Genomic DNA, 72,089 nt, shown 5'->3' on the forward strand with positions numbered 1-72,089 from the left:
TAACAAAATTTGTGTTGAACCCTTTATCATTTTTTTGTTTATATAGGTTTTATATTCAGCCTGTACATTGTTTTTTTTAACTTTAAATTTCAATTTTAAAATGAAATTTGATTCAGGAGAAGTTATTTTCATCCAACTTTGATACATACTATTTTTTTCTTTTATAAAGAAAAAGCACAGTGAATTTAAAAATGAGATTACCAAACATCTCAACGAATTCTCTACACAAAAAAATATATCACTGCAAAACCAAAGTGGTTCTGGTTGCAAATCCAGACAATCTAAAATAAATTTTAATAATCTAAACATTCCAGCTGTATCGCAAAAAACAGCAGAAAAGGTTATCATGGATTTTATTATTGACACCTTCCAACCACTGTCTCTGGTTGATGATCCTTCATTTGAAAAAATGATCAAAACTTTTTCTCCTGCGACAAAAATTATTTGTCGCCAAACACTGGGCAACAGGATATCTTCTTCCTTCTCTTATATGACGACAAATCTTATAAGAGATTTGTCTGAAGATTCTTATTTATGCAACACTGCTGATTGTTGTGGTCATCGAAGGTATATTATATTTATATGAATTTTATAATGTTATATTTATTAGGGCTTTTATTGGACTTACTGCACATTGGCTGGATCCGTTAACTCTCAAGAGAAGGTCAGCCGCTTTGGCACTGAGGAGGATAATTGGGAGGCAAACATATGATGTTTTGGCCTACGAAATCATGGGTATCCACCAGTTCTATAAAATTCATAATAAGGTGGTGAAGATGGTGACTGACAATGGAACCAACTTTGTCAAGGCATTTAAGTAATATTTATATTTAGCAAAAAATATTTAAACAAATTTATTTTTTCTAGAGTTTTTGGAGAAAATGAAGAAGATAGCAGTGAGGATATGGAATTGATAAATTTAGATGACATATTATCAGTTGATGACCCAATTATTCGTACTATCAGCCTACCAAAACATCAACGTTGTTGTTGCCATAATCTTAACCTTATTGCAACAACAGATGCGGAGATGGCAGATAGTGATCTCAATTATAAACGAATATCTAGATCCACTTTTGCAAAATGTTTTGCTTTAGTTAATAAACAAAATATGTCGTCAAAAATGGCGGATATTTAATAGCTCCCAACAAGACAAGATGGAATTCTTATTACCAATCCATGAAATTAATAGATAAGATGCTTTCTGAAAAGTTTTCAGAAGTAGAACAAGTATGTGATCAAATTGGATTTGCAATGTTTAGGCAAGAGGAATGTTTTTTTGTTAAAGAGTATGCAAGAGTAATACAATGATATTCTCTAAATAAATTTAAATTTTATAGGTTATGGAACCTTTGGCGATCTCGTTAAAAATCTTGGAACGGGAGGATAATATGGAGCAGGGAATCTAACTCCCGTTCTATCGATATTGATAGATAAATTAACGAAATTTAGCTGCCTGCGGTATTGTCAGCTCCTTGTAGATAGTGTTCTTTGTATATTAAGTATTAAGTTAAATTTAATCAATATTTATGATATGACCCAAATGTAAATAAATACCATACAGATGATGTGCCAGACTTGACTGTAAAATTTAAAAGGGTTAAGTTTTGCAGATACTTGATTTGATTTATATGAATAAAATGAACACTTATTTAATAATAAATTAAATTATCATTTCATAATATAGATTTTCTTCACTGTATGAAGACTGTAACATTTTGGCAGCCATGATTCACCCTAAATTTAAACTTAATTGGCCTTATATTAATATGCCACAAAATATGATGGTAAAAGAAAGATTAGTTGCCCATTTATAAAATATGCAGGAACAACCATATGCGGATACCTCAAATGAATGTATGGATGACATTGATGCTTTTTTTGGGAAAAATACTGTACAAAATGCTTGTTCCGTTAAATTTTTTTTATTCAAATGATGATTCCATGAATATTTTTAATACTTATATTAATTTAAAAAAAATATTTATTGAATATAATACACCTTTGCCATCAAGCGCTCCTGTGGAGTGCTTGTTTAGTAAAGCTAAACATGTCTAAATGAAAGACGTGGATGTTTAAATGATGATAATTTAGAAAAATTTTTATTATTAAAAGCTAATTTTAATTATAAATAAATATATTATAATTGTTATATTTATTATTCAATTACAATAAATTTCTACCATATTTAATTTATTTTTATATTAGTTAATTTTGCATCGGTTATATTATATTATTATTCAATTACAATAAATTTATAACATATATTAGTTAATTTTGCATCGGTCAGAAATTTCCTTCAGAAATTTAAATAGAAAAATAGGTCGATCCTGGATTTCGATCCTCATTTTTTGAAAAGATCGTGATCGGGATTCGATCGTTTTAAAAAGATTGGTTAACAAGCCTGCTGGCATGACATATTTTATATTTGAGTAACCATTAGCTCGGCCTCTAATGTTGTTAAAGCATTCCGATTTCTCTCCTTTTTCCCAGCAGACCTCATCAGGCTAAAAAAGCGCTCGGATGAGTGTAAATAAGGTTAAACAATTTTGTTAAATATTTTATTATTCTATCATGTCTAAAAACATAGTATATATATATAAAAAAAGTTAATTGAAAAATATATAATATCACGTTTTTGTGAATAGTTAAATTATATCAAACACATCAATTTATAATATAAGATTAACTATTCAAATTTAAGATTAATTCTTTAAATTTATATATGATCAATCAACATTCCCCCTCTTCTACAAAGAACAAAGCTTCTTCTCAACAGTCATCGAGAGCTTGTTGTCCTATAAGTTTTTTCCCGTTTCGATTGTATTCGATTTCTTCTTGGTTAGCGCATAAGTCTCAAATGTTCTCGTAGGCTTGATTCTATCACGTAGGTTTGATAAAATCGTTTATTAGAGTTGCGTGAGTTTGTACGTTTTTTTGTAGGCTTGATATCCTTATCGTATGTTGTTCACATTTCTCAAAATTGTTATCATCATTAATCCAGTTGAATATTGGAATTTGGAATAAATCGGAATATGTAATTTGGAATAGTTGATCAAATCAAATATATAAATAATATGCACGAATAAAATTTTGAATTTCGGAACAATAAAATATGTAATAAGGAATGATAATTTATGGAATAAGGAATAAAATAAGGAATAATAAATCATAATGATTATTACATTATTTTTTAGGTGTTAGGTTAATCATAGCGTTTTATACTTTTAGCGTTTTATACTTTTAGCGTTTTATACTTTTAGCGTTTTATACTTTTAGCGTTTTATACTTTTAGCGTTTTATACTTTATGCGTTTTATATTTTTAGCGTTTTATATTTTTTGCGTTTTACATTTTTTGCGTTTTACATTTTTTGCGTTTTACATTTTTTAGCGTTTCAATATTTGATTAGTAGCGTTTTAATATTTAATTTAATTTATTTTTATTTATTTTTAATCTCCGAGGTTAAAATATGCAAATATTATGCACATTTCCCTCTCTTAAAAAAAAATTTAAATTTCACACAATATTTTTCTAAAATAATGATGTTTAATTTTTACATAACCTTTTGTCTTCAAAAGCTTTATTCCAAAAACATTTCTATCATATTAAGTATTACTTATAAGGGTTATTTAAATCAATCCCTTTTAATTCATATGTTTTAATTACACTTTAATATATTTAAAATTAAAGTTTTATCTTCTTGTTTAGAATTTATAATGGTTTATATTTAATTATATCTAAGAATTCATTTTTAGGATTAGTTGTTAATTTACACAATTGGTCATCCTTCAAGAAATCAAAAAATAATATTTCACTAAGAATTTAAGTAAATAATTTTTTAAAGGCTTTTTGTGTGTTCAAATATATCCATTATGATTTTACATTTTAGTGATTTTAAAAATTTATAACATGCCTTTATCCTGGCATAAAATTTTAATTTTTAATAACTTTTCTTCTTACGTGGATTATAATAATAAGTAATCATTTGGTCTCACAAAATAGAATTCATAACCTATCGTTCAACTTCCATATCAGTTCTTCCTAGGTTGTCACATTAGGTTAGGTGCTGGTTATCATATTCCAGTCCAACATCCAGAGCCGGGACACCATGAAGAAAGAAGTTTTGCATGAAAGAACGTGCTAAGGTTTGATTCTTGGTAATCTCCATAGATTAAGCAATCCACACAATAGGTAGTCAATAGGTAGTCATATAAATAGAGTCATCTCAATGGATTAAACAATCGTCACAATAGGTAGTCACCACAAAGGTAGTCATATAAATAGTCATCTCATTGGAATAAGCAATCGTCACAATAGGTAGTCACCACAATAGGTAGTCATATAAATAGAGTCATCTCAATGGATTAAGCAATCGTCACAATAGGTAGTCATATTAATAGAGTCATCTCAATGGATTAAGCAATCGTCACAATAGATAAGATAGTCATAATAGATAAGGTAGTGAATAATATTTGATTCTTTTATAATTTTGTAAATTTGGATAAAATTTTGACTATCTAAAAGAAAAGTCAAAAATATTTATTTGTCCTTATATCATCTCCAATATCGAACGACGAATTTGATAAGTAATTCGTTTACTTTTTATTTTTACAAAAGAAATCAAGGTAAGGATATTTTTTTAATTTTTTTAAACTTTTATTATTTACTTTATTTTATTTTTTTAAAGAGAAAGAAAAACGAAAAACGTACCACCGTTACAGGGGCACCATGTAATAAGGTAAAACAATTTTGTTAAATATTTTATTATTCTATCATGTCTAAAAACATAGTATATATATAAAAAAAGTTAATTAAAAAATATATAATATCACGTTTTTGTGAATAGTTAAATTATATCAAACACATCAATTTATAATATAAGATTAACTATTCAAATTTAAGATTAATTCTTTAAATTTATATATGATCAATCAACAATGAGGCATTAGAATGAGGTAAGGAGAAGACATACTCGCATATTTTTCCCAAGCATGGGGAAATTATACGCATTTTTCCTCTGCTTTTAGACCATCTAACTTTAAGTATTTTGGCGAATCATAAAAAATAGAGAGGATTACAATCTCCTCAAACAAGAAATCAATGTCTTTCGGTATTTTTAATATATTTATTAAATTATAAAAACCATCAATTGATGGTTTCTGTTCCAAGGTCATAATATTTATACATTTGTCAATAGAGTTATTAAAATCAAATTTTGATTGTAAATATTCTAAATTTGATCTAATTGTTACAGTATAAAATATTCTTGATTGCTGATATAAAAAAAATTTGCGTCTAAAAATTACAAGTGATAAAAAAGATAATATATTCATACATATGCCACAATTGATAAATGCAATAATATAATTCTTAGCAACTTACATTGACAAAAGGTTATGAAACTAATATAAATCTTTGTTACCATTTTAGACTTTGTTCATAGATTGAATTATTTATAATTTTAATATATCTAACTTATATCGAATATCATATCAAAAATTTATAAAATCACATGAGCTTTGACAGGATCAATCGTACTTTTAGAAATTGCAGTACGATTAAATTTTCAAGACTGGAATTTAGATTAAATCTTTACACCAATATCAACCTAGCAATAAATGTCTTTTACCCCCAATTTACCTGTATCTTATTTGATAAGATCAGCCACACAAGATGATGGTAATACTCGTAAATCAAGGGAAGAATGGAAAAAATTAAAAGAATTAGAAGAAGCTAGGAAACAAGGAAATGTACCAGCTCAAACGGATGAACAGGGACGGTAATAATTTACAATATGAATACCACGTAATCAATTTTTTTAGTGACATAAATCCTCATATCCCTCAATATATTGCCCAAGCACCCTGGTATTTTGGTTCTGCCACAGCTACTTTACAACATCAAAGAGAGCAAGAAGAAAAAATCAAAGAATATCACAAAATTGATACATGGTACCAGAAAGGAATTATATCTGTAATGATATACTTTGATAATGCATATTAATAAAACAAAATTTAGGAAAAACCAAAAAAATTTAGAAAAGGGGCTTGTGAAAATTGTGGTTCTATGACACATAAAAAAAAAGATTGCGTTGAGGTAAATGATAAATTATATTTGCTATATACTATTTAATTTAGCGGCCTAGAAAAATTGGAGCCAAATTTTCAAAAAAGGATTTAGCACCTGATGAAGTTATTATACCTCCTCCATTAGAGAGTGATTATGATGGAAAACGAGATAGATGGAATGGATATGACCCATCAGAATATGCAACAGTTGTGAAGGAATTTTCAAAAATAGAAGAGGTGATAACATCTTATATTTATATAATTTATTATATATATATCCATCTTTCAATATAACTAATTAAACTTAGGTCAAAAAACTCATCAAAGCTCAAAAATTAGAATCAGAGTTGACTCAAATAAATGGTACTAATGAGGAAGAAATAAATGATGATAAAAATGCAAAAGAAACCATCATAAATGCAGTGACTCTCATTGCCGATGAAATTGATGAAGATTTGGAGGATGAGGATAAATATGCAGATAGTTTTGATATGCCTGGGACAAAACATGACAGCAAACAAAGAATTACAGTCAGAAATTTAAGGATACGTGAGGACACTGCTAAAGTTAGCTTTCAATTTAATTTGTTGTTACTTTTCTTTATCTGTGAAAATTTATTTAACAATAACTTTTTCTATATGAACTTTTTCAAATATAATTATAGATATTGACTGATTAGGGGCTACATGTTCAATTATTTTGAAAATAATATCTTTTACCTAATAGTGATAATATTTAAAAAATGTAATATTAGATTATTAGACATTTATAAATTTTGTATTTTCAATATTTTTATATTTTCAAAAATTCAAGTATTTGTACAATTTAGACCTGAACTCAGCCTTCTATGACCCCAAAACAAGATCCATGAGAGCAAATCCATTTGCCGATGCCAAATCTAACCCAAATGAGTATTACATCTAATTAATAAATAATTATTTATATGATTTAAATTAGTCCATACGTTTTTTATTTACTATAACTTTTTTTCATTCCTTATAAATTAATCATCTAATTAAAAATATAGGTATTATATAGCTAAATAACTCATTAAATATTTTTAAATCCCTTTATTATTATATATAAGATAACCAAAAAATAATATATGAGTTTTATTAAAACATTATAAATAAATAAAATTTTCCTTATTTAGATATAATATAAAACTATACAATCATAAAATAAGAAAGAACATTGATAATATTAATATCAGATTGGATTAGTTTTTTATAACGATTGGTGTTCAATTTTCAATTAAATTGTTAGTATTAGTTCCAATCCAATATTAAATATCAGCACTAGAGATTGGCCCAGCTCAAACTGACATGCGGAAATTTTAAGATTTTTTAGATTGGGTCTTAAATATGAAGTAATAATACATATTTTAGTCTAATTTTAAACAAAATAATGACCTGACCCTAAAATATTCTGCAAGCTACCTTTTAATAGGGCTCTGCTGATCCACAAATGTTCACCAATCCTATATTACTACAAAACCGACTGATAATTGATTTTATTTACCATCCATATTTGAATAAATACTATAAAATTAATATTTTTTATTCAAAAAAAACTTTCACAAATTATTAAGTATATTTTCTTTCTATTATTCTCAAAAAGTTAATTACCTCATTTAAAATATGGGACACCTCAATTTAGCCTATTTTTAAAAATGGCTATCAAGATTTTAGCCAAAACATAGTACCTAAGCCTCGAAATTTTGACAATAGATGCCCAAACCTTTTTGCTAACTGTAGGCAAAATCACCAAGCTTGGATAATTTATATTTGGCTTAATCTTGAGTTAAAGATATTTTAAAATCATTTTCTAGTTGTAGACATAACAAAAAAAAATTATTTAATTTTTAGTAAGAGTTTACCAATAACACTTTTTGGAGGGCGATCCAAATTTCAATGGATATCAGCTGACCTAGATCCGATATCATACCTGATTGTATTTTATATATATTTAATTTTTAAGTTCTTTATACATATTTAATTTTTTAATGTGTAAAAGTATGCAAAATATTTTTATTAATAAATCATTTATTTATATAGAATTAGACAAATACTAATAAACTTTAAATTAATATATTGATGATATTTTTTCAGAAATCAAAATTTCTAGTTTATCTGAGGTCAGCCACTTCCATGAAGACTTTGATGATACATTTGTGGAAGGTGAATATTGGTTCTTTGAAATAACTTTCAATTTCAAGGGAATAAAGGCAATTTTTGATGGTATTGTTAATTAAATAGACCCTTCATCTGCTTTAACTTCATCAGCATAAGATCCCCATAAAGTAAATATACCAATTGAATTGGGCAGATATTGATGGAATTTCTTCTATGTCAATGATTTTTTATAATACTATATAAATAATAAAACAATATTTGAATAAATTCTGATGTAGACTGTAGAATTAATTTCCTCACAACAGTTGCTGTTAATGCATTGTAGAAGTAATTATCCAAAGTTATTGATAGAAAGTAAATTTTCCCATTGCAAATATAAGAATAATTTATAGTGATTTTTATACAGCAAATTCATAGTCTGGACTCTTTTATCATGCTCACTATGATTATCAAGTTCTTTTTAAGTAATTCTATGATGGGGATAACATACTAATTGATGCATTTTCTCCACTAATTTCTTTTATAATGCACTGAATTGATAATAAAATCACCTAATTTTTTTTTAAAATAACCAAGACGTTTTATTTGTATCAGCAAAGCTTTATATTTTCAGTTGATAACCGATATTTTTAAAATGATATCAGTACATCTCTAATTTATAGCTTCTATATATTTTAAAATATTCAATTTTTTAAACATTACAAATAAATTGAATTTTGATTCCTTTTATGAATTATATTATTATAAAATTATGTATAAAATAAAAGATATTTATTATATAATTATATATACAATCATAATATAAAAAACAATGATAATATCGAATCGGTTTTTTCAAAATATAGGCCCAATCCGATATTAAATATCGGAACAGCCCTACTTTTTATTCTACATGAAAGAAAAATTTTAGACTATTTTTTATATATCCTAGTCTATAAAATACATGTAAAAAACATGGCTAAAAATAAAAAATATATTCAGTATTTTTTTATTGCATTTTAATAATAAAATTATCCTCAAGTCTAGAACGGTGATCAGGAAGTATAAGTTTTGCCTTACCAAATAATCGCTCATAGCACTTGAGGGCAATGTGGTATTTATTTCTAAACTTTTTATTTAAGAAAAACAATTATCCCGGTGACATGACGCAGCGAGGATCGGAAAATCATGTTTTTAGATTTAAAAAATGTGTTAAAAGGATTTATTAACTATTGTATATTTTCGTTCAATATTTTGGTCAACCTCCAATAGCCTATTTAGCCGCTCTGGCTTATATAAGATTAGAGCAGAAAGACTTTATTTTATCTTAATAACTTAACAACCTTCAGATGTAAGAGACATCTGATAGATCTAAAAGGTTCTGATTTCTTGAAAATTATCCAAATTCTTGCTATCACTTTTGCATTAAAGTTCTCTTGGTACCAAGAGATAATGTAATCAGAGGGAGAAATAAGGAATTTTGACAAAAGAAATTGGCTAAGCGTTATCAATCATATAATTAAATTATAACCTTATCAGCTAATTTTTAAGAAGCACCTGGTTCTGATGTTGTTGAATTAATCAACTTACTTTGAATTATTTATTGGGTGTAGTCTCTTCTAGTGTACCAAAATGATCAAGATATTTTTCAATTTTTCTAAAATTTTAGGTGTATACATTCTAAATGTAAAACCATAGAAAATAATTTTAATTAAAATTTATGAATAATATATTTTGATATGTTGAAGCAGTTGATTTATTGGATGATATTTTATACATCTAAATTTAAATCTTGAATTAATATTTTTTATTAAGTTTAAAATTATTTAAATTTCAAAATTTATATTTAAAGATTATAACATTAAAATTATAAATAAATTTTAGTTTTTTTATAGTATATATATTTATTAAATATTTTGGAGTAGCGAAGCAGCACACTATTTAGCTACTCTCTAAAAGGGAACGTGCTATCACTATTATTTTTTAAAGTAGGACGCTATAAAGCTCTGCTACTATAAAAATAGTCACACTACTTTAACAACTGCTTAACTGTAACTAGTTACTTTTCAAAAGTAATCTTGACAACACATATTATTTCTTAATAATAAAAAAGGAATCAGAATTAAATTTATATTGTCATGTTTTAAAAAAAATCTAATTTTTCTATAAAATAAGTAGCTAAAAAATATAGTTTTTGGTGGGATATAAAATATACTTAACGAACCACAATCAGCCATAAACATTGTTCAATATATTAAATGCGATTATTGACCTTTGAGGAATTTAATAAACAAGTATACTTATCTGTGATGATGCTTCAAATATCACCTTGGCTACAAGAAACGGAAAATTTAAAGTTGTTTCTTTTCTTACCCGTAGCTTATAGTTAGTAAATAAAAATCAATCAGAATATCAGTTTGGTTATGGGATAGGTTTGTGTAAGAATATTAGAAATGAATTGGGTCCGATTTAGGAAGAATTTATTGGTCAGCACATCCTTATACATTTTGATCTTGGGCTTAAAATAATAGTTGTCATTTAAAAAGAACCTTTTAGCAACCTTAGCATTATTTATGATAAGGACATATTTATATATGTTCTTATAATAACCCGATTGCTTATTTTTTGCCTCTCTAAATTTAATTTAAATTGCATAATGATTTTTTATTTAAATAAAGATTGAAATATGCTGGAGATAATTTCATAAGGTATACCGGTGATACACCTAACATTGCCAAACAACAATGTAAGTTAAAAATTATTTGTATAATTCTCACTTTCTTAAAAATTTTTTTCTTATAGTTTAATGTTTTAAAAGTATTGTTGATAGTTAGACCTCTGCATTGCAGGCTCACGAAGTTGAGTATAACCATTTGACAGGCTCGCTGCCAATTTTTAATTTGGGTTTTTTTTGGAGGATGATAAAAAATTTATAATTTTATTATAGGGTTGGACACAGAAAACTCTTATAATAATGATGAAACCAAGTGTGCCCAAAGAAATTATATAAAAATACATTGATTTATAAATTAATTTCATTTATTAAAAAATTTAAAATATGCCACTGCACCACCAATTTATTAGGTGGTGGCGAATTTGGCATGCTTACAGCAACACGTGAAAAATAAAATAAATCGCTCTCCTATTTATATTTTTGGGCAGATGTTTATTGATAATAAATATTTATAAATATGCCCTGTGTTCTTTATTGTAATCAGAGACCTTCTGGCCTCTGAAATTCTTTATTTTTAAATACAAACCATGGACTTTGCCTAAAAATATTTTAAGAAAATAGACCTGAGCCCAACCTAATTTATAAAATAAAAATTTAAATTATATCAATTAATCAATTGGAAAATCATATAATGGATCATTTAACAATCATTTGCTTCTCATATTTTCAAATTATTTTTGGAACAATTTTGCAATCAAAATTATCTCAAATAACTAAACCCTTTAAATCCCCGGTTCTGACTAGAAACATTAATTTTTTAAATATGTGCTAGGAGGATTTGCAAAATTTTTAGACCTGCAGCCTATTGGTCTCTGTTAATTCTATGAATTAGTTTTTTTAAGTAGTGGTCTGCAATGGGCGGGATATTTAACATTTTTAAGAAAAAGTTGACAAACCCACCCATCCATGGGTTATTTTAAATCACCCTCCCACCCATTTATCTACGAAATTTTTAATGCCCGCGCAATGTATATTTGATTGGTTGATCTTGATTTGGTTTTTATTTATTTTAGCATATTTTTTAAATAAACACTCATTTTACTCGAAAAATATCGCAAATTTTTCAGAACCGCTCATTCTATAACTACATTTTTAACCAAATCTCTAGCCCGTCTAATGTATAAATTTTTTTAACCCTATGGGTTGGCATGGATGAGCTTTAGATTTACAACTTAAGAAATACTTTGATTCATAAAATGAGGGATTGACCCCCCCCCCATAATACTAATTTTTTTAAAGATATTTTTGTTTGTCATAAAGTAGTTTGATTTAAAATTAGAAAAACCAAAACGCGATCACCAATGAGTCTGACTGATCTGAGTTAATTAATGATCACTTTCATTACCATCATATCATAATAAATTATTTTTTAAATTTAGACTTTTCCCATGTTATATCTTATAATTTTGATTTAAAAAATAAATAGTATTTGCCTGGGAAGCCATAGACAAAGGTATAGATGTTAATCAACAGTCTGAGCCTACAAAATTGGAATTGCTCTATCGGGAATTTAAAGAGAAGCGTGAGGAATTGAAAGGTGATTTACGAAATACTCTTTATGATAAGTATGGTAGGCAGGAAGACTTCGAGGCGCCCCCCGTTCAATTGTTGCTAGCGCAAAACGTAATTTGATAAGTTATTTATAATATAACTTTAATAAATTAGTGACATCACTCACATTCATGGGAAGATATTTTTGGGCTATTTTATTGGTAATATGGAACCAAGATTTTTTTCGTTCCGGTCCATTCCAATTTCCTTTAATTTAAAAAATATTTCATTGTATGTTTGCTAAGGTTGGCATAATTAAATCAATTATTTTTTTGAATAAAAATCATAATTTAAATTTTTTTTGACTTGTGTTTTAAATAATTATTAGTCTTTTGTTTTCAAATAAAATTTTTGGTATATAAGTTTTAATTAATTACTATTTTATAAATGGTTTTTTGATGTACTAATCCTAAAATTATTTTTTGGTTTAATAAACTTATACATCTTAATATTAATAAAATGTAAAGACATACTAAAAATTCCTATAATTATTTTGTCCTGTTTAATTAATATTAATTCAATATTTTGTTAATGCGAAATTTAATTCAGATGCAGCTTAACAATATTAATTCTAGTTTATATAAAAAAAACTATAATTTTAAAATAGTCAATATTGTTAACAATTTTCCAATAAGACTTTATCACTTGTTTTTCAATAAAGTTTTAAATTTTTTTTATGTTTTGGACGCAGGATGAACAAAATAATATTCAATGTTAAATAAATGAAAAGAATTATATTCAAAAAATACCACAAGATTGATTATATGATTTTTTATAATTATCAACTGATAAAACTATAACTGGTCACTTTACGAAGGCAGTAATCTTTGAAGGTTTTATATTACTTTTTTTCATAAAATTTTTTTATAGTGTTTCTTATTTAATATTTTAAAAATTTTTTCACTTTAGTTGCTAATCGGCATATTTTGTTTTAATATATAAAAAGTGAAAAATTGAAATCTTATAAATAATAATAATTTTATAGTTTAATTTATTATTAAATAAATAACTAAAATGATATTTGATTGTTATTGAAGGAATCCTACATAGAATACTCACGAACGGGGCAGGTTGTTAAGGGGCAAGAACGGGCGAAACTCAAATCTAAATATGAGGAAGATGTTTACATTCAAAATCATACGGTATAGTTTTTTTTTAACATTAATAAAGAAGAAATTCAATTTCTCATAATTTAAGTTATTTTAAATTAGCCAAAATAATGGTTATAAGCAGGGATCCAAACCGAAACGAATATCGGTTCGGGTTCAGTTCGTAAAAAATTAAAATATCGGTTCGGTTCGAACCTCTAAATACCCTACATTCGAATTATGTAGAGGGGAAATTTTTTTTTATTTTATCAAATTTAAAAAACATGCATAAAACCTTCATTTTTATTAATTGTACATTATAAAATAATATTTAATTTATAAATATAAAAATAAAAATCAATAATTAATTTTAATATGAACAATATTTGACTTTTTTTACTTAAATTTTTTTTATTAAGCCGGATAATTAATACATTTTTAAAATTAGTCTCACTCATCTATAAAGAGATAGTATAAATTTAATAATTGAAAAACATCTTTCCACACTAACTTGAGCCGACACTGCCAATATGATATCAGATTAGATGTGTCATTTATAATATTTTGGATTTAATTTTTCTCTAAGCATTATAATTTATAAGCTTAAAGTATTTAAAAAATGTTGTAAAATGACAATATACTAAAGTTTATAAAAATTATGATCGACGCTTATCAATCAAATGGGATTGATGCTAATTTTAAAATAATTCAAATAAAATTGAAATTTTTTCAATATACTAATAATAACTTACATATTATTTTATAAGAATAAGTTTATAAAAATTATGATCGACGCTTATCAATCAAATGGGATTGATGCTAATTTTAAAATAATTCAAATAAAATTGAAATTTTTTCAATATACTAATAATAACTTACATATTATTTTATAAGAATAAAATCATGAGGGTTCAGAAGCATTTTAGCGGTTCGGTTTAGGTTCAGCTAGAATTTTTTTAGCGGTTTAGGTTCGGTTCAGGTTCGATAAAAAATACCGGTTTTTAGCGGTTTAACGGTTCGGTCCAGATTCGGTTTGGATCCCTGGTTATAAGTAGCAAACATATCAATTGGCCCCCTTATTTATACTTATTTTAAGCAAGTAAGGTTTTCTGGATCTCACCAAATAATAAGTGAATTTATTACAATTTGTCCAAAATTTTGTAAACAACCTATCTATATTTTAATTGATAATTTTTTTTCCACCATCATTTTAGTCTGTATGGGGATCTTTTTGGTATCAACAATGTTGGGGTTACAAATGCTGTAATTCATTCGTTAAACAATCTTATTGCATGGGGGAAAAAGGATTACAATTATTCAAAGTAAATATTGTCGAATAAAAATGTTTGTTCAGTTTGTTATTACTCATTATAATAATGTTAAAATTGGATTTTAAAAATGCTATCAAAAATATTATTATTAAAAATGTACTAAACTGGGTTTTTTCTATATTTAGACTCGACCGCTTATGGCAAAATGGTCGGTTTTTTTGCCGGTGTTCTTTTTAAAAAAAATATATATTTATTAATATTTACTCCTTGTCTCTAATTTAAATCTGAAACTTAATCAACGAAGTACTTATACCAAGTTACAACATTAAATTTTTTTAATGGTAAGAATGAGATTCTGAATCTCTTTTATAAATCATTTATTGACGGACGATTTTTATCATGCTATTTTTTACAGGAAATAAATTTTGGCATGTATAGAATACCTACTGCATACATTTTTTTATTATTTAATTTATATCAAAAATCTTATGATATAAAAAATTAAAGATGAAACCTCAAACAAACGTTGTTTTTCCTATTTTTTATTGCTATTACGATCCTTATGGATATACCTTGTCAGCATTTTATTGCAAATTTTTTATCATTAAAATTAGGAGTCTACCGATACCAATTTTTGGAAGCCGATTTGATATTGCTGATATCTAGATATCGGCCAATTACCAATTTAATAACATTCATTTGATTTTATTTATACATATTTATTATATTTTTATTTTCAAAAATATACTATATCGAATTTAAATTATATTTTAAGCTAGACTTATTTATATATTCATCAAAGAAAAATATGTAAACATTGATAAATCATCTATTTATATAGTAAAATCGTTGTAATCTTTTTTTGTTCCAAAAGTCTTTCTATTGTGTATCAAGTTTATCATGATCAATATAAAGTGTATTTTTTTAAAATTATTTATTAAGTTTATAAATCATAAAATTCTATCAATTTAAAAATTTAATTAGACGCCATTTAATCAGATCTAATCGGTAAATTTAATAATCAGCCGCTAACCGATATTTTAAAAGAGACGAAAAATCGGCCGATCCAATAAAAGATATCTATATCTTACAATCATCTATACCAAAACTTATTTCAAATTTTTTATTATCGCAATCAAATTATAATTTGCTCATTCATTTTGTTAAAAAAAATTCGGATATGACTTTTTTAATTTTAATTTAAAAACGATTGCAATTTATAAAATAAGGTACCATATGCATTAAAATAAAATACATCTAAAAAAATGAAAATTTTATAATAAAAAATGTTAAAATACGCGAAAAGGTGCCTCTAGGTAATGACACCGTTGATTCATATATTATGTGACCTACATATTTCAATTGAAATTCGTTGACGCCTTTCCGAGGATAACCCGAAATTAAAAGCCGGCTCTGGTTCCAAAAGCACCGATTGTATCAGAAACATCGGGGATTAAAGTGATATTAGGAATGTTAATATATTTATTTATTTTTATAATTTCCGCGCTTACCAAAGAGGAGCTAAAGGATAGTGCAAAACGATCAACGCATGTATAATCCTGGCATAGCGGGATACCGTCCATGGAATGAGTGTCTTATGTTGTCTCAGAAATTAGGGGTCCTACGGGTTCCGACGTTGATGGAACATTGGTTGGGCGGACAGTTCTAACAATATAATTTACTGCTTGGTGGCTTGAATGGCGGCCTTAAGCGACAATGAAGAGGATGATAGCCTAAGTAGGCAGGGAGTGAACAGAATTTGCAAGATAAGGTTGACGATATCATAGCCTAAACCAAGGCTTGTTCCCATCGAATTCTTCTTTGAAAAGAAGCAAACCAAGGTTAGAGCTAGGAATAGCCTTGAGCCATTTATAACCTAAATTTAATTGTTGATGGGGAATTTATACTTTGATTTATTGGGGAGGTGATATCTTGGTTAGATCGAGAAAAGACCCTTCATTCATCGCTCGAGTAAAACGATTCAACTTAATCCTGGATTAAAGGTAATTCCCAGTCTTGCTGTTTGGAGTAAAGACAAGGGAGAATTTGAGACGTTTGACCTCCATGGGTCCGGGGCCAACCTCAGTTGGGTATGTGGTGATAAATAATGTTAATAATTGGTTGACTTTTGGTGACAAGAGAAAAGCTGCAAATTTCAGTGAGTCAGGAATTTTATTTTTTAATAATTATTTTTTTAATGGCTAAAATTTGTTATACTGATTTAAAGCTTATTTTTTTTATCCCCTTTTTTATATGTGAAAACAAAATTTTTTTTTTTTGTTTTTTAAGTTTTTTTTCTCGTTTTTTAAATCCATAATTGAAAATAAAAATTAGTTTAAAAGTTTACTGCAGAATTTTCTGAAGATTTGCAGGATAGGGACTCTATACATGCTGGGATTCACTTTCGGTAAAATCAAATTTCTAAAATTAAAAAATCGAACTCCCTAAATAGTAGTGTTGTTAAAACGCCGCGAGTCGCGACCCCGACCCAAAGCTCGGGTCGTTTTAGACTCCGACTCAATGTTTGGGTCGTTTTTTTCGACTTCGACCCGAGTTCAAGCCGAAAAAAACGACTTCGACCCAAAATATGGGTCGTTTTTTTCGACTCCGACCCAAGTCCAAGCCGAAAAAAACGACCTCGACCCAAAATATGGGTCGTTTTTTACGACTCCGACTCAAAATTTGGGTCGTATTTTTCGACTCAAACTTGAAATTTGGGTCGTATTTTTCGACTTAAACTTGAAGTTTGGGTCATATTTTTCGACTCAAACTTGTAGTTTGGGTCGTATTTTTCGACTCCAACTCAAAGTTTGGGTCGTTTTTCTGACTCAGACTCAAACATCGTGTCGTTTTATTCAATCGACCCAAAATATGGATCTTTCTTTTTAAAGACGACTTAAAGTTAGGGTTGCTTTTTTTCACCCCTAACCCAATATCTAGATCATTTTTTTCGACCAAAAGTCAAATAACATTATATTAATATTATAGGCGGGAAAGTTATTTAAAGCTTCTTTAAAATAATGCTCTGATTAACTATTCATCATAGTTATATTTAAAAATTTTTAAGTGATGTACCATAGAAAAGTGCCATTTGTCATGATAATTATTTTTGAGCTTTTTTAAATGAAATAGATAAAAATATATATTTTAGACATGTTAAATCAAAATTTCAGTGATGATGTACCATAGATAAGTGGTAATTGTCATAATCGCTATTTTTGAACTTTTTTGAGTTTTTTTAAAGCAAATTGCTAAAAATATATATTCTAAACATGTTAATTAAAAATTCAGTGAGGATGTATCATAGATAGGTGACAATTGTCATAATCGCTATTTTTGAACTTTTTTCAATTTTTTTAAAGGAAATAGCAAAAAATATATATTCTAACCATGTTAAATTAAAAATTCAGTGAGGATGTATCATAGATATGTGACAATTGTCATAATCGCTATTTTTGAACTTTTTCAAATTTTTTTAAAGGAAACATCTTAAAATATATATTCTAAACATGTTAAATTTAAAATTCAGTGAGGATGTATCATATATAGGTGACAATTGTCATAATCGCTATTTTTGAACTTTTTAAAATTTTTTTAAAGGAAATATCTAAAAATATATATTCTTAACATGTTAAATTAAAAATTCAGTGAGGATGTATCATAGATAGGTGACAATTGTCATAATCGCTATTTTTGAATTTTTTCAAATTTTTTTAAAGGAAATAGCTAAAAATATATATTCTAAACATGTTAAATTAAAATTTCAGTGAGGATGTATCATAGATAGGTGACAATTGTCATAATCGCTATTTTTAAACTTTTTCAAATTTTTTTAAAGGAAATATCTAAAAATATATATTCTAAACATGTTAAATTAAAAATTCAGTGAGGATGTATCATAGATAGGTGACAATTGTCATAATCGCTATTTTTGAACTTTTTCAAATTTTTTTAAAGGAAATAGCTAAAAATATATATTGTAAAGATGTTAAAATAAAATTTCAGTGAAGATGTACCATAGAAAAGTGACAATTGTCATAATCGCTATTTTTGAACTTTTTTCAATTATTTTAAAGGAAATAGCAAAAAATATATATTCTAAAAATGTTAAATTAAAAATTCAGTGAGGATGTATCATAGATATGTGACAATTGTCATAATCGTTATTTTTGAACTTTTTCAAATTTTTTTAAAGGAAACATCTTAAAATATATATTCTAAACATATTAAATTTAAAATTCAGTGAGGATGTATCATAGATAGGTGACTTTAACATGTTTAGAATATATATTTTTAGCTATCTCCTTTAAAAAAATTGAAAAAAGTTCAAAAATAGCGATTATGACAATTGTCACCTATCTATGATACATCCTCACTGAATTTTAAATTTAACATGTTTAGAATATATATCTTTAGATATTTCCTTTAAAAAAGTTCAAAAATAGCGATTATGACAATTGTCACCTATCTATGAAACATCCTCACTGAAATTTTAATTTAACATGTTTAGAATATATATTTTTAGCTATTTCCTTTAAAAAATTTGAAAAAGTTCAAAAATAGCGATTTTGACAATTGTCACCTATCTATGATACATCCTCACTGAATTTTTAATTTAACATGTTTAGAATATATATTTTTAGATATTTCCTTTAAAAAAATTTCAAAAATAGCGATTATGACAATTGTCACCTATATATGATACATCCTCACTGAATTTTTAATATAACATGTTTAGAATATATATTTTTAGCTATTTGCTTTAAAAAAATTGAAAAAAGTTCAAAAATATTGATTATGACAATTGTCACCTATCTATGATACATCCTCACTGAATTTTTAATTTAACATGTTTAGAATATATATTTTTAGATATTTCCTTTAAAAAAATTTAAAAAAGTTCAAAAATAGCGATTATGACAATTGTCACCTATCTATGATATATCCTCACTGAATTTTTAATTTAACCTGTTTAGAATATATATTTTTAGCTATTTCCTTTAAAAAAATTTGAAAAAGTTCAAAAATAGCGTATATGACAATTGTCACCTATCTATGATACATCCTCACTGAATTTTTAATTTAACATGTTTAGAATATATATTTTTAGATATTTCCTTTAAAAAAATTTGAAAAAGTTAAAAAATAGCGATTATGACAATTGTCACCTATCTATGATACATCCTCACTGAATTTTTAATTTAACATGTTTAGAATATATATTTTTAGCAATTTGCTTTAAAAATACTCAAAAAAGTTCAAAAATAGCGATTATGACAATTACCACTTATCTATGGTACATCATCACTGAAATTTAGATTTAACATGTCTACAATATATATTTTTATCTATTTCATTTAAAAAAGTTCAAAAATAATTATCATGACAAATGGCACCTTTCTATGGTACATCACTTAAAAATTTTAAAATATAACTATGATGAATAGTTAACCAGAGCATTATAATTTAAAGAAGCTTTAAGTAACTTTCCCGCCTATAATATTAATATATACTAAATGTTATTTGACTTTTGGTCGAAAAAAATGATCTAGATAATTGGGTTAGGGGTGAAAAAAAGCAACCCTAACTTTAAGTCGCCTTTAAAAAAAAGATCCATATTTTGGGTCGGATTGAATAAAACGACCCGATGTTTGAGTCTGAGTCAGAAAAACGACCCAAACTTTGAGTTGGAGTCGAAAAATACGACCCAAACTTCAAATTTGAGTCGAAAAATACGACCCAAACTTCAAGTTTTAGTCGAGAAATACGACCCAAACTTCAAGTTTGAGTCGAAAAATATGACCCAAACTTCAAGTTTAAGTCGAAAAATACGACCCAAATTTCAAGTTTGAGTCGAAAAATACGACCCAAATTTTGAGTCGGAGTCGTAAAAAACGACCCATATTTTGGGTCGAGGTCGTTTTTTTCGGCTTGAACTCTGGTCGAAGTCGTAAAAAACGACCAAAACTTTGAGTTGGAGTCGAAAAAACGACCCAAAATTTGGGTGAGCTCTGTTCGAGCCGACTCGGCTAAGCCGATTAACAACACTACTAAATAGTTTAAAGTTGAGAATTCCAAATCACCACAGAAGGATTCCAGTGTAGTCGTCATTCTAGATTAACTCACAACATATCGTCAGCTATGAATTATAATGTTCTATATCCAATTTTTTAAAAAAATATTGTATTTTAGATTAAGAGATCACAGGGAAATAATGATTATTTTAAAATTATATTTTAAACATTTTTATTGATAACACAGTATTGAAGGAATGAGTTATTAAAAAAAAGTGAATATAGAACACTATAATACTCAGCCGATGATATATATTATATTGTAAATAGAAAATTAATAGTTGATCATTACAAATTATATTTAAAATATTGAATACTGTCGATTTTTTTTAAGATCTCTAATAATTGTATTAAAATCTAATCTCAAAAAAATTAATTAATTTTTTATTACCCTATTTATTTTTAAAACGAATTAAATAATCATTCATATTTTTTGTTAAATAGGAAAGATTGGAAAATGAAGCCGATGAAAATCAAACTCAGAACGAATTTGAAAATCGAACCTCTAAAAGGATAAAAATAACATGACATCGATTTTTTACTCCGATTATTACATACTTCAATATTTATATTATTTTATTATTAATGTGAACATTTCTTAATGTATTTATTTAATAATATTATTTATTGATCGATATAAATTAAATTATTATTCTTATAACATATTAAAAAAGATTATTATGTTCAAATATTTATTCCAAAAATTACATTAGAGTTAGGTGGGGGGGCTCAGTTTTGGTCTTATTTTTTAATTTAAAAAATATCCTTTTATATTTCTAAATCAATTGAAGTTTAACTATTAATGTAAAGGTTTACAATAAATTTGCTTGATATGAATTTAAAAAAAAAAAATAATATCTAAGAATGTAAAAAAATTTGGATGTGTATTCTATTTTTAAAAATTTAATTTTTTTCCCAAACTCTACTATATAAATACATTTTTACTAACAATTTTTAAAAATTATTTATGGTATTTAGAAATGAAAAGTGTCCCACATCCTATTCAATTCAATTATTAACATTTAAAAAAATAATACCGGCCTTATTTTATTTGATTATATATTTTTAAAATGTTAAAAAAGACAATTATACTTTAATTCATAATATTATATATATTACAAAAAAATGTTTATAATTTATATATAAAGTAAAGGCTCATGAACAGGGTTGCCAGGTCAAAATTTTCAAATTGTGGGAGAAATTCGGTATTTTGTGGGAGTAATATAAAAATTATGGGAGAAATATAAAAATTGCTAACCGGGATTTAGAATTGACTTAGTTATCAGCTTATTATTTTTTATAAATATAAAATCGAATCTATTTTCCAAAATAAAATAGGTAATTATTTTTCAAAATAAAATAGCCAACTATTTTTCAAAATAAAATAGCCAACTATTTTTCAATTTTCAAAATAGGTAATTATAGTACGACACAAAATTTCTTAAATACTATCTTTATTATTAAAATAACATTGATTTATTATAATAAACTAATTTTGTTTAAAAATAATAACCAACGATCTTTTTTAAATACAAAAGAATGTAAACAAGATAAAATTTTATAAAAAAATTGTAATTTTACAATGTAAAAAAATATATTTTATGCTAATGTATAAATAAGATTTTATAAAAAAACAAACAATTTTAAATTTACAATGTAAAAAATAATTATAATCAGTGCGGGGAAGTTGTTCTACAGTATTTAGTTAATACAATGGGGGAAGGGAATTATGATATTTTGAGGCATCAAAAATCTTCAAAGCATAAATCAGTACAGGGCAGTTTATCAACATCTATTGCAAAACAAAAATATTCTTCAAAAATAAGAAATAATACAGATGCAATTACAGTTGCGGAAATGGTAAATATCTTTCATGCAGTACAACATTCAGAGAGCTACTTAATATCACAATGTTGGTAGAATCTTTCCCGATAATATTTAACGACTAATATAAATGAAAAGTATACTTTGTAGAACACAAATGAGCAAGGTTATCATCAATGTTTTAGGATATAAATCCAGAAGGTCAATTCTTGACGATTTGAAAGATGTGCAAACATATGCAATTCTAACAGATGCATCTAATAAGGAGATATCAAAACATTTCCCTTGATCCTCCCCTATTTCAACAAAATTAATGTCATTTCAATAAAACTATTAAAAAATTTTTCTCCAGATATGAAATATCCAAAGACATAGCTAACCATATATAATGGTAAATATGGCAGATTTGGCATTACCAATGTATTGCATGGCAGCTTTCTGATCTGATAATTCCTCAGTGAATTTGGCAAAAACCAGAGTGTATTTACAGAATTGAGTCAGCATAATGTTGGTTGACAGGTTCCTCCTAATACGCGCCATCGTAGAATTTTAAAATTTTACAAACCTTTAAAAAATAAATAGATTATAAAAGCTGTCCTAATATTTTGAAAAAAATTTTCAAAAATAAATTGCAGAAGTTTATTTAGGAATTTTACATATAGGAAATCTACTATATACTGTTAATATGCAGTTGCAATCAGAAGAATATAATTTAATAAAGGTTCACTAAATTATGCTGCAGAAATACCAAAGTATCGGATAATTATTAAGATTTAATATGATGTCATGTTTGAGGAGATTGTAATGCTTCTTTATTTTTATGATTTGCCAAAATATTCAAAATATTAATTTTACAATGTAAAAAATAAATTTATTTGATTTTATGCAAATGTATAAATAAGATTTTATAAAATATAGAAAGTCAAATAGTTATAGTTAATTATATTTTATTTGAGATTTAAATAATGGAACTAAAAGTTTACCGTCGTTATTAAGATATTTATAAAATTCCTGGCATGACATTTATTAATTTTGTTTAACCATTAACTCAGCCTCTAATGTTGTTAAAGCAATTCGATTTCTCTCCTTTCTCCAGGCAGTCCTCATCAGGCTAAAAATGCGCTCCGATGAGGCATTAGAATGAGGTAAGGAGAAAACATACTCGCAAATTTTTTCCAAGCATGGGGATTTATCGTTATTACGAAAAAATTCCACCCATTTCTCCTCTGCTTTTAGACCATCTAATATTCTGGCGAATCATAAAAAATGGAAAAAATTACAATCTCTTCAAACAAGGCTTCAATATCTATCGGTAATTTTAATATCTGTTCCAAGGTCATAATATTTATACACTTGTAAATAGAGTTATTAAAATCAAATCTTGATTGTAAATATTCCAAAATTGTCTTAATAAAAATATTTGCTTCATTTAAAAATACGTTAATTATAGTAATATTTGAACATTTTAATATGATATTTTTAGCAATAGCGCCATAAAATTTATTATCTATTTTTAACTGTAGAGATGAACAGAGCTGTAGCATGATTTTGTGAATCTTTATCAATAAAGAATCTTCTGATTGCAACTGAATATTAACTACATGAAGTAGATTTCCTTCATGGGAAACTAATCCCAAATATGCTTCTGACATTTCATCCTCGAAATTTTTTTTTAGCAAAATAGAACATTTTATTACTTAAATCTGTTTGGTATATGGGATATAATATCCACTTCTAAAAGTTCTATTCTTCTAATACAAAAATTTTGAAAATGTCGAGTGGAGCACTGCAATTCTAGATAACGATATAAAATATATTAAGTAATTTAAAATATATTTATAATAATTATACATACTGTTCTAACTTCTATTCTTTTTAACACAAAAATTTTGAAAATGTCGAGTGGAGAATTGGAGAATTTTATAAAAAATATATTTTAGAGCGAATAAAATAAAAGAAGAAGAACTAGACATATTATATTTAAAATTTATTTTAAAAATATAAAAATAATCAAATACTGTCTCTCAAAATTATTATTTATATATTAAAAACATTAAAATGCTAAAAAAAAATTGTGGGAGAAATTAAAAAATTGTGGGAGCTTTTTGTGGGAGATTTCTAATTGTGGGAGTTTTGTGGGAGTGAGATGTATGTGGGTAAACAAAAAAATTGTGGGAGACTCCCACTGATGGGGGGAGACATGGCAACCCTGCTCATGAATGCTATCATTGAAACTTAACTTTTTAGCCTTATTGATTCCGGGTTTTCTTGCTTAGTTACCAAATCTAATTTTTTGCAGAAACAAGGGAATTGTCAAAAGTTATAAATATAGTGGAAATTATAGGGATAAAATTATGCTAAATTTCTGAACATTTAGAAATTTTTAATTGTTCATTATGTTAAATTGAATTTTGTAGTGGTCGCTTTAGCCCGCTACTTTAAAAAAAAATAGCAATACCTCACTACTAATGCTCTACTTCGCTACTTTCAACTTTATATAATAAATGCACATGAAAATTATTAAAATATAATTATAATTAATTCTAAAATCGTAAAGTTTTTATTTATATTTTAACTGTATTATAAATCTAGTTTTCAAAATAATTTAAAATGTCCACGATAAAGCTTGATATTAAAGATAATTTTGTTTACAGATCATATCAACAAAGTAATTTCCCTGGAAAATGATGATAATATGGATTTCATTTTCCTTGTAAAAAAAGATTGATAAATTTCATTGTAGGATGTGCCGGAAGGTTTTATCATCAAACAAGACTAGTGCGCAGCCCATATTTTAATCTTTAAAATTTTGAATCAAAACTGTATCTATAATAGTTTATAAGCTAGGTGTTTATTTGAAAGTTAATTTTCTGGGCGAGTCTAAACCAATGAATCATATGGTTTGTTTAAACTGGCCATAAGATATTTAAGAATAATATAAATTAAAAATTATATTAAAGTTTCATTTTATCATCAGAGTCACATATAATGTTATTTTATAAATTTATGGTAACATGTTCAAAATCAACCATTCATCTTTTTATATAAATAAAAAAATTTAAAAAAACATGCTAAAAAAATATTTATTTCAATCCTTTCGCATTTTAACCAATTTTGAGAGGAATTGGTTCAATAGATAAAAAGTCAAAGGATGTTGGCCATCCAATTATCCCTTGCACAAATTTTATTCGAAATATTACTTATTATAAATATAGACTGACTAGCAAGATCAAAAACGCCGCCCACTATAGATGATTTTTTTGAAATAAATAATACTAATTTTTAAATCTAAAAATACCCAAATGAATGTTTTTGACGATTTCTTTTATATAAAAATTTTTCTTTTTTCTCTCTAGCTTTCACCTTTTCTGGTGGTAAGAACCTTCAACATCTCCTCCACTCTATGTTATTTATACTATCTCTTTTATCTAATTTATACTTCTTTATAAGGCTCTAACTTTATGGCCCCATTGAAGTTTTGGCCTTACTCTTTTACGTTTGCCCATAACTTACAAACTCTCAACCTTATTTCCTATGTAGTTCATAGGCCTTCTCATTGTGTGCCCATACCACCTAAGTCTGTTTACCATTAACTTAGTCTTAATGGGCACTACCTTTAAACTACTTAGTATTCTTGTACTGCGCACTTTATTCTTTCTTGTTACCCCAGCAATCATCCTCAGCATTCTCATCTCCATAGTTTGTAGACTTCTCTCACCTGATTCTTTGGTTGGCCATGTTTCCGAACTATATAGAATAGTTGGTTGTACTATGGAACTGTAAATTTTTCCCTTTAATTTGTGTGGGATTCTTTTGTCAAATAGCACTGCAGATAAAGATCTCCACTTTAGCCACCCTTGATTAATTTTACTCTTTATATCTTTTTCTATTGTGCCGTTTATTTATATAGTGGAGTCCAAATATTTGCAGCTTTCAATAGCCGATATCTGCCATTCATTTATATCAATACTCTCTGCTTCATCTCCTCCTATCACCATATACTCCGTCTTTTCTCTATTTACTTTTAGTCCGTCTGAAATATGTATATAAAATTTAACACTGCATTACCTGCTAGAGTTAATCGAATATTTAGTCATAGATTATATTTTCTGATCGTCACTCTAGACTTGGGGATGACATTATGGAAATGTAATAATTATTGTGATGCAATAAAAAATAAATAAATTATATATATTTGCAATTTTAGTCATAATTTTTTATAACAATATGGAAATGTTATTATTAATGAAAAGCAATAAAATATAAAAAAATAATATACATTTGAAATTTTAGTCATAATTTTTATTTGTGGAAGATACGTAAATAATTTTAAAAAAATTCTAAATTCGGTTAAAAATACACTAATTTTTTGAATTCTTTTGTAAAATAGCGATAGCGCCTCATACCCTAAAAGTAGCTTTTAACAACACTGGTAATAGATCATAATGAATCGTCCTAAAAGATAAATTGTGACTCTTAATTAGGAATTGCTTTAAATTTGAGGAGATAGACATTCTAGTTGAACCGACCCGTGGAAATTTTATTATTGGGTTTTTACAACCAGCTCATAATTTTTTTACTCCGCCCATTAAATCTACTTTTTGCATGTTGCCCGACCTCAGTTATTTTTTATGAAGATGAAGGAAATCTAGCCTACTTATATTTCAGACACATAACTGGGGGGAACCCATCATAAATTTAATTGTTCTTGTAAATATATTAGTGAAAAAATGATCCCTGAACACTCTTTTCTTCCTCAAAATTCTGGATCCGATCTTATCAAGCCAAGCCCATATCATGAAAAGCCCGTCCACTCGTTATTTTGAATTTTTTTTAACACCCGCCCACTTCTATTTTTTTTTAAAATTTGCCCGCCAATTTATCTAAATTTTGTTTAACCCGTTTGCCTAATGTTTAAATATTATTTAAATGGCTGGTTTCGCTCATTATTTATTTATTTTAATGTATTTTTAATTAAACATATATAATATGCAATATTATGAAATAAAACTATTATTTTTAATTAAAGTCTGTTCTTCTTATTTCGCCTTAAAAATAATAAAAATTAGCTCGGCCATTACTTTAAAATTTTTTGACCCGCCCGCCCCCCAACAAATATTGAAAATATTTTAGAATCCGATCACGCCCGACCGAGGCTCGGACGGGCCGAAAACCTACCCATTGCAGACCGCTATCCTCGTCCAAAAGAACAAAAAATCTCAAAATATTAAGAAATTTCCGATGATCATATTTTCATACCTATTGTATATATCACACATAATACCCCAAATCAGTAAACTTACAAATGAACCAGAAGGTTTTTCCTTCCTACAAAGGCTAAATTAACTTTAATCAGATTTCTTACTTTATATTTCCTTATATATCCATATATAATTGTATACTGATCGTAATTTTGAACTAATTTATTGTTCACTCTGTATGTAAGGTGCATAAACTACATAATTTAAATAGTGATCTATTACATTTTAAAATAATAAACGATTTTTATATTGAAAGGAAAAATCATTTATAAAATTTTTTATAGAATTTAATTCATCAAGATTTCCAATTAAAAAGATTTATATATTAAAGCACTACATACTTTAAATTTTAAAACATTTCAGATAAATTGAAGATTATTTTTTGCCAACAATTCCATTAGTATACTCATACGAAGAATTAAAACCTATATTACCGCTAATTCATAGTTAGCGTAACGCTGCGAATTATACAAAATAATGAGGGGTTACTCTTCACAGTTAGGGCGAATTCGTGGCGAAGTATACAAAATTTGTTGTATTTTTATATACTTTGCAGCGAATTCGCGCTAACTGTGAATGCAGTATTAGAAGTAATGTTGTTAAACGTCGTCGATTTTTAAAAACGGCTAACTAAATATTTTAGTCAGAAAATTATTGCCTAAGCCTCGAGATTTCGTTAAAGATGTCCATACCCATGTGTCATCTAGAGAAAAAAAAATCTTTAGGCTTGCATAATATTTTTTCTGAATAAAATATTAAGTTAGCCGTTTTTAAAAATCGGCTTAAATCGAGCCTTTTAACAACTCTAGTTATAATTACGACATCAAAAAATCGATTGGACTAGTTCGACTTAATATACATGAACATTCTGACATCATCCCCAAGAACAACCTATTGAATTGTGGTAATTGCATATAAGATTAAATTTGAATTTGGGAAGGGTATATTGATTAACTTTTTAAATCACATATAATGCTTAATTTTATATTATGATTTTATTTTATAACAATATTATATCCATATCCACTCAAATATTCAGCATTTTCCAATATTTTATTATTTATGTTTAAAATTGTCTTTTTTAAAATATGATTAGTTATAATATATTTTATGATAATCATTCCCATTAAATTTTAAGTGTTCCAAAAAAACAAATTACCCCCCCCCCCCCCACTCCTGCGACGATATTTCCATATTATTAATTACATATTTTTAATTATAATGGTAATCCCTCCCATCACAAATTTTAAAAGAATAAATTAATAATGCTCTACTACCAACTATAAATATTGTGAACGTAAAAGAGTCATTTTTGGAACATGAATTCAATTAAAAACCCCATTTACAATTTATGAATTATTATATTATATTGTTTGGCATGAATATGAGATTACTATTAGAATTAATCCTTTTAATTTACTTTTAAAAGGATAGCATATCTATGATTGTGTGCAATATATAGATTTGGTCTATGTTTGCAATATCATTGTATTATAAATCTAAAATAAAGCATTAATTTTTTACAGCAATGCATTTTGCTCTATTTCATGTAAAAATTAATAGATAATCCACTAGTAATACCCTACCGCTTGTCTACTCCTCTTAAATACCTCCCCCTAACCCCCCCCCCCTCCCCCCTTAAAAAAATTGATGCAAACTGTTCCTACCCCAACGGCTCATGTATAGACGCTATCGATAGAAAATTCTTGGATATGTGCCTGTCTCTCTCTATCACATTTCTTTCCACAATTACCATTTTAGGAATAGGTTGTGCTCAGGCGCGTACGCAGGAATTTGGTCTGGGGGGGGGATAATAAATTTTTTTAAGAAATAATATTTTTAATTAAAAATACTAAGCATAAATTTATTAGGATTAATAACTTTTCTAATACACAATTTTAAACTAATGTGAATTAAAAAAATTATATATATAAACCGGCATTTAAATGTGAATCATAAAATATAAAGTGAATATAACCCACTATATAAATCACCTAAATGACCCAAAATTGAAATTTGAATTTTTTGAGCTTTTAAAATATATAATGTATAAAAAATTTAAATGTTGTAAATATAAATTAATACACAAAAAGTTTCTTAGGAATAATTGTATTTTGTATGTTTTGAGCTAATTTTTCAATTATCAATCCTTGCTTGGCGTTAAATGTCTATGAATATTCAAAAGATCCAAATCATTCAATCTACTTTCAGATGTTGTATTTCATAGGTATGTTTTTCACAGACTTGCAGGCCCGGCCCCTGAGCCGGACCGTATTTTAATTTTTTTAAATATACCCGGGCCGGGCCCGTAATTTTTTTTTAAAAACACCCGGGCTGGGCCTGAAAATTTTTTAAGAAAAAATATCCGAGCCGAGTTGTATATTTTAAAACCAAATATTTGAAATCGCCATTATTAGCTATAAATATCAAAAATAAATATAATTTATTTTAAAAAATTCGGGCTAAGCCAGCCGGGCCGGGCCTGTTTAAAAAAAACCCGGGCCGGAAAAAATTTTAAAATTAAATCTGGGCCTGGTCCTGCAAATGGTACCTCTGCAAGGCTCTGTTATTCTTCTTAAAAAAGTGAATGTTCTCTCATTAGTTTACTAAAGAGCTGCTAATATATATATAACCATTTTAATAATTGGGAGTATAATCTAAAATGTGTTTGAAATAAAAAGCATCCATAGCATTTTTTGGGACTGTATCAACCATAGTTAATCTTTTAATCATAGTTATTCAGCTAATAAGGCATCATAAGATATTTTAACATCTTCATGATAAAAATATAACAAATATTTATATTTTTTTCTATCACCATATGAAAAAGGTTGGGAGAGGGGACATTTGTTTTATAATACTCTTCTACTGATCCTATATTAATGTTTTGATGATGAGCTTGCTTGCTGCAAGTCGAGGGGGACAAATATTTAACACGTATAGCTCTGCTTTTGACTCAACAATAACATATAAAATATGAAATTCTTCAACAACACTAGCTCTATTTCCTTGAGTTCTAATAAAATGCTCTCCGCTATTCTCATCTTCTTAATCAAGTCAATGTTATGTTTTTGAAAAGTATTACATAAAATAGTTGTATAATTAAATAATACATTCTAATGAGAAAAAAAATTTGGAATAAGTATTGAATCCAATAATTTTCTTGCTTCTGAGGAAATATTTCTTTCAAGCCATTGTGATATTTCAGTAATAGCATTAATAATCAGCTCTTCTAACTCCAAAATAGCTGTTACTGTGGCGGAGACTCGATCTCGTTGGACAAGCTTGCAATTTTTTTCTCCCTGTTGGACAAGGAGTTTCAGAGATAATTATTATTTTATTAGAAATTTAGATAAATATTACGCCACTAAAATTTGAAAATAATAGGTTAATTACGCCAAGGAAAACTTGAAATCGAAATTGATTGATAAAATAACTTAGTAGATGAATGTAATAAATAAATGTAATTAAATATATATATATATATATATATATATATGTATATATGAGATAAGAATACATATTAACAAATATAAATTAATATTAACAATAATATTTTTGAAAAATATAATCCGGCATCTGCATTTTTTGGCTTTGGGGGGGGGGATTTGTCCCCCTGTCCCCCCCCCCGCTGCGTACGCGCCTGGTTGTGCTTGCTATCTCTACTGTATATTACATAATGTTTAATTTTTTGCGAATTTATATTATAGATTTGGTAATTTAGTTTGTAGCCCTATAATACAAAAATAATAAACATTGTTATTTATTTGTAGTATTAATCCAAATAAAAATATTCGCTTGAAATGTTAAAAATATATCAAAACTATTAAAATTTTACGAGATATTAGAAAAATACAGGGCCCTGCCTGATTTTTTATGATGAAATTGTCCGGTCTGAAATATTTTATGCAAATTACCGAGTCTGGTCTGGTCCATCAAAGTCTTCCATTTGGGCCGGGCTTTGAAGATCTCCAGTCACTTTAAACGTTCAAAAAATAAACAGTTAGGCCAAAATAAGATAAGATTATCTAAGATAAAATAAATATTTCATTGATAAATTTCATTTCAATATTTTTATAGGCTAAGTCTATAGCTTATTTACTTTCATCATAAGTGGTTAACAATAATTATTATAATATAAAATACAATCATTCAGACAGTTGCATCTTAATACATTATTGCTTACCAATAGTAGATCAGCTTTAAACGTAATATAATTTCCAATCACAATATGAGAAATAAAATGAAGTATTGGAGGAAATATAACTTTATTTATTTCGAGATTTTCGATATATTGCTAACAATAACAGAAGAAAAAGTTTTAAATATTATGTTCATATTTTTTTAAAAATGTTATTCAAGTGGATAAAACCAATATAACATTAGACTCTCAAACGCAAAAAGAAATTATACTTGAACAACAAAAGGCTCAATATTCTTTAATGGTTCATAAATTAAATAACACCTGTTGGGATAAATGCCTTTCTACAAATAAGCTATCAAATAAACTTGAATCTAAACAAGAATATTGTATATCATATTGCGTCGATCGTTTTATTGATGTATCCTTATATATAAGTAATCGTTTTGCCAATATGTTACAAAAAAATATATAAATAATGTAATAAAGCTGAATCACCCACTGTGAAATGTTTTTTACTTTTACTACTTTGCATTTTTATTTTTTTTATTACAATGATATATTAATAATTTATAGCACAAATGGAAATTTCATGCAGCCAATTTCTGTATCTTCATCCCAAATTTTAATCTTTATATCATAGCTTCCCTAAAATATAATATAATTATAGAAATTTTTTAGAATGAGAGTTAAAATTTGATCATATGATTTCCCTATAAACTTTCATAGATAAGATTAAAAAAATCCCAAGAACATTATTATCACATAATAATTTAAAAAATAACATGGTCCTTTTTAATATTTTTTATTTTGAATTGAATCATTATGCCTTTATTTTTTAACATAGATTTTTAAACTTATTAAATAACAATATTTTTGTTATTTTGCATTAGTGAAGGTCAATGGCTTGATTTTATTGGTTTAAACCAAATTGGACCATTTTGGTCTTGGCTTGTTCTGTACCAAAAGGAAAATTTTTTTTTTGATTATATATATTACTCTTTTTTTTAATTATCAAATTAAAAATCAACTTTAATTCCTCATAAACAATTATTTTCCTAGCTGCTGACTTAGTAAGATTGTTGTAAATAGATTTTCAAGCATTTTGCGATCTAGGTATTGTTTCATGGAAATATTTAATGATTTCAATCTAATCTTAGAGAAGTGGATCTTATTATTCTATCATAAATATTACCATATAACTAACTTGCTGGCTTTTTATTTATGGGGTGCTTGAAAGCTTTGTTTTTTTTAAAATTATGGGTTGATGTTAACTTAAAAAGGTTAATGTTATAATAAATGCTAATAAATGTTCTATTCCTTGGAATAGGGGCCAATTTCTAATTTGGGACTATTTCTGTATAGATTTCCTAACCCCTACAAATCTTAACTCAATCATCTTTGATACAAAGAGCTGTCAAAAATAAATAAATATTTGGAAATATCTGAAGAGTACATTTTTATACAGCCATGCTTAATCTTTAGGGAACTTGATTCACATAGAAAAATTACCAATGAACCTAGGGAAGAATTTTACTTTAAACATTTCTATTGCCATACATAAGTCAAATTAGTTTCATTGGAAACCTCCTTCCCAAGGAGCCAATTTTTTTAAAATTCTTTTACATTTTTTTGTATATAATTTTATTATATTAACATTTATAATGTATTTATATTATCATGACATGTTTTGATTCTAATCAATATTAAAAGATATCATTTTATATCAGACTGAAACAGAACCACATAGTTGAATTGTAGAGATCAGACCATGGGAACAATCAAAAGACAAACTTAATATAATATTTTATTGTCTATATATTATAAGTAAGAGTATTCAATTTTTGTTTATACTTGTTTTTATTTTCATTAAAAAAAATTCACATAAAAATATGAATAAGCAAAAAACAATATACATTAAATTTTATTAAGTGCTGGTAAAAATTAATTCTATCAAACCAAGCAATTTAACAACACTACAGACTCCTTACAACACCCTAGTGTTGTTAATCGACTCGTTTTGAGCCGAATTTTAAAAACGTCTAACTTAATATTTTAGCCAGATAAATATTGCCTAATCCTCAAGATTACAATATATGTCTGGATCTTTGTTCCTTCTATGAGCAAAATCTTCAGCCTTGGGTAATATTTGTCAGGATGAAGTATTGAGTTAGCCGTTTTTAAAAATTGGCTCAAAACGAGCCGTTTAACAACACTACAACACCCCCAATTTTTACATTTGTAAAAGAAATTTAATAAATATTTTTTTTATAAGATTGTATACCAGATGGAAAAAAATGGTTCCCATAAGTCTCCATTTTAAATTATGATTTAGAATATTGCCAAAGAAAAATAAAACTAAGACATAGGGTACTCAACAATTTTACACCAAAATATCTAACCAATAATCTCTTGCCCGAACACAAAAATAAATTTGAAACCTTATAATCCGAGACATCGAAAGGTAAAGAAACGGTTAAATTATTGATGGAATGTGATCCCACGTTAACTGGACACGAACAAGGAAATTTTTCAAAACCGGGATACGATTGGCATAGTGGTTTGAAATATTTTTCCATCGAAGTACATATCTCGAATTTGCTTTTTACGTTTTATAATTAGAAAAATAATGAATATTTAAATTATTTGAATCAGCTCTCCTTGTTAGTCTTCAGTCAACAATAAAATCTTCCAAAAGATAATTCATAATATTTATTTTATAATTATGCATCAAATTACACTTCTTTTTTTATAAGACAAGTGTCATTTTGTTTTCTAAAATTGCTCTCATGGATTCTTATAAAATTGATTGGAGTGGAGTTAAACTAGAGAGCATAAATTTTAGATATTTTTCTTAAAATCTATGGATTTTCTGAGCGTTTCATATATTTTTCTGAGAAATTCATTTTTTAATCTGAGCCTTTCTATTTTTTATACCTGAGAAATTAATATATTTTTTCTAGACAATTAAGTTTTTTTTTATCTGGCCATTAAAAAATAATTCTTAGTTTCAGTTTTTTGTCTGAACCTTAAGTAATTATTCTGAGAGATTAAAAATGTTTATCTGAGCATTTCAATTTTAATTCTGAGTGATTAAATAGGAGTCAATCTAAAAGAAAAAGTAGGGTTGATATCTTATATTTGATAAAATGGAAGAGTTAATTTATGATTGGAATGTCTTCCAAAGAAGGATGACATAACTCTTGATAAATAATTTACAAATAGTTTTTGTATGAGTATTGGATAAATTAATTGATTCAGCATTTTTTCATTGACTTGGAGTTTTTAATTAAAATAAAAATTAAAGCAATATTAGTCTACATATCAGAACATTCTCTATTTACTATATAATGGTTTAATTAGTTTTATATCTAAATTCTTATCATTTTCTCACAAGATTACTGCTTATAAATCAGGAATTTTAATAATAGCCATCGTCACATAATTTTAAATAAATATATTTTTTATGTAGTATAATAAAAAATTTGGAACCATTTTCCTTTATCACTATGATGCGGGCAAGGTAACGGTAAAGAGAACGAAAATGCTTCTTTGGCTATCATTACGTCAGCATAAGCCTTTCTCGGAAGCGGCTTAGATATGTTTACTACTAGCCAAACGGATATGGGCCCTGGCAGGATTAGTGGGTTTGGTTGCAGGTCAAGTTTCGATATAGTTACGATTGATTTCGAGTTTCCTTTTGTTGTTTAAAAAATAAATAAATATTAATATTTTGTTCTAAAATATGAACCCTTATCTCATTGGATCACAGAAGTAATGTCTTTCAAAATATTATGTACTCGTAATTCAAAATGTTTTAAAGGGAGTTGATATTTTTTTTTTATTATTAGGATATCTTTACAACAGGTAATTTTTTATTAAAGGTTTCAACATATAAAATATATGTATATTTTGGTAATAAAAGTCAATTCAGAGAAGAATTATCTGAAAAATTTGCATGATACATTAAGAATTTTTAGATTGTTCTACTATTATTTAATGTAAGTAATACAATTACGAATTTCCCCTCTCAATTTAATTAATATTTCAATATCATTTTTGCTGAAAATCAATTCTTAATTTCTTATAATTAAGTTATATTTAAATAAATATATAAAAGGTGAACAACAGGGTTTGATCCTGAACTACGAACTGGGTTAAATATGTTTGATGAACCTAATCTTAACCCGAACATTTTTTATTTTATTTCGATCTTAATCTAAAAAATATTTTAAACGATTTTGCTTCGGGATCAACATTTTTTAAATGTTTTAATTTACAAATTTAATTAACATAATACAATTTAAAATTCCTGAATGGATTATTTAAAATTTTTTACATCAATCACTACATTACCTTATCTTATATTTCTTGTAATTTAAATTTGTAGGCGCGATTTGCAAGGATAGTTTAGAATATAACTTGTCCCTTTGGCTGCTCTACAGGCGCGGGGTGAGCCACTCTTGTAAAATATAGAATTTCGCAATTTTTTTTTTAAAATTTAGAATAAATACTTTTACAAATGGTTACGGGACCTGGAAGCTTGTACAAAATCTCTTTAACGTGCCAAAACCGAAAAATCTTTTTACAAATTTTAACGGACAATGATCACTATTTTACATTATTCTATTGTGATGAATTTATTTATTAAAATTAAAATATCGATTATTCGGTTCAATTGAACCTTAAGAAACTTAACTCATAGTTTTGATGCTTATTTTTTTTAAAGTATAAATAGTAAGATTAAAAAGAAAGAAATAAAAATTCTAAACATTGGGCTGGTTGGAGTTAAAAATATAAAAATGGGCGGGCAAGCGAATTTTCAAAAATTTTTTATTTCACGATAATGCGTATTTTATAAGTTAAAAGTAAAGATATAATGAAAAAGAGCCAAACCAACCAATCAAATAATTTTTACGTTAAGCGGGCGGGCGAAAAAATATTTTTAAATAAATGGGTGGACTGGTATTTTTTGAAAAACCATGGGAGGAAACAAAGATTTGCGGGTGCAGGACAGACATCCAGTCCCAACCTTGCAAAAATATTTATAAAAAACATCTTAAATCAGTCGACCAGCATAATTATCATACCTTAAATATTTAACTCTGGTATTAATATTTAATATAATGTATTAGCATTGAGAGAAATGTTTTTGACAACTATATGCTGATCTAAAATAAAATATCTGAAAAATGTTACTTTTAAGAATTATACTAAAATGAGGTTGTTCAAAGCAAGCTTTAATAAAAATCTTTAAACCATTTGTAGGTTTTCTTTCGCCCAAAATTTTGTGAAAAAATCTTTTAGGATCAACAAAATTGAATATTAATTTGTGATTTCATTGTGAAAGATTTTTTATGCATAAAAATCACAAAACATTTACCTATAAAAGAGATTTGAAATTTTTTAAAAAATTTGATCCTTAAAAAATTTTTTTTGTTGATCTTCAGATATTTTTAACAGTTTGTGAACCTGGTTAAAACTGTCATTATAATTGAACACATAAGAAAGGAATACCTATTTAATCGAAAATTGTTAGAATTACTAGATTGGATATAACCTTATTGGTTATAAATAGGGATGTAAAATAAAAATGTTTTTTTAATATGAAAAACAAAAAAAAAAGAAAATGAATCATGATTAAAAAGCATTTGAACGAAATTTTGAATCACTCAAAAATTAAATTTATAAAATTAATTTTCAAAATGGCAGTTATATTTTTTAAAATAAACTATTTAAATAAGCAAGATATGATGATTGTGAAAATAGAAAAATTTATAGATAAATAATGGTAGATTAATTTATAATAAAATATTGGTAAATTATATTTCCAATATAATTATAGAGTAAATAAAAAAATTAAAAAAAAAACAGCAATAAACACAATTATGGCGAATTCGCGCTATATATACAAAATATGCTGTATTTTTGTATTGTTCACTTCAAATTTTTTATACTTCGTGAATTCGTGCTAACTGTGAATGAGGGGCAAGATTAGGAAAAAATTGATAGTTTTCAAAAAATTAAAATTAATTTAACCGAACCCGCTGTTTTTACTGAACATAGAATCTTAACTTAAATCATGTTAAAATTAAGGCAAAAGGTTTCTCCTTGTAAGAAAACATTAAAAATATATCCTCCTTTGTTTTATTCTATCTTAGCCTCATTAGTTAACTTGCTACACAATATAATTCCAAAACTGAAACTATTATTTAATTAGCTATAACAAAAACAAGTGATGACCATCATAGTTATAATATTCGTTTTAATGAGGGGAATGATGAACCAGAAATGGTCACATTTTGCCATCTTCTTCAACAATAAATAAAAATTTTTTAAAAAATGCATACAAATAGTAATAATTGTTATACCACAATCATTCCATCTTATTCCTTGGGTCGGCATCAAAATTATGCCGCACTGGAGAATCATGAATCCCCCAAAAATTGAACTGCCTTGTCCGAATAATCCCATTTTCTTCATAAAAGATTCGTGGATAAGGATTTTTCTTTTATATAATAATGCTTGTTAATGGTGAAAAAAAAATTTAAGAAAAAAAATTTAATATAGGTCGACAATTTTTATACATTATAATTTATACCAAAATTATTTTTTTTTTACTAAAATTTCGTAAAATTTTTGTAACCTAATTTATTTAATTTATAAGAGTTATCGGGGAAAAAGATGAGGTTTAATTCATTTTTTTTATAAATATTTTAAACGATGTTTTATTTTATAAAATAGCCTTTTGCTACAACTCAAAAGGACGTTTTAATAAAAATTAAATTTCATATTTTTGTGGCTAATAAAAGCACTTTTTATTTAAAAAAAGAAATCTATTTTTGCAAGAAAAAAATTATAAACTTTAAAAATTTTAATTTATCCGAAAAACGATCATATCTATTTTTTTAAATTAACATCATTTTAAATAAGGAAGAATTATTATATACAATATAAAATATTATAATCATTGTGTAAAATGGAAATCGTAAAATTTAATTTTCTTTATAATGTTACAAATTTTTTTTAGAATCATATTCTTTGAATGCATAAAAGAAAGAAGAAACTATATTTTTTAAGGACCTTAATTATTTTATTATACCTCTTTATGAATTTTTTCTTATACATTTCCAATGGATTAATTTTAATTTTAAAAAATTAACATTTTGAATTAAAAGGAATTACAAATTTGTAACTCCCAAAAAATAAAGTCCTAACAGATTTCATAGAAAAAACTAAGTATTTCCTGGGACCCGATCAAAGTTTTGCCCCGGTTTCCGGGTTCAGATACAGATTTTTTAAGTCGCATTCGGCATAGGTAGGACTAGTTAAATTTTCTCGAAAACATTTCGATTTATGATCAATTAAAGATATTGTGGTAAAAAAAAATTATCAATCCTAATATTTATTATTGTAATATATTCTAACTATCTATCTCATTATTTACCAATCCTGAGCCGTATCAGGCCTTTATAATCTATACCTACTTTTGAATGTAAAATTGCATTCGTGTAGACGTTTTACGATAGTAATTATATGGTATTACATTTGCGGTGATGCCTTGATTGCTCAATTATATTATTTTTTTTACAAATTAAAATTTTCCAAAACCGGACTGGACCCGGTTTCAGTAACTAACAACCGATGTTGTATTCAAGTGAAGGTTTTGGGGTTCGGTTTCGAAATACCCTAATTTTATTATTTTTAAGACGCGTGAAGCGAAAAAGAGAGATTTCCGTTATTCTAAAAGAAAACACTGCTTTCGAAAAAGGGATAGTTAAATTAGATATTCATAGAAAATTTTAAATATTACTATTTCCGGGAATTTATAGGAAAAAGAAATGAAGATTAAATAAAATTAAGAGAAGGAAAGGTGTCTGTATTTTAAAACTTTTATTTTTGGTGTTTTACTTGACAAAAATTGAATTGAGTATTTTTAAAATTTTTTCTAGGATTATCCTCATATGCTAAAATATTTTTTTTAACTTTAAAGAATTTTGCTATTTATGCAAAATCAAATAGGATCAGAATTTGGAATCCGATCAAATATAAACCAGAACCCGGAATCCTTCTTTAAAATTTTTAGGAACCGGTTTCGGAACCCGTTTGAACAAAAATGCAAGTAATTTATGTTATAAATTATTTTAGGAAAAGTAATTATATTTTTTTTACTACACCATACACATACAACTACGCTACGACCATATACGTAATTTTTGAAATAAAAAAAACACCGAAGGAACTGTTTGTTTTTTAAATTGGCCCTTTGAAAAATTATGATAAAATTTCTTATACCCTAATATATATATATATATAAATACTTACTTTCTTCAAACATTTTTCAGAATTATGATAAAATTGAAAATAGGGGTTCGATTTAATAAATAATAACCATCATAATCAATTTAGTCACAGTTTGATTAGATAATAGCGGTCACGATAATTTTATTGGACAGAATTAATTAGCTGCAGTCATGTCAAGTGATAGGTTTCCTAAGGGCTATTTTATCCCAGATATATTGTAAATTTACTTACAAATATTCCTTTGCACCAACGATGCCTTTATAACTCTTTCTTATTAGCTATATATTTTCGATTTGGTTAAGATCGAGATTATTATAATATCCAACATTTATTTTTTAACTGCTTTGATGAATGACATTGGCACGTTACTCCATCTATTTTGTGTAGTCCCTCGAGATAAATATCAATACACTTAGTTTGATTGGCTTAGAGTATTCTAGTTAGTTTTTAGAATAATAACATCATTAAATTAATCACCCTTCCCATTCATGTTACCCGACATCATTACTAATAATAAATTAACTTTAAAAATAATATTATGATCAGAAAAGGCTTTATATTTATTTTAGCTAAGAAATAATTATTTTTATATCTGAAATGAAGTTGGCCGAACAATTGCAAGCACTAACGATGAATCATATGTCATTTTTTTAGTGCTGGTTAATGCTTCAATCCGTATAGTAACCGAATTTAAGGGAAAAAAGTTATAAGCAAAAATAAAAATTTGTGCCAACTTCACGTTTAAAAGTTGATTGAAAGCACTAAGGATGAAACGTATATCATTTTTTAATGCTTCGTTAGTAGAGGTTAGTACTTCAATCACATTTGTAGCCAAATTTATGAATAAAAAGTTATTGGCGAAAAAAACAAAAATAAACAAATAATGGCGACGTGCCAAAACAAAAACTATAGTAGTACTAAACATCCGGGTTTCGCCATTATTTAGCGCTTAAATAATGTATTTAAATTTCGTTATTAATTTAGCTAACCGCCATATGGAAAAAAGTAATTAGCTAAATAAAAATTATGACGTCACGATTTAGGCGTGAAGGTGGCCGAACTTTTGGAAGCACTAACGATTAAACTTATATCATTCTTTAGTGCTTGGTTAGTAGAAGGTAGTGCTTCAATCACTTTTGTAGCCGAATTTAAGAATAAAAAGTTATTGGCGAAAAAAACTAAAATAAAATATTATTTGCTATAAAAACATTTGTAACAAGATGATATGTTATTATTAGGCTAGTAATTTACGGAAAAGATATTGAAATATTATTATAAAAGTTATTGGCGAAAAAAAACAAAAATAAAATATTATTTGCTATAAAAACATTTGTAACAAGATGATATAGGCTAGTAATTTACGGAAAAGATATTCAAATATTAACTTCTCAAAAAAATTTCAAAAATATATTTCCATTCATCTATCCATCCCAAATGGCGAAGATTTCCCGGTTCATCTTTTGGAAGAATATAACCTAACAAATGAAATGGAATTTTGATGTCTATGGATTCAAATATTCTTAACTCATTCCTTATGAATATAACTATTCAAGATTAAAAAACAAATAAGAAATATATGTCTTTATATTATTAATTTATAAATTACAATTACAATATCGGAAAGGGTAAATTTCACTCATTTAGTTAAACTACAACTGGGTACAAGGTTTGTTGGTATCCTTGAGAAAAAAAATCGGCATAATTTTATGAAGGGTGGGCCTTCATAAAATTCACGTTCGCTCATTTTGGGCAGGTCTATGACCAACGTGCTAGATAAGATAAGATAAGATATATATTTTATTCTTTTTATTTTTGATGTTTCAAATCTTTTGCATAAGACCATCAATTATTATTTAAGGAGTAATACAATATTTTCTTAATAATATAAAATTTATTTTTTATCATAAAAGGAAATTTTAATTAATGACTTTTATTTTATTACCATTATAATATATATAAACATAGCAGGAATTAAACAATTATAATGAATGCAGCATTGCAATACCCTGTAACAAAATACAGTATATCCTTGATTTTTGGTAGATAGAAGCATTAGATCTTCCTAAAATTTCAATATTTGCTAGAAAGGTCCTGAGCGTTTTAGCTACGAGAGTGTATTCCATAGCTGGGATTTCTGAAATCTAAAAGATCATTATGTCCTATAAATCTAAATAAAATAATGTTTGTACATGTTAATTATAACTTAATAAAATAGTTAAATTATAGTGATAAACATAATAGCACAAATTTTATTACAGCCGCGCCACCGCCGATTTTGTGGAGGCGTCTAAATTTCGCCGCCGTCAGCCGATCGTTTTAAAAAAAGAAACCCCGCCGCCGATAATGCTGTCGGCGCACAGGTCTAACTATAATATATTTATATATAATAGTAGGATTAAATTTTTTAGAATAATTGCTCAAATTAATTTGTTTATATTTAAGTTCTGTAATAAATTGGTCTTATGAAAAAAAGGTGTAATATAGACAAAAAACCTACAATATTTTTATTTTAAATTATACTAGTGAATTTCTTTGATGACATTTAGATTTTAAGACAATTTTCCAGGATAACTGATCATTCGAGATATCCATAAGTTTTCAATACATTTTCTTTTATTATTTTAGCGAAAGAAAAAAAAACAGATCATTTTTCCTTGATTTTCCTCCTCGTTAGCCTCGTTACAATATGTAACTGCGATATCTAAAATGGAAATTAGTATTTAAAGTTGCTTATTTTATATAATAGTAATGAATTGTATTATAATGTTCTATACCTCATTTTAACTTCTTCATATATTTATAACTTCAAATCTCAGGCGGTGGGGGTTCTCTCTCGCCAAGTCTTTGTCACCTACATACCAAAGAGTAGTAATATAATAGCCAAAGGTTTATAATCTACATCTACTATGTGCATAACGCATATTTATTCTCACTTAAATGAAGGGAGATAAATATTGCTTTTAATTTTTAAAGTTATCGAATAATTATTTTAATTAAGAGACCTGCAAAATTTAAAAAAAAAATTGAGCCCGAATCCGCACACCTCGGTGTCAAAAAATATTTCTCCAAATCCAAACCCAGCCAATATTTAATTTATTCATTATTTCAATTATATGCATTAAATTAAAATATTCAGCAATTAGTTATGCTTATCTATTTTATTTTATTTTATTTATTTATAAAATATTATAAGAAAATTAAATTAATAGTAAATCTTTCTCGCTTTCTTATTTCTTTTCTAAAAACTTTAAGAATTTTTTAAATTTATTTTATAATTGTGATATTCAATCAAGCTTAAAAAAAAAGAAAAAAAGAGAGAAGAATATTTATGTTTCTCGAGCCGCGGGCCTATATTTTATTGACGGATGATGTTACCGTCAGTCCTGAAGGACTCTAGTTTGAACAGATCAAATTATTCTTTACATACAATAAGTGTCTCTTGTATCTGAGCAGCCAAGTGAAGGTTAAAAAGGAATTTTTTCACCCCTAGATGTACACTTATCACAGGCAAATTAATAATTAGGTGTAATAATTATTTTAATATATAACTACAGATTAATCAATAAGGAACTTTCCCAAACCCGGAACAGAGGAGGTTTTTTTTGGGCCCAGTAAAGGAACCAATAAATGTCTCCGTTTAAGCTCCCCTTTACTGTACTTTAATATTCTTGTTCAATAAAATTTAAATAAAATTGTCCTATCCACGTTATAAAGCAAATTAACATTTTATATAAATCTATATTATTCCCAAAAATGCAGTTTTATTTAAAAAAACGAGTTTTATGTTAAAATATAAGTTGAGACTTTATTTAATTTTACAACTCTAATATATCGAATACATGCATAATATATGATAATTTTTTTATTATAAGGTTATCAGGAAATTTTTTTATTTATTATTATAATAGTTGATAAATGATATTATTCTTTGATTAGTAATTCAGTATAATAATACATAAATTCCTTTTATTATTTTAAAAAATTAATAATATATTGAATTTTTTGAGTCCTTTCAAATATCCAATTTTTCATATTCGAACGTTATGAAGTTGTCGTAATCACCACTCGAAACCAGCCTTATGACAGAATGCTCCTTTTTTAACTCAACTTGCATATCTTTAAAATAATATTTTTCATGCAAAATCAGATTTTCAAATTATTTTTTACCTAGTATATAGTATATTACTTTAAATTGGTGTTGTTAAACGGCTCGATTTGAGCCAATAAAACGCTCTCAATATTCTGGCCAGAAAAATATTGTATACGCTTCAAAATTTAGCTAATAGACCTAAATCCTTCATGCCATCTCTGAGAAAAGTCTTCAGGTTTGTATAATATTATTCTGGAAAAATAGTTAGCCGTTTTTAAAAATCGGCGCCAATCTAGCCGTCTCAACATTACTTACATTTATGTCTCTTTTAAAACGATAAGTGCATTATTTAAAATTCGAATATTACCTTAAACTTATTTAGCGGGGTTTAAACACATAAAGTTTAAAATCTAATTTGAAATGATTATACATATCGTGGACTGAAAATTATGGTGTTCGTTATCCATTTTTTGTTATAATTTTTCAGTAAATTAAAATAATATTTTTGTATTTTAGATAGGAGATCACACCATAATAATGTAAATAAAAGATGATTTTGAATTATATTTTAACATTTTTATTGGTTATAAGGAAGAATACAGTACTGAAGGAATGATTTATCGAAAAATGCTTTTTGCAAAAAAGGTACATAGCTAAAGCCGATATACACAATTATAGATATATTCTTTAAGTATAATTAGAATGGCACCATTGTATGGTCAATTAAGAATTTTTATTGGGGGAGGGCTTGAGGGCTTAGTTTTTGCATACTTTGATTATATTCAGAAAATTGCTATTTCGATCACTTTTCGTCATTTATAATGAATAAACAGTTTGAAATATGAATTTGGTAATGAATCAAAAATGTATAATATATCAATATTTGGTAAATTACTAAGGTATAATTAATCATAATTTATGTAATATAAGTGATAATTTATGTAATATAAGTGATAATTTATGTAATATAAGTGATAATTTATGTAATATAAGTGATAATTTATGTAATATAAGTAATAATTTATGTAATATAAGTGATAATTTATGTAATATTAGTGATAATTTTTTTTTTTTTTTTTTTTACATTTTATTATTTATTAAATTCGTGATGTATAAAACATGATAAAATATTGATATATAGGTTAATTTATGGTTAATAATATTTATATATATATTAAAATTCACTTCTATATAAAAATGACGAAAAGAGCAAAATCTGCCATATTTCTTTGGGGTTCAAAGATTTGGTGGGGTAAGGGGCAGGTCTTCACAAGCTTCCTTCCATTATGGCCATGATGCCAATTTACAAGGTATGATACATTACAATGTATAAATTTTGTAAAATCAAAAGATTGTTATATCAGCTTAGTGATCATTAATTATTATCATTGGAAAATTCAATCTATTATCTTAGTTTCCTCGGATCTCATTATGCTATTTTTTATTATAATTTTTATAAATTTAATAAATGTCATCATAATAAAATAAATTAAAAAGACAGCCAAACATTTTTTTTAACTGATTGCATAAGTGAAAATTGAAATGATCAAAAAATATTAACTAGCTCAATTAAGATTTATAAGTATAATAAGAAAAGTTAGATAATATAATATACGGATCTAATTTAAACAAGCCAAGATAAGGAGAATGGCTCCCTTGTTGGAGGTTTCATTTCGAAAGATTTTATGTCTTTTTAAAAAAAATAAATTTATAACTGAGATTAGGGTTTATTCCGCACATATCAATCAACGTATCCATCCTGATAGGGTCTAAGCCATTACCCTCTTTGAATTCGACGTAATCCCTTCTGCCTATTTGGAAGCACTTACAAAAATATAAAAATATATGATGAGATATTTAATAATTTTTATACAAAAATATTTTTTCTGTTTTTTTTGAATAAATAATTTGGATTGAAATTGTTATGGCATTGTGTCATCCTTCAAAATTTAGCACTTTTATTTATTTTCTCGGGAAAAATAATATGCAATATGTTTGATTTAAAACCTGCAAAATTAAAATTTAATCATTATAGATAATATATCACTATATAAATTGTTTGAAAATTGAAGTTCCACTTTAATTTAATTAATCAAATCAAATTAATAAAGTTTTCTATATATTTAGTTGATCTTGATTCCTAAAACTACTAATTTATTGATAAAAGTAACTCTTTTATTCATTTGGAAAAAGAAGAAATCTTTTAACTGATAAAAGAAATGTATAACTAATTAATATAACTTAATGTGCTAAACTATAATGATTCATACTTTAGAAGTTTCTTTTTCCGATCTGTATAGCGGAGTAAATTTGGCCCCCATCATATTCCTTTTGAGAACAAATCTTCTTTTATATATAAAATTTGGATAATCGTCCAACCCATTTTGGTTTAAATTCTTAACTCTTTCTATAGGTTCTACCTTCGACTCATCATCATTTATAGTTGTTTTGGATCTATTGTTGTTTAAAGAGTATTTCAAGTATTTATAATTGGATTCTAGTGTATTATCGCCTATTTTCAATTTTCTGATTAATACTTTTTCTGGGTAGATTATGCTCAAGGAGCAATTTACTTTATTGCCGTAGTTTCTCAGGGTATGCTGCCCGATGGGGGACATGGCTACCGCGTTACACGCTGTTATGTTTTTTTAGATAGTGCATAAAATATTATTAGCAAATATATAAATTCTAACAAATATTTAAAGGATCTTAAAGGAAAGTAAGGCAAAGTTAAAGGTAAAATATAGGAAACAAGAGAAAATATAGAAATTTAAAGAAAAGAAGAAAAGAAGAAAATCTTTTTTTAGAAAATGATAACGTCTTGGGTTAGGAGTGATTTCTATATCGGCAATAAAACCCTGCCCGGGCCCTGTAACTCTAAATTGTATCTGAGCAACGTTTTGTGAGCTCACAAACACGTATTCTGGATAAAAATCTCTAACTGGCATGCAAAAGGGTTTTAAATTGTCGACGTCGTATTTCGTATCTGCCGTAGAAGGGAAAAACTCATCTTGCATTTCCCAACCATCAATTACCTTGTGATTTTTAGCATAATTTTTTTAAAGATATTATGATGAATATAAATTTTTCGATATTGTGAAATACTATTTAAAACATCAGATTGATTGGTTCATTGACATTGCCAATATTATCAATTGAACAAGTATACATCTAAAATTACAAAAAAATCAGGGATCCAAACCGAAACGAATATCGGTTCAGGTTCAGGTTCGGATAAAAATAACGGTTCAAGGTTCAGGTTCGGTTCGCCAAAAATAAAAATATCGGTTCGGTTCGAACCTCTAAAAACCGATTTGAACATTTTTGTATTCAAACCTACATTAGAATTATGTATAAGGAAAATTTTTTTTTAATTTCATAATTAAAATAAAAACCTTCATTTTATTAATTGCACATTATAAAATAATATTATTTATAAATATAACAAAAAAATATATCATAATTTTAATATGTACAATTACTTAATTTTTTTTTATTAAGCTGCACAATTAATATATTTTCAAAATTCGTCTCACTCAAATTACATCTATTAGGAGATAATATAAATTTATTTGTTGAAAAACATCCTCCCACACTAACTTGGGTAGCTGGCATTGCCAGTATGATATCAGATTTGATGTGTCATTTATAAAACTATATGTAAAAATTTATATATTAGATTTAATTTTTTTCTAGGCATTATAATTTATAAGCTTAAAATATTTAAAAAATATTGTAAAATGGCAATATACTAAAGTTTATAAAAATTATGACTGACGTTTATCAATCAAATGTGATTGATAATAATTTTTAAAACAATTTGAATATAATTAATATTTTTGCAATATACTACTAGTAAAAACTTACACATTATTTTATAAGCATAAAATAATGAGACTCGAACCGGTTCAGAGGCATTTTAGTGGTTCGGTTCAGGTTCGGCTAGAAATTTTTTAGAGGTTTAGGTTCGGTTTAGGTTCGATAAAAAATACAGGTTTTTAGCGGTTTAACGGTTCGGTTCAGGTTCGGTTTGGATTCCTGAAAAAAATCATGTATATTAATTTTTTATTTAAATATAAAAAATTCTTGAGGTTTTTATTCAATTTCACTTAACTATTTAAATTTAAACTCACTTAAATTTGGCAGCGTGTAATATGCGGTTTTTTAATTTTTTTAAATTTAAAATTAGTCTTTTTTTTTGCTTTAAAAAAGATAGTAGAAATACTTTAATAATAAAACTGGGAAAAACCATATTTAAAGCTATTTTTAATATAAAAATGTAGGGGTTTATTAAATCTAGGCTCTTAACAAATTTTTAAATACCTAAATCTTTTATGGTGGACGTTTTTAAATTTTAAAAGATTTGAATTCTTCAGGAATCTTATTCCAGCATGTACAGAAAATGTATGCCTGCCTCGCCAATTTCGACAATTTTGTCGTGAAATTTCCAACTATACTTTATTTATAATTAATTTTTGATATATTAGACTTTACATTGCAAATTTGATAATACTATTGACGAAATTGTCTAAAATTCGATGATCGGCAAAACCAGATCTATTTAAAATTTTTTTTTAAAAACGCACTCTATAAATGATTTAAGTTTTAAAAATTATATTTAATATATACACTAAATAATTTGTTGTTATAAAATATAAGTAGTTGTAAGGCAAAAAAATATCCAGTTATTCGCTTAGCGTGAAAGTAGTGTTGTTAAATAACCTAACTTTTGCGAACTCCAAAACGACCTAGTTATATTTTCATCCTGAAAATTTCATTTCCATCTTTAAGTTGAGACAAATTATAGGTTAAAGTTCAATTTTTTAAATAGCTTGACTAAATCGTATGGAAACTGACCAAAGTTAAATGATTTAAAAAACACTACTTGATATATTATGAAAACTCGAGTAATATTTTCCACTTTAACTGTGACTTACAAACATTGAACCCCCATTCGTGCATTCAATAGAAAAAGCTACGAATTTTATACGAATCAAAGAGTCGAGTTGTCCTATGATATAAGTAGAACATACCCTAAACATTTTTGAAATATCGTCGGCAAGGAAAATATATTTTCCGTTTTCGTTAATCATCTTACGACACCCTAATTTTTTTAAAATATATTTATTCAAGTAAAGATATTTAAATCGATTTTGAAGGAAAAAATTTTTTTTTTGACTGTAATTTTGTTTTTTATTGTTATTTTTATTAGATAAATCTTATAAAAAAAGATCAATCTAAAGGGTTAATATAGTTAATTATTTAACCAAATTTGGAACTAGAATTTAAATTTTTTAAAATATTTAGATATATATGATTATGATATTGGCTCTTATTTAAATCCCTGCATATTTAAGCCGTGGTGGGTATGTACAATTGAAAATACAAGTATTTCAATGTTAATCTCTACGAACGATTTAGGAATTAACTGCTCATTAGTATTTTAAAGAGTATTTAAAAAATATTATATACCTAATGTTATTAGATTATCAGAAGTTGCATCCCTTTTTTCTAGTGGAATATCACGCTTTCCTAATGAAGGATGGAACCATTTAACGTTCTAAAAAAAATTAAGAAAAAATTTTTTAATACAGGGTTTCCCATCCAAAAAAGGAAAAGTCCCAATCAAAAAAGAAAAAGGTTCAATCAAAAAAGGAAAAGTGTCAAACAAAAAAGGAAAAAGTTCAATCAAAAAAGGAAAAGTCCCTAAGGTTAAGGAAAATGTCCAATCAAAAAAGGAAAAGTGTCAATCGAAAAAGGAAAATTCCCAAAAGAAAAGGAAAAGGGTCAATCAAAAAAGGAAAATTCCCATTCAAAAAAGGAAAATCGTAATTTTTTTAAAAAAATATATAAACTTTTTAATTTTTCTTAAATTTATTTATTTTTGTCATTCCTTCTTATTTTATTTCTAACTTTTTGCGTTTTCTTTACTTTATTTGTATCTTTTCTCAATTTTTTTTCTTCTCATTTTTGATAATTCTTTTAAGTATATTTAATTTTCACTAAATTTTTGGCAGACAACTTTTTTATTATAATTTTTTACATATGAAATTATTTAATTACAATTACGATATATATTTAATATAGTACGAAACAAAAATTTATATTAATCATTAATAATTTCTCCCCTTCTACATTTTGGGATATATGTCTCCATATTTCTAAAATAATTTTTTGCATTTTCTTCAGATATTCCTCTTTCTCCATGTTCTATATAACAAATTAATTCTTCCTCATTACTAGGATTTTTATTTCTGACAAAATCCTTCCATTGAAAAAACACATTCTCAATAGGATTAAGATACGGACTGTAGGGTGGTAAATATTTCAATGTATGTCCTTTTCTTTCGATCAATTCCCTAATTGAATGATTGTGATGAAATGGAACATTATCCATCACAAAAATCATATTAATCATGTTAGATTCTTCAAAATGATTTAATATTTCATTTATAAAGTTGCTAAAATATATAGCATTGCAAGGGCCATCAAGAACTTCGAATCGAAATATTCCTGCAATTGTGAGAGCCGCAATGATAGTGTAATTTATTGTCTTTATTCCTTGAACATTTTTAATTGCCTTTTTATTTATTTGGGAATATCCATATAATCGCCTCATACCCGCTCTCATCGATAAATATAAATTTTTCCTTCATATATGCTACATCTACAAACCAATTCGCGTATTCTTTGCGAATCTCTATATTTGATTCGTTATTTTCTCTAACTGAACGTAATGATACTCTTTTAAAGCTGTACCTAAATCCTGAGAGTAACCTTGATACCGTATTTTTTGATATTTCGCCATCATATCTTTCTTTAATGATTTCACATAACCTTTTTAAGAATAAAGTGCAATCCAAATTTATACAATTTAATATATATTCTTTCTGCTCTTTATTTAATTTCTTGCGTGCGCGTGAACCTCCTTTGGGTAAGCTATATTTTATTCCATTTTTGAGATGAGAGTATTTAATATTTGTCACTGTCTTATAGCTTACTTTAAAACATGATGCTATATTTTTGATACTATCTTTTTTTAACGCGTCAATTATTAGAGCTTTTGTTTCACTGTTAATATTTTTTCCCCTTTTTACCATATCTTCATAATTTTATTTTTTAAAACAAAAAAATTTATTTTTAAAGTATATACTCAACAAATGGAAGTGAAAAAGATTATAAAATTTACCTCATTTGCCTTTAATTTTTCATAAATCAAAATAGTTTAAAAGATAATTAAATTACAAAATAATTTTACTTGCTAAAAAGAATAAATGCGTTTTGAATATATTAAAATTTTAAAAATATAAGAATTTTAAAATGATTATATTTTATTAATTTACATATCGTTTGGTATTACAGTTCAAACTTATTTATTATAACCAAACGATTAATTTAATATGTATAATTATAAATATGTATGTAAAAAATAGTCTGCCAAAAAAAATAATATAATTTTAAAAAAGAATTATCAAAAATGAGAAAAAAAGAAATAGAGAAAAGATATAGTAAGGAAAATAAATTGAGAAAAGATACAAATAAAGAAAAGATACAAATAAAGAAAATATACAAATAAAGAAAAGAAATCGCAAAAAGTTAGAAATAAAATAAGAAGGAATGACAAAAATAAATAAATTTAAGAAAAATTGAAAATTTTATATATTTTTTTAAAAAAATTACGATTTCCCTTTTTTGAATGGGAATTTTCCTTTTTTGATTGACCCTTTTCCTTTTCTTTTGGGAATTTTCCTTTTTCGATTGACACTTTTCCTTTTTTGATTGGACCTTTTTCTTTTTTGTTTGACACTTTTCCTTTTTTGATTGAACCTTTTCCATTTTTGATTGAGACTTTTCCTTTTTTGGATGGGAAACCCTGTAATATAATTTTATATTATTGCCAAAAACAATAAATATTTCCATAATTGATATTTGATTAATATTATATAAAATTTTGTCTGGGGTGCCCTTCGACTCTAGCTATTTTGCCTAATAGATTTTATCTAAAACCATTTAGTCTAAACGAATGCAAATTTAATAGCAAAAGTGAACGTTTGATAGAGAATTACATTTAATAGCAAAGGTGCAAATTTAATAGTAAATGACAAAATTTAATAGCTTATTATAATCAAAAATAAGCAAATTAACATTAAATGAGAATGTAATACCAAACGAGATAAAAGTATAATTATATCATGATGTTAGTTTTAAACTTTATTACATATTACTAGTGTAAACTAGAACAAAAAAAATAAGTTATGTTTTTCCGATAATTTATTTCATATAGTGTTCTCCAAAGTATTTAACATCAGCGACTATTTGATAATTTTGATATTAAACCTGCTCATTTGTTATTACATTATCTTATTTGCTATTTAATAGGCTAGATTTATAGTAGGATCAGATTACTGTTGTTAAACGGCTCGTTTTGAGCCGATTTTTAAAAACGGCTAACTCAATATTTCATCCAGAAAAATCCTACTCAAGCCTGAAGATTTTGCTCATAGAAGGAACAAAGGTCTAGACATATATTATCGAAATCTCCAGACTTAGGCAATATTTTTCTGGGTAAAATATTGAGTTAGCCGTTAAAAAATCGGCTCAAAACGAGCCGTTTAACAACACTAGATCAGATTCGACAAGATTTAGGATGTTTTAAATGTGTGTATGAGATCTGTTGTGATATTATATATGTAAATTTTATTTTTCATATATATGCATGAAGATTTATTTGGTTAACTTTTTTTGAGATAATTTATATTATAGACTATGTAAATGATATATCTCAAATCGCCTATCGATCAATTCTGCGATCTCATCATTCACTCCCAACGATGATCTTCTAACAGCAGCAATTGAAAGATGAAATCTACTTAACCCAGACGGTTATATATTTTTAACCGAAATCTCTAATAAATCTATCATCGAACCCTTAATAAAGAAATTAAAAAATAGTCTTAACCCTACCGATATTAGTCATATACAACTATTACAATTTAACGATAAATACGGCGGGCATGAATGGCTCGAAGCACTTCCAAGCCAAACCTTAGATAATATCTTAACCAATGACAAACTGAGAGTTGCTATAGGATTTAGACTTGGATGTTTGCTTACACAGTCACACACTTGACACCAATGCAGCTTACCCGTTCTACTTAACGCTAGACACGGCCTAAATTGCACCCACAGCCAAGGTCGCCATCTCCGGCATAAAGCAATTAATAAAATCATCCATAACGCTTTTAATAAGGCTAAAATACCCAACATCCTTGAACCTCCCAACCTCTCATTACAGGACGGCCTCAGACCCGACGGTTTAACCTGCACCCCCTGGTCCAATGGGAAATCCCTTATTTGGGAGCAACCTGCGTCTCCTCCTTTCCTTCATCCATTAATTCAAACCCTCTTACTTGTGGGGAAAATAAAAAAATTAATAAATATTTAAAATTAAATAACTTTATATTTCAGCCAATAGTCATATCAACTAACGGCAATTTTTCAGTCTACATATTTTTTTAAAAAAACTTTATCACGTTAACATAACAAACGAAAATCGCAAATCCTTATTTCTTAAACAAAAACTTCAACTAAAAATTTTTAAACACAATTATACTTGTTTTTTAGGAATATATTCATTATAAAATTAAGCTCTTTTTAGAGCCTTGTATATTTATAATATATATATTTTTATTTTTATTTAGTTTTACATATTTTTATACATGTTTTAATATTTTAGTGTTTATCATTTTCTTAAATTAATAAAAAGTATCAATCCAAAAAATATAAAAAAAATATAAAAGAGATCGAAGAGGTTAATTTTAAAAGAAAGTTATTTTGTTTTGGAAATAATGTTTGTCATTAATTTTTTTTCTTTGTACACTTTTTATATATTATTTGGCGGTACTTTATAATTTTCTACTTTAATTTTTTTATTATTATTATGTTATTGTAAATGTATAAGGGAGCATGTGGTATATGACAACCTAAAATGAAAGGATCAGCAAATTATATATTATACAGTGTTGTATTGATTTAATGAAACATGTTGACTATTAAATTAAAACTCATCCAGATAAAAATATTTTGTTTGCAAAAATAATTAAAATAACACATTTAACTTTAAAAACTTGAAAGAAAATGTTGAGAAAATATTATTATTTTTAAAAACTTCCAGTAATTTAACTTAAATTAAAATTTCTAATATTATTTTTTTAATTCGCGACAATTTTAATTTTAAACTTCTAATAATTTTTTTAAATTTAGACTTTTTTTCCGATTAAAAACTATATTTTTTAAATGTCAAATTTTACTATCGCTAGTATTTTGAATCTATCTACAGTTTCTTATATATAATATTCAATTATTTATTAACTTTATATATATATATCATAATTTTAGATTCACATAATGAGACTTCATATTCTCTTGGGGGGTTGTCTGAAATGACAAATAGATACCAAAGTTATTCACCTATCCCATCAAATTCCCTTAGATATTTAACTGACATTACAAACTGATGTCAATATTCGAATATTCAGGAGCAATTAAATTTTGATCCTATTCATTTGAGGAAAAAAAATGGTAATTGGAGTGATGAAAAAATGGAATTGGCTAAATATGGCTGAGCAAACCAATTGATGATCAGCCCAATGCAAAGACAGTTTCTCATGATCTAAATTTATCCATTGGTTCAGTTTATCGTTTCAAGCGGGAAACTTTCCCTGAATATTACGACGACCCTTTATCTGATTCTCCCTCCTTCAAAGGGGAAAAACGTACCGGTTTAGTCTACCATAAGAATTTATGGTCTCAAAAAATACACGATTATAGACGGCGCATTTACAGCAATAAAATTTAAATTTTACCTGGATGAATTATCTTCCATTTTGCCGTTGAATTCACTCATAATTATGGATAATGCATCTATTCAAGAGCCCATAACTCAAAATTATCAAAATATAGCAACCTTATTCCCTACAACTAAACCTCTTTGAAATTTTTTTTGGCGTTTTGAAAAATCAATATCGATATATAACCTAAACCAAATAACAGAATCCATATAATCGAGGCAATACTAGCCTTTTATTTAATTTCATTAATTATGATTTAACAGCATTCTACTCATATACGATACGATATATCGAAAGGGGAATCCTATCTTTTCCTTTAAACGACTTAATTACACTAATTGCTTGAATATTTTATCGACAAGCTAAAAAGTTGTGCATTTCTCTTATATCTACCTTCAAAGATCTTATAATGTTATTATTTAATACATCTTCTGAGAAAAATTCTCTAAACTACTAATTCCGGTTTTCCTTAACTGATAAAATATCTGGTAAACAATTTAGTCTACCTGCTCTGAACCTTATTTCAAAATCGAAGTACCAATAACAACCATTTTTGCAATCTGGGTGAAATCACTAAGTATTTATTGTCCTTTTTAAATACATAAATTAAAGGCCTGTGATCCGTGTAGCTCCTTCCAATCCGATATTCTTTGCTGCACTTTGTTAAAACTTAACTGCTAAAGCTTCCTTTTCAATTCTTAAATAACTTCTAGTGCTATTAAATCGTCTGGATAAAAATAAGATAGGTTTCTCAATATTATCAATCGTTTACAATAAAGCTCCTCCTATACCTTCATTAGATGCATCCACTGCTAATATAATATTAAAATCCTCGTTAAAACAATTTAGAATAGGTTTAACCATTTTTATTTTAAGTATTTCAAAAATGTATCTTGTTCTTTTTCCAATTCAAATCTTATATTTTTCTTTAACAACTTGTACAACGATATAAACGATAATAATAATTTGCATCACCTAAAAAAGCTTGTAATTCCGTCTTATTACTCAGTGCTCTCATGCTCATAGCCTTATCTATATTTTTGAAATAATTTTCATTTCCCCTCATTACATGTCTTAAGTACGTTGATTCCTTTACTCCAAAACACTTTTTTTCATACTAGCTCTCAGACGATATTTTTAAATTATATCTAATACTTTAATTAATTTCGTATTATGCTTTTGTTCTGTTCACCTGATATCAAAACATCTAAATAATATATGATTCCACTTAATCCTAGAAACATAGCCGCCATCTTTGAAATATCGGGGCTGATACTTTTAACCCAAATGGCAATCTGCAGAATACCAAACCTTTATGAGTCATATTCGTTAATATTCTTTCTCATTCACCTTAATTTACAAGTAGGCATTAGAAAAATCTATTCTCGAAAAAATTGTTGCTCCCTTTAAATTAGCTAGTAATTGCTATATTCTAGGTATAGAATAACTTAAAAACATCATTATACCTATTTAATATCATTTATTTCATTGCAGAATTTATTCTCAATATTATCAGGTTCTACTTTATTCATAAATATTTATTGGATAATTTCGACTGGAGTTAACTTTATTATATATCACTTGATAAATTGTTCTCTTCTAATTTGCTTCATCTAATCAATAATTCTGGTGTTGGATTTCTCAGTTTATAGAAAACTAAATCTTGTTTATCTAAACTAGGTAACTCAGTCTTATCATTCTCGCTTTGTATTATCTTTCCAGTTACATTGTTATTCTCAAGGATAGTTTCAAACAAAGACCCCCAATTATAATCAGAACCTATATACTTAATGCCACTCTAACCTAAGATGGGCTCTTTCTTTAATGTTGTAATCCATAACGTTATTTGCTTATTTATATCTAACAATTTTATCACATAAAAACCTAAAATCTTTACAATACTACCGTGTAATTGTTTAGCTTTTATTCATCTTGCTATGAACTTTTCTGCTGGCAAACATTTATTAAAATCTTTTATACTCATTAAACTAATTTTGGCTCCTGTATCTAATAAAAAGATTGTTTCAAGTTCTCCCATTCTTATCTTAATCTTCGGGCATTTACTTCTCTTTATTATCTCTTCTAATTCAATTTTACACACACTTTCTATTTCAATTTCTCTCCCAATAATATTTCCATTTTATAAAAATATCTTTACTTACATATTTTAAATCATTAATATCTGTTTTACTTTTACCTAAATTCATATTGTAATTTAAAAATAAGACATACTATTAATCTTATTATTCTTATTCTCATTTAGTCATTTATCGCATTTCTCCTGTGCCCTCCTTGTCCGCATTTTTAGCATTTTAAACTATTATATCCTCGCCAATTAGTAGAGACGTGACCATTATGTCCACATTTCTCGCACTTTAGATGCATTGTTAACTCGCATTGCCGCAACATGTGTCCTTGTTGACCACACACAACTCTAACAAATAATCAGTCTATAATTATCTATCTGTTTTGTCTTATTTCCGTTTCTTATAATACTCTTAATTTTTTCTAATTCTCTATTTTCTATCTTTATATATGAAGTATCTCTTCCTATTGTTATTACTTATATAAAACTTAAAATTATTAATGAAAGTAATATTATCAATATATTATCTAGTAATAAACTCATATTTATTTGCGTTATATACATTATAATGTGCTCAACAAAAATCTAATTAAAAATAGTTTAAATACTTTCCACAAAATTAATTGAATACAAAAAAATTAAAAAATTTAACACGATATAAATTGTTGTTTTTACCTTTATTTTTTTATTTTTATTAATAATAAATAGAATAGATTATCCTTTATTAGACTGAAAATTTCAAGGTCTTTTTTATAGTTTGAATTAATTCGGCAACACTTTTGGTAAATAATAAAGTGCGTTAGAAATATAATTGAGTTATTTTTTTAACAACGTGGGCGAGATTTATGAGAATTATAATTTCGTTGTTTTTTAACAACGTGCGAGAATAGTAAGTATTAATCATCCCTTATATATTGTTTATTGCTTCTATCATTTTCCCTCTAAATGTCAATCTTGGCAATTTATTTCTATTTTGCCAATAATGTTTTTCTCTAAACTATCTACCAAAAGGGATGAAGTACTAAAATATGAAATAACCCATAAATATCAGAAATAATGCTTTTATTGGATGACTTTACTCGTAAGGCGTAATATCATAATTTGTATTTGCTTCCTAATTCCGTTAATTTTTTTGCTGCTGGCGGAATTGTTTAAACAATTAATAAAAGGCTCTAAATATTAATGCAAACCAGATAGTTATAACTTCTATATTCTACATTCTGGCGTTATGTTAATTTTGATAATATATTTTTACCAATAATTCTTCTCTTTAAACCAACAATCAGAATAAAACAATAAAATGTTATAATATACTTAATGTTGGTATAAATTTCAGATTTTCCTAAAAACTTGGCTAACTTCACGCTTAAAGCTTGGCGTCGTAGTTTTTATTTTGTTTATAATAACTCATTTTATTTTTGTGGTTCTCATAATTGATTGAGGAATTAAAAGTATTAATCAGGCTCTAAATATTAGCGCACGCTAGATATAGTTTTTTAAAAATAATTTTCATTCTAGCACAATGTCATTTTTCTTCTTTCTAATGCCTACCAAACGAATTAAATTAATTTAGAGAGCACTAAACATTTATAAAATTTTCAGAATAATGCTTTCAACAGCTTTTTAATCATAAGGCTGGCCAGTATTATGTTATTAATAATTTTATGCTGGCCACTATACTGGTTAAAGCCAAACACTAATAAAGCAAAATATATGGCATTTAACGGAAGTGATATAAAGGCAACCACGGAAAAATAAATAATCGGGCTGAAGGCTGGGCTAAACGAGATTTGGGGCGAAGCCTTCAAAAAATTTTAATCCTCCCCCCCCCCTTTCATTCCCATAAATAACTCCTGATTACGGCACTGCTCATGCGCAAATAAATTTGTGAAAAACTTCATGTAAACATTACCTTTTTAAAAATAGTCATTACATGTAGTTAGGGGGGATAAGTCAAAATATTCCAAACTGCTTTAGCACAATCCTTGCTATTCTTATGAATCACATGTAATATAAAATCAACAAATTTAAAACTAACGAGAAAATATTATTGTAGGTGAGCAAGTTTAACATAGAATGAAAAAAGGAAATAGAAATGAATTCATATCACATGAGTAAAGGTGATAGCTAGTAATTGAGAAAATTTATCAGAGAATAAGCAAACGTAATGGCAGATGAGCAAACATAAATGAAGTCAGTTTTTTGGGTGATATCTCAATAAATTTTATTGAAGCTTCCTTATTGCAGACCTTTGACCAGGTAACTTTTTAATCTTATTGTTTATGACAGATTGTATTCATTTGTGAGGGAGGGTAATTTTTATTAGATAAAATGACATTTACGGACACTTTCAAATTTCCAAGGCCCCCCTTCCATAGTTACGCCATAGTATATTAGCAAATAATACATTTTTTTAAATCAGGTTTTGACCGGATGAAAATTTATGGGTAGTGGACCATTATTACAAATCTTATAGCAAAATCAATTTGACAATTTTTTTTGCTTCACTAGTGTAAAATTAAAAAAATTTAAACAACTTGGTTTTCAAGAGATATAAAATTTTGGGTAGTATTAAGTGTTATGAATCTTTTGGGAGTAATTTAAGGTTGATAGAAATGACTTTCTTGACTTCACGAGGGAAAATGGAAAATTTTAAACAGCCTGGTTTTGGACAGGATAAAAAGTTTTAAGTTAGTAGCTATATATTAAAAACAATCTTTGGGAGTTTTTGGAAGGTTTTTATTATTCCATAAGGTAGATAAACTACATCTTTTTATCTGGTCTAAAATTAAGTGTTTTAAACATTTGGATTTTTTTCCCTCGTAGAGTAAGGAAAACTATTTATTTCAAGCTAGTCCCAAAAGTTTGTAATACTCATCTACCACCTAAAATGTTTATCCAGCCCATAACTAAGTTGTTCATATTTTTTATTTTTTAGAGTAAAGGAAATTATCAGTATCTTCTTCTAACCACTCCAAAAATTTATACCACTCTTTACCTAACATTTTGTATCTGGTCAAAACCCCAATTGTTTAAAAAAGTGTACTTTTTAACTTAATGGAGTAAATAAAATTGGCACTCCAAAGCGTTTGAAATCTCGTCTACTAACTATATTCGGTGAAAATCTAATTTTTGAAAATATATTTTAAAGGAACTATTAGCACCAACCTGCGTTAACTATTTTATAGCAAAATAAAATTAATAAACCATTTTCATTTTTTCTTTTTATAAAATAGATTTTGGTATTTAATACAAATAATTTTTATATAAAATATATTACAAAATATTCATAATCTTTCTAAATTTATTTATACTAATTCAAGAAAAAATTACCATTTTTTAAATATAACATTCTATCATGAATAGAATTAAAAATAAAATTAATATTAATAAAGAAAAATTGAACAAGCAAGATTGGAGTAACCTTAGTAAAGAAGAAAAATTTCATAAATTTTAATGGTTTGCTGTCATAAACATAAAAAGATATATAAATCATAATTTAAATTTACTAATTCTTTTATTTTACGTTGTCATACCGCATGCAGCATGCTCCCATTTACATTTACAATAACATAATCAAAATTATAAAATAATAAAAAAAGTAAAGTGGAAAATGATAAAGTACCACCAAATAATAATTGTGTAAAAAGTGTACAGGAAAAAAATCAATGATAAACACTATTTCCAAAACAAAATAACTTTCTTTAAAATTAACCTCTTCGATCTCTTTTTTTTGTCATAGACAATATCAAAAATTTTAACCAAATAAATTATTCATGTAAATATACGAAAAATTTAATTTACATATACAATATCACAACACCCTTCCATTTAAATTATACCCCCCCCCCCCCCCATTCTGCAAACCGCCTAAATATTTTTCCATATCTTAGATTTCAAGTCTTCTACTATAGTTTGTTTTTGCCTGGATATCGATTCTATTGTTCTTTTATTTTCACTTGATCTTTGTCTTAAGGTCTAAGGTATCGTATCTGATCTAATTCTACCTAAAATAATCTGTTGGGTTAATCTTTTTTCAGCTTCTAACGACTGCTTGTCTCAGATTACCGCTTTATTGCCTTTACAAATCTTATTCATACTAATAACAGCTTGAAATTCTTAACATTTATCTTATCTTCTGTTGCTTGCCAACCCCTGGTAAATGATTAGCTCTTTATCTATGATTGACGATAATTTGTACCCTATTAACGCTTGCATCACAATGATTCACGATTGATAGTCAACGATTATCGATTAATTCTAATTTTTCTTGTCAACCTTTGTTTTTTCTAAAGTCCACCTGGAATTCTTTTGATAAATTATTCTAGTTTGTTGCTTATTTCTAACGATCTCTAGAATGTTATTTAATCTCTGTAACAGCTTGATTATAGCATGTAATTGATTAAAAATTGCTTTTAAACTATTATCAATTAATTCTAGTCTCTTTTTCAACTTTGTTTCTTCTATTAACATTATGAAAGTCTTGATAAATTTTCCTACTTTCAGTTTCTTGTTTCTGATGATTTCTTATAACTGATTATCTCAATTAATTCAAGTCTCCTTGTTTGTTTCTTCTAGTAACATCGTAAAATTCTTAAAGTTTATCCAATCTAGTTGCTTGTTTCTAACGTTCTCCTGTAAGAAATAATCAGCTGACGATCATTGTCGATTAACAATTGCTTTTCCACTAATTCTTGTATCGATAACTACTGATAGTCGACTTCTGTGTCTTCTACGACAGTTTACTTTTTTCTGTTTTTTCTTTATCTTAATCTGATCTTAATCATTAGTCTTAATGTCTAAGTCTTTTCATCAGTTTCTACCTAAAATATTCTACCTTTTATAACTTATGATATATTTCTTCACTCTTCTCTTAATTTAATTCTTAAATTTATAATATATATTCCAAATTTACCAAAATATAATATAAAATTATGTTAAATTCTACCACCTCTTTACCTTCAATGTAAACTAGACCCATATATTTATTGACCGTTTGCCTGTAGTCGCCCTTTAACTATTAATGAGCATCTTTTGTCAACCATGTCTAAAGTTGAATTTACATCTAAGATTTTTATTGATAATTTTGTACCTAAAAATCTCTTAATTCTAAATCAAATTATTTTTTTTGCGTGCTCACGCATTTATTTTATCATGCTTTATGAACAAATGTACGCGCACGTTTTTAAAGAAAAACATAAATATCTATTTATTTTCTTCTCTTTTATGCGGCCCACACCCGTTGTTCAAAGACAACTGGAATAAATATCTTTTTTATTCTTCTTTTTCGTTCACTTCGTTGTTAAAGAAAAACTGACTTATCTTCTCATAAAACTCGCACCCGTTATTAAATAACAACTCAATTATGTTTATCAAATCAGTTTTTCTAATCCAGTTAAATAAAAATTATGGCAAGTCTTCAGCTGAGTCTTAAATATCGTATCTTAATATTACAAATCAAAAATCAATTGCATCTAAATATATTAAAGTTTTTCCCTAATTCAAAATATTTTTGAATCTTATAATTTTCTATGTCTTTATAGATGCTACTAGTTCTTTAATAGATAGTTTAAACAATATACATTATTATATTATAAATATCTAATTTGTTTAACCATACTAACTATTATTAAATTTATAATGGGATTGGGGGGGGGGGGGTTCAACCAAACCTGCCATCCTCTCTGCCTATGAAATTATGCAATATTTAAATTTGGAAGAGAAAAAATCATATATAAATATATAATTTATGTAAATTTTTTCTTTGATTCGCTCTGGATTTCTTTTGCTTAGATATAAAATTAAAAGGAGGGTTTTAAAAATATGATACGAATTGTATTTTAAAATTAATTAGTTTTTTTTTCATTTATTTTTCTTAGTTTAATGGAAAAATATTTGTATGAATATAATGCCTGTTTGCTGATGTGAATAATTATTATTTTTTCTAGAATAAATATGATAGTGACAAATTTTTACATTTATTTTTAGATATTTTTTACGTGATATTTTATTTTATATGCATAATATTATAAAAGCATTTTGTACAAAATATAACTTTACAGCATATTTTCATCTGTCCTTTTTAAGATAAGAATTTAGTGTGGAGTTTTATTTGGGAAGTAATTTCCACAATTGGTTGCATTTCAATCTCAATCCCTACTAATATTTTTTAACAGTTTATCACCCATTCTATTGTGTTAGGCACCATTCATGTCCAAAAACTTTACAATCGCTTACAGAAATAGTTCAAAATTGAATTCGGGAACAACCAAATTAATCTAGACATTACATGATAAATTGATATGAAAAAAAAATCATCAATTAAAGGTTTTGGGTAATAAAATATCTTATCTATCAAAATGATAAAAAATAAGTAATGGTCTTTTCTAATTTTTTAAAAGAGGTTCAGTCCAAATAGAATTTGATGCTCGGGTTGTCTAGATAGATTAGGGGAGATTAAAATAATTTAAAAAATTGTAACTGCAATGCATTATTTACTATTATGATAACATTTTTAAAAACTTTTTTTTAGGGGTAAACAGAAAATTATTCATTGCAAAAAAAAGATTCCCTGGGAAAAATTTCTCGCTAATTCCTTCCCCTGGATATCAAATCTTGATAATAAAATTTCATGCGGTAAAAACTCCCAGGGAAATTCTAGAAAAAAAATTCCTGGAAAAAGTAATCCTTAATTTCTTAGGATCCTAAAACGTATAAGCGGAAACTAATTCACCATGGTAAAAAGCTTCCCAAAATATTAATAATTTTATTTAATATAAAATGGCAATTAATCAATAAAAAGAAATCTCTAGAAAAAAAAATACCCGGATGATTTTAAAAATTTTCTGAAAAAAGAGTTTTAAGTAAAAGCCTTGAAAAAAATAATAAGGTAATTTTACAATTCTAAAATATTTCCTAGAATACTCCACTTAATTATATAAATAAAATAGCATGAATGGAACGCGCTCCAGAGAAATCACTGAGAAGTTATAGTTTATAATAATAGTTTTTCTTAATTTTATTGAAATTAGGTTAGGTAATTTAGGGTAAAGGTCAGACACATATGGTTTAGGATTAGTCTACAAGAGTTTTGCTTAATTTCACCTGAGCCCTAAAAAATGAAGTTATTATTAAACTTAACCCATTTTTAAAAAATATGAACTAACCTGCACCCTACGCATATCCCTTTTCTTTCTTTTTTTATTGCAAATTTTTTCAATATCACTATTTTAAATTATCTCCCGCATATTATATTAATATATATAATCGGATTTATACTGTAATACTTTATTGTCAATCGCTATTGTTTTATTTGTCTATATATATATATTATTCCGCCATTTCTTTTATTTAAATTAAAAAGGCTTTAACTTATACCAAAATTTTTTTCGGCTTCATTATTTTGTTATTGTATTAATAAAGCGACGAGTACAAAAGCCATAAAGGCCAATATACTCCAGCTGAAATCTATCTCACTTTTCTCATAGGCAAGGAAAACTCTTTTTGTCAAAGTTTTTTTTACTATTTATTATTTTTTTATAAAAAATTTCTTAAATTTAATTTTTGAATGTTTCAAAATTAAGTAAAAATAATTTTTAAGCATCTTCTTTTATTCTATTTCTTTATTTTATATGTTTTTAAATATTTGCCTTTACAAGAAACTCATTTTGTTTAATGATTTTTTTTAAAAAATAGCTTAATTATTTCCTGCCTATAACTTTAAGTAAATTGCTTTTCATTAATTATAATAAAACTTATAGTTTTCAATTTCCATTATAAAAAAGTTAATCTAATATTGCCACACAAATTTTAAAATAATATTTATATTTTAATTTACTTTTTAATTAAATTTAAAAGCAAATAATTTAATTATAAAACTACGAAGTTATTTCTTAAAGCGAATCTTTATGATTTTATAAAACTTTTTTTTATGTTTTCTAACAAAAAAAAAAATTGTTTAGAAGCTAGGTAGCAAACTCTAATACAAATTAATAATTATAATTAATATTAATTTTCACAATAATTTGTCCCTCTGTCGTTTTATAAAAAAATATATTAATTCATTATAATAATATATTTCTTTTTTAGGATTTTTTTTAAAAATACGTATTTTGAAATGCAAAAATCTACTCCAAATCGGCACAAAAAAAACAGTTTTTAAGAGTGGAAATATAGCATAAGTTTGGATATTGTTAAATAATTCAATGTATTATCTCTCATATGGAATTTTAGCGTTGGAATTTAAATATAAAATAGAATCAGCAATGCAGTATTACTTTATTAAGTTACATTAACATCTTTCACCGGCTTATAGTAGGACTTCTAAGTATTTAAGTCTTATCAGGACAGTGGGCGTCATGGCGCAGTTAGATGGCCACCAGAAAATTTTAATTTATTTTTTAAAGTATGTTTTTCTTTTTTTTTGTGTTAAATTTAGATAAAATTTACAATTTTTGGAATATAACTTATAGAAGAAAATTTCTAAAGATCCACTATTAAATTTTTAATTTTTTAATAATTGACTCGCACAATTTAAATTTTCAAGATCACTCTCCCTCAAAAAATCCAAATTATATAATTATGATTGGTTATAGTTCATCATAAGGAAGTCGAATATAATGTTTGATCAATCATAAGCCCTTTCCTGCAGGAATTTATTCTTGCCTGAAAAAAAGTTTGAATGAAGTACCCCTTTTTACTTACAATAAGTTATCAAAGAAATAATTTGAATATTATTTACTATTGTTCTTAAATAAATACGTGTGAAATGACGCATGAGTTTTATTCATGTTTTAACAATATTTTTGCAATATGAAAAAGATCTATAATAAAAGAATTTGAAATATAGTTAAGAGAGTCCATAGATAGGTGGCAGGCAGGTTAGAAGGAAACGGCTATAAGATTTTACGACTAAGAGTTAGACATCTAAAAATTTGCCAAAATATCTGCGCTTAATTTTTAAAAAAATGAGGGCTTTTATTAGTAGTTTTCTAACTTATTTAGTATACTATTGATTATGGCATTAATCTTGTTGTTTCGTTAAATTTTATTACATTAAATTGATCGTGCCTTTTTTGTATTATATAGTTCTTCTTAATCAGCCAATTTAAGACTTAAATAAAAAATCCTATAAGCCAGTGTTAAAACCCGGATGTTTTTTTGTATATTTTGACAATAAAATCCTTGAAGTTCTAGTTTTGTTCAACCAGTTAATCCTACTATAAAAACTACTTTCTGCTCTCTCCTTTTTCTAATTCTTTATCTGAAGTAATACCATCCTTGAAGTCTAGTATTGTTTTATCTGTTCTCTCCGTTAAAATTTTAATAAAAAACCTCGTTCTGACTTATCCGTTTTAGCATAATTTCGTCTCTTCCTTCCGTCAAAATACCATAAAAACCTTACTTGGTCCATTTTCTATTCCTTTACATGAAGTAATATCATCCTTAAAGTCATATTATAGTTCTGTCTGTTTTCTTCTATAAAATCTTATCTCAATAGCCTCGGTATAAGATGACAAGTAGATAGAGGATACATACATCTCCGCCATAACACATAATAATAAGACGAGGGACGTGGTTTCGACTTTCGAGTTTTAGATCAATAAATACAACATCAGTTTAAAGGACTTAGAACTAAAAGTAATCAATAAAATTTTACTAAATTAAACTCTAGGTTTATAACTTGCCAGTTTTCCAGGTTTTTAGTTCTTATAGGAAAGCCGTTAAAACGATTTAAAGCCGACTAACTACCTCGGAGTTGTGTGTCAAGTGGTGAAATGGCAAACAAAAGAGATCAGATGTTCGCCTGGTCTCCTTAAAAAAATCAATGAAAATAAAATAAGGAAAGCTAATAAAAAATAGGAAAAATAAGAAAAATAAATATTTCTGCGTATTCCATAACCAAAATTTCAAAAAAGCAAAAAGAGAGAAAAGCGGATTAAGTATAGGTTAAATTATCACATAAATTTTGTCATTGATTTTTTTTGTAATCCAATATAGTTTTTACTAATAAATTGTCAATTTTATTCAATAAAATTCAAGATATATGTTTTTCAAAGGCTTAATTTATGTTTGTTACTTTACCCCATATAATTTGGCAGGTGTGGTAAATGACTTTTATTAGATCTTAAATGATGCTTTAAGCTATATGATACATAAAAATGGAACTAAAAAAATCAGGGGTTCAGGCAAAAAAATCAGGTACGGGCCCAGGTTAGGATTTTTTTATATTTAATTCAGATTTTTTGCTTTTCCATCTTTACCAAAATTTGCAAGTTCATAATAATCGGATGATAAAGAACGTGCTTTCAAGTTATTAAATAAAATGCATTTAAATTTAATGCGATTTTTTGACAATAAATTAGGTCCACCTAAGAAAAGCCTCAAAAGCCCAAGCAGTTGACCTATATGCCTCATATAAACTGTGTTAGACTGATAGGTTATCTTATCAATGATTAAAGTAATTCTTCGAATAATCGAATTATTCAAATAATGCGTCGTTAACTTAACCTATTTGTTCCAGTAAAATATCTTGTTTTTTTTAGAATTTTTATAACTTTTACACTCAAAGTTGAATTTTTCTTTATTTTTAAAAATGTCTTACCTTGTCATAAAATTCTTGAGGGTCGTTATAGGATAATTTTGCTTTTTCCTTATTATTTTCTGCTAAAATGAATCCAGGCTTTTGATTCGAATAAAATAATTTACAATTCAATATAAGGATCACGAGACAAGCACTCCTAATAAACATTTAAAGGGTGCGCTGGATTTTAATTTTTAATATCAAAATTAAGTTAAAAAATAATTATAATATGCAAAAGATATAATTAATTTGTCATTAAAAAATTTTAAACTAATAGAATTTTCAATATTATGTATGACATATTTTTTCAGACTATATTTTTCGTGTTTTTTATTATTAGTATAATATTTTTGAAATTTCTAAATCAATATACAATATTTTTATTTTTTAATAAAAAAAACATTATGAATAATATTAAGATTTGAATTATGTTTCTTATAGTATGATAACAGAGTACAAAATTTCGTTAAAAAATATCGGGTCTAATCAAATAGGGGGGGGGGGGAGAAATTAGAGATGACAAACTAACATAATAAAGGGTTATTATAATATGTAAGGTTTACCAAAAAAAAAACTTTTTAAACGGAGTTACAACTAGCGTTCCCATTTAATATTTTTGTGAAAAAAAGTGGATATATATATTTATAATCAACCTAAATCACTAACACCTCGACTAATTTTGGAATTAAACTAGTAACCTTTTCCAAATGTTCGAAAAAATTAAGTGTATAATTTTGTATTTATAGTAATATTCATTTTTATTATTTTAAAGAACCCATGAGATTAAAAAAAATACATTTAAAACTAATAACCAATTCAAATGAAAATGAGCCAAGATGTTTATTTATACAAAAAATTATCGTTTTATTATCTATACCACTTATCAGAAATTATTTTTAATTATTTTTTTTTGAGAAACCTTCAATTTTAAAAGCGATTTTTGGAGGAAAAAAAAATAAGTGATAATAAAATATTTAAAATATTCATATCTTTTCTTAACCTAAATATCTCTATTCTTTTAAATAATGTTAAAAATTTATTTTAATTTATTTCAAAAAAAATTTGAATTTTGTATAAATGTGAATTAGTGGTTAAACAATTCGATTTGAGCCGATTTTAAAAAACGGCTAACCCAATATTTTAGCCAGAAAAATATTGCCTAAGCTTGCGAATAGATGTCAAACCTTTGTGCCATCTATTAACAAAATCTTCAGTCTTGAGTATTTTTATGAATAGAATATTGAGTTAAGGTTTTAAAAATCGGCTCAAATAGAACATTTTTACAACACTAAACGTAATGGATCGACGGATTTATCTATAAATTTTCTAAGTGTTACTTTGATTGATTTTATATCAAATTCGTTAAACTGAAGGCAGATTTTTTAAAGTATCTAGATTAGATATATAAATGTTATATAATATCTAGATTTATGTTTATATTAAAAAATATTATGTGGAATAGTAGTACTGTAAACGTTACTTCAAAAAAGAAACGCATTGCTCGTTACGTCTAAAAAAATAAACTTTGCACCGTTACTCGTTACTTTGGGAAAAGGAACGTGAGTTACTGGCTTCAAAAAAGTACCGGGTTATTCGTTGCTTAAAAAATTAAATATTATATATATAAAAAAAATTTTTCCCTTATAATAAGATATCTTAATAATTTTTTTAGCTTGTCCAAAATCGAAAAAATATAAATAAATAAATTTTGAAGAAAAAAATAACAAGCTATTTTTAATGTAAAAATCGTCATTTACAAAAATTTATTTTTTTAAAAAGTAACAGAATTAATAAATTTGAATAAAAATTTATTAAAAATTTATTTATCTGGGTAATTTTTATGGAAAAACTAGAAGTAATATCAAAGCAAAGTATATAATTTTTCGTATTTTATTCTCGTTTTTTTGTTTTGTTTCCGTTTTTTTTTGGTTTTTGGTCGGTTGTTTTTTATTCATTCTTTTTTCTTTTCTTTTCTTTTTTTTAATTTTAATTTTTATAAAACTTGGCTTTGTCCAAATATTTTATTATTAATTTGCGAGAATTTATAAATTATGAGATTTACAAAAATTTTGGACACAGCCTTATATAAATAAAATAATTCAAAAATATTATATTATAAGATAAGATATTTTTGTAATAATTTTTTATTTATTTTTAAAAACGTTGATTTTAAAAATTTTGATCAGATAAATATGAGTGCTTAGTGCGCAGAGGATGAGAGGTTGTATTATATTGGATAAATAAAAATATTAATTGAAGGAATTTATTAAAATTAAAGAAGATCTTTTTGAAAATGCTTCATTCAGATTAGAGGTGGGCGCGTGCCGTGAAATTACGGGTGACCCATCGTGTCACGGTGGGTCACGGCGTGAGTGTCAATAAATTTTAAATTATTAGGCGGGACTGGGCGTGAAGGGCCTTCCCAAAATTTTTCCCGGGCGTGATCGGGGGTGAACATGAATTTCCCGTGAATCACGGAAATTTTAATTTTTTTTTATAAATATAAATTTCCAATTTTTAATTATAATACATATTTTCTAATTTAATTTAGTTCTTTTTTAAAAAAGAAATTTTTGAATACAATATTCTCAAGCACTTAAGGTAGGCTTAATTCTAGCTCCTAATTTCAAAAGCCTTAAGTTTTAAATAGACGAAGAAAAGGAAGATATTTACAAAACAACCTTAAAAATGTAAAATGATATAAAATTAGATGATATGCATAAGTCAATGCCAACTGTTATTTATAACTTTCCCAATTTATCCTAAATTCATAAAAAACCATATATTCTAAATGAAACATATTTTTAGATGATTCTGATGAAGCATCAACATCTACCGATGAAAACTATGTGAATTTAAAAGATTCATCCCATAAAACAAATAACAATGGCAATATTTTGAAGTTTTGGAAGCAGAAAAATTTATTTCCTTTTTTGAGAAAATTAGAGAGTAAAATTTTGTCAGCCCTGGCAAATTCGGCTTCTAGTGAAAGGTTATTTTCTGTAGCCAATTGCTTATTAGTGGAATGGCGTACACAATTGAAATAAAAAAAAATAGACATTCTTGTAAAAATTTGGATTTATAATATGTATTTATTTTTTGTTATTATGGATTAAGGAATTAAAGAAATAAATAGAATAAATTCAAAAAAGTGTAAAAAATTATAGCATTATAAAGTTATGAAAAATTTAAAAACTCCGTGAATTTTCGGGCGTGACGGGCGTGAATCAAAATATTGCCTTTCGTGAGAGGGCGGGTCGGGTCAAAAATTTTTTAGAAGCGTGAATGGGCGTGAATATTTTTTATTGCCACCGTGAGTGGGCGGGCCGTGAATAAAAAATTAGGCCCGCGCCCACCTCTAATTCAGATCCTCATCCAATTTTTTTTTTATCTTTATTAGAAAATAATTTGTACGTGTGTTGTTTTTTAAAGTAATCAAGTCTACCTTTTCTTTGTCAAGATCTTTTCTCAAACATTATAAGGTCAAGTTCCCTTCCTTTCCTGACAGCTAGTTTTACGAGGGCCAATCTAACTTAAATAGCGGGTGAATTATTGCTGATAACATATATTCAATTGAAATAAAATATTATCAAAATATAAATTAACATTACTTCAACTGTATACCCTTTATCGTTATCATACATCATAATCACATTTATAAGTGGCTTGAATAAAAGAAAATTTATAATACAATAAAATATGTTTTTTCTATATCTTTTAAGAAAAATTTGAAGTAACGAGTAAAGCTTTGCGTTACTGTTGCTCAAAAAATAAACACGTTACCATTACTCGTTATCTCTAGAAGAAGGTAATGAATGACCTTCCTTTTCTTCAAAAAAGGTAACACCGTTAATAAATACGTTACTTTTTTAAGTTACTTTAAAAACTTTAAGAAAGTTTTATTATTAAAAGTCATCGGTTAATATTTATATTAATTTTATATTCTATATGTAGATAAAATATTTAACGGAATAAAAAAATGTTTGGTTCTGTAAAAATTTAATTTTTACAATCGATTTTTAATAATTTTGACATATTGTACACTTTAC

The 72,089-nt window shown here is 26.3% G+C and overlaps 3 protein-coding genes across 3 annotated transcripts; 1 reads left to right on the forward strand and 2 right to left on the reverse strand.

The window, feature by feature from the left end:
• Window positions 1–5,536: 5,536 nt before the first annotated feature.
• Window positions 5,537–21,514, forward strand: LOC135923000 (pre-mRNA-splicing factor SLU7-like). Its single transcript, XM_065457579.1, has 11 exons — window positions 5,537–5,781; window positions 5,825–5,975; window positions 6,021–6,098; window positions 6,140–6,307; window positions 6,379–6,636; window positions 6,884–6,981; window positions 10,863–10,930; window positions 12,345–12,541; window positions 13,507–13,611; window positions 14,772–14,879; window positions 21,347–21,514. Exons 1-11 carry the CDS (start codon window positions 5,621–5,623, stop codon window positions 21,428–21,430), a joined length of 1,476 nt encoding a protein of 491 aa, XP_065313651.1. The 5' UTR covers window positions 5,537–5,620; the 3' UTR covers window positions 21,431–21,514.
• An 11,184-nt stretch (window positions 21,515–32,698) lies between these two features.
• LOC135930413 (ganglioside GM2 activator-like) lies at window positions 32,699–38,610 on the reverse strand. Its single transcript, XM_065467206.1, has 4 exons — window positions 38,500–38,610; window positions 35,621–35,825; window positions 34,570–34,729; window positions 32,699–32,776 (listed from the first exon to the last, which is right to left on the reverse strand). The coding sequence occupies exons 1-4, from the start codon at window positions 38,600–38,602 to the stop codon at window positions 32,699–32,701; spliced, it is 546 nt and encodes a 181-aa protein (XP_065323278.1). The 5' UTR covers window positions 38,603–38,610.
• Window positions 38,611–44,371: 5,761 nt separating this feature from the next.
• On the reverse strand, window positions 44,372–68,333 carry LOC135931890 (corticotropin-releasing factor-binding protein-like). Its single transcript, XM_065469202.1, has 7 exons — window positions 68,062–68,333; window positions 49,995–50,082; window positions 49,460–49,626; window positions 47,341–47,557; window positions 46,793–47,157; window positions 46,238–46,346; window positions 44,372–44,548 (listed from the first exon to the last, which is right to left on the reverse strand). The coding sequence occupies exons 1-7, from the start codon at window positions 68,206–68,208 to the stop codon at window positions 44,445–44,447; spliced, it is 1,197 nt and encodes a 398-aa protein (XP_065325274.1). The 5' UTR covers window positions 68,209–68,333; the 3' UTR covers window positions 44,372–44,444.
• Between the last annotated feature and the right edge of the window lie 3,756 nt (window positions 68,334–72,089).

This window comes from Gordionus sp. m RMFG-2023, chromosome 1 (genome assembly GCF_954871325.1).
Source record: "Gordionus sp. m RMFG-2023 chromosome 1, tfGorSpeb1-WG-v2, whole genome shotgun sequence".
NCBI lineage: Eukaryota > Metazoa > Nematomorpha > Gordioida > Chordodea > Parachordodidae > Gordionus > Gordionus sp. m RMFG-2023.

Bases quoted from the DNA above. Each gene is read 5' to 3' on its own strand.
- LOC135931890 (XM_065469202.1), bottom strand. From the start codon at position 68,208: ATGTTTATTAGGAGTGCTTGTCTCGTGATCCTTATATTGAATTGTAAA. The intron at 49,627-49,994 runs GTATATAATATT...TAAAAAAATTAG, and splicing joins TGATAATCTAATAACATTAG to GGTGTCGTAAGATGATTAAC. The intron at 46,347-46,792 runs GTATGAATCATT...TATTTTTGTAAG, and splicing joins CGGAAAAAGAAACTTCTAAA to TGCTTCCAAATAGGCAGAAG.
- LOC135930413 (XM_065467206.1), bottom strand. From the start codon at position 38,602: ATGGGATTATTCGGACAAGGCAGTTCAATTTTTGGGGGATTCATGATT. The intron at 35,826-38,499 runs GTATAACAATTA...AAACAACAAAAG, and splicing joins AATAAGATGGAATGATTGTG to GAAACTCGAAATCAATCGTA. The intron at 34,730-35,620 runs GTTCCAAATTTT...AAACGTAAAAAG, and splicing joins CATAGTGATAAAGGAAAATG to CAAATTCGAGATATGTACTT.
- LOC135923000 (XM_065457579.1), top strand. From the start codon at position 5,621: ATGTCTTTTACCCCCAATTTACCTGTATCTTATTTGATAAGATCAGCC. The intron at 5,976-6,020 runs GTAATGATATAC...AACAAAATTTAG, and splicing joins ACCAGAAAGGAATTATATCT to GAAAAACCAAAAAAATTTAG. The intron at 6,637-6,883 runs GTTAGCTTTCAA...CAAAAATTCAAG, and splicing joins TACGTGAGGACACTGCTAAA to TATTTGTACAATTTAGACCT.